Genomic DNA, 71,861 nt, shown 5'->3' on the forward strand with positions numbered 1-71,861 from the left:
TTTAGTTATTCATGGGTATTTATTGTTCCAAATAAATTTCAGGAGTGTTTGATCCACTTCTTTGAAGAATGTCATTGGTATCCTTAGGGGAATTGCATTAAATCTGTACAAAGCCATTTTATTGCCATTTTAATTATTTTAACCTTCCTAATCCATGAACAGGTTATGTGTCTCCATTTCCTTGTGTTTTTTGTTCTTGAGGCAGAGTTTTGTAGTTTTCTTTGTAGAGGTCCTTCACCTCTTTAGTTAAGTTGACTCCAAGGTATTTGTGTTTGTGTGGCACTAACATGAATGGGATTTTTTAAATGTCCATTTCTTCTCTATTATTATTGGTGTATAAGAAGGCTGTTAGTGGGGCCGGGCGGTGGCGCTAAAGGTAAGGTGCCTGTCTTGCCTGCGCTAGCCTTGGACGGACCGCGGTTCGATCCCCCGGTGTCCCATATGGTCCCCCAAGCCAGGAGCAACTTCTGAGCACATAGCCAGGAGTAACCCCATGAGCGTTACCGGGTGTGACCCAAAAACCAAAAAACAAAAAAAAAAAAAAAAAAAAAGAAGGCTGTTAGTTTTGCATGTTAATTTTATAGCCTGCCACTTATCTATGAGAATCTATTATTTCTAGCAGCTTTTTGGTAGAATCTTTAGGATATTCTAAATATAATAGCATGTCATCTGCAAACAGTGAGAGCTTGACTTCTTTCTTTCTTATCTGGATGCCCTTGATATCTTTTATTTGCCTAATTACTATGGCAAGAATTTCCAGTACTATGATGAATGGGGAGTGGTGAGAGGGGCAAGCCTGTGGTCCTTATACCAGATTTCAGAGGAAAGGCTTTTAGTTTATCCGCATTGTGAATAATATTTGCCATTGGCTTGTGGAAGATGGCCTTGACTATATTTAGAAAAGTTCCTTCCATTCCCATATTGTTGAGAGTTTTTATCATGAATGGGTGTTGGTCCTTATAGAATGCCATCTCCACATCTATTGATATGATCATAATGTTTTATATGGTGTTTGTGTTGGATGTGATTAATGTATGTTAAACCATGCTTGTATTCCTGGAATGAAACCTACTTGGTCCATAGGTAGTGTATGACCTTCTTGATGAGCGTTGGATCCTATTTGCCAGGGGTTTTTATTGAGGATCACTGCATCTGTGGTTCATTAGTGATATTTGTCTATGGTTATCTTTTTTTGCACATCTTTGTCCTGATTTTTGTATCAGGGTGATGTTAGCTATTTGGAAGTGTTTCTATTTCTTCAATTTCCTGAAAAAGCTTGAAAAGTGTTGGTAGTAGAAAGTTGGTAGTAGTTGAAAGATTTGAAAGAATTTGTTAGTGAATTCCTACTGGGCCCTGGCTTTTGTTTTTTGGGAAGACTTCTGCTTATTTTAATTACCTCAGTAGTTGATGGATCTGTTTAGTTAAGGCTAGATAATTCCTAATTCAACCATGGAAGATGATAATATTCCAAGAATTTGGTCCATTTCTTCTCCAGGTTCTCATGTTTTGTGGCATAGAATTTCTCAAAGTATTTTCTGATTATCCTTTGAATATCTTTAATTATCTGTAGTGATCTTCCCCTTTTCATTTCTAATCCAGTTTATTAGTTTCTCACTTTCTCTCCCTTTCTTTGTGAGTTTTGCTAGTGTTTATCAATCCTGTATATTTTTTTCAAAGAACCAATTTTCGTTTTTGTTAATCTTCTAAGTGTTTTTTTTTTTTTGGATTTCCACTTCATTGATATCTTCTCTTTATTATTTCCTTCTGCCTATCATGCTTTTCACAAATATTCTTGAAGTATTACTTACATTCCGAGCAGCAAGCTTTTAGGGTCCTTTTTTAGCCGTAGAACAATTATAGCAAATACAAGTAGGGTTCAAATTAAAAAGTCACCTCTTGTTTCTCATTCACATGTTTTCCAATTTCTATCCCAGAGTCTTCTCTCTCGAAATCCTCCTGGTCAGTGTTTGTTCTTTTCATTTATTTGTTTTGGGAGCAACACTCAATAATGCTCAAGAATTATTCCTGGCTATGTTCTCAGGAATCACTTCTGGTAGGCTCAAGGTATGATATGGGATACCAAGAATAAAACCCAGGCATGTCTCATGCATAGCAACCTTACCCACTATACTATCTCTCCAGTCCTGGTTTATGTTTACATCTTGTTCCTAGAGAGCATTATAGAGTAGATGGTTTAAATCATACATGATATGCTAGTAGTGCTGTTGGGAGAGTGCAGAATAGGCCTCCATTGGGCCCTGTTCAGTGTCATGGGGGCACTAGAGGTTTTGCTATGTGAGGACCCACCTTTCCCCAAGTTTTATTGATGCTAGAAGGCCCATGATGGTATTGATTACCAATACACTCAACCATTTAAATCTTTCCATTGTGATGACCTTTTTTCATGACTAGGGCCTTAGAAGGAAGTCCCTGTTTCATTGTGACCCTGAGTCATTTTTCAAGGACAAACTCCTCCCTGAAAGTTCTCTAGCTACAATGATTATCATGACCAGGAAGATAGAAGGTTACAAGTAAGGGAAAGACTCAATGAGAGAATGTAGGAAGGGCAAAGACATACAGGATTAAAACCTGATAGAAAGGAGAGCCTGCTGGGGAAGGAAGAGAAGGAGGGTTGATTTGAATTGAAGCCACACTGCTCACACCACAGACCCGCTGTTCCTACCAGGTGCCCAGCCTTGCCTTAAGTGGGCAACAAGCCCTCCTTCAGCACACAATCCATGAATGACTATTCCAGATTTTTGAGCATAAAGGAGGACAAAATTCCAGAGAAAAGGTGAAACCTTGATTCCTCCTAGAAAGATAACTGCTGACCCTGACCCAGCTATCACACCCCTGCTCATGGGAATAGGAAAGGACCACCTCTGAAGGTCAGACTAGGGAGTATCTCTGAGTACTCTGAGTCAAGAGCTACCCACATTTTGAGGTAGAGAGAATCGTTCAGAGGCAATAGGGTTTGAGCAACCAGGTGTTTCTGGCTTTTCCATCCCTTTGGTAAATTGGAGTGTCCAAAATCCATGACACACAAGGCTTTCTACACTACAAGTTTTTAGGTCACAGCAAAGAATGGGGCTGGTCTTGAAAGGAAGTCCAGAGTTGACTGAACTGAGCTTGTGACACGGTTGTGTCACATTGCTTCATCAGATTGGTGAAAGCTGAGGGTTTTCTTCCATATAAGGTTTTGGGAAACAGAACATAATATCATCTTTTTCCTCAGAGGGTATGGGCTATACCTGCTTGGAAAAGATGGGATTGGGAGAGTTTTGAGTGCAATTTCTAATCAGCACTCCACATGATCTATCTTGCAGCTTCTTCAGGGTTCTGAAACCTGTGGTCTCATCTATATTCCCAAAACCTTCCTAAATATCACAGAGTTTCCCAGATACAAATACAGATGGTCCTAGAACAACTTGGGGGACTAGGAATGCCAACTAAAAGTGTAATTTGAAAACACATGTTATAGCTATTTTTTTTTTTACATGTTAGTTCTGACTGCACAATGATGTAGCTGCTAATGTTTGTGTTGTGAACTGGAAACCTCCCTGATAACATGGGTGATTAACATTTTTGTGTGGTGATATGGGGACTATCTACTAAATTCTTATTGCGTTGTAGCTGTAAAAAAAAGGAAATGTGATTAAGAAAAATACATTTGGAGTTCTTAATCTATTTATTTAAATCTGGGTACATGATTATTTTACAAAGTGAATCTTATCTCTCAGTGTGTATATCAATGTTGTCATTCTAGGATACAGAATACTATATATGGGAACACCAGAAATAAAAAGATGATGTGAAAATTTGATGATATGAAGATTCATAGTTTTGACAATATTATATTGAAATAACCTGTATACATAATGCACTAGATCTCTCCATCCTGTTGAATTAAAGGGCAGCTGTGCAAATAAATTATGTCCTCCCCATTAAAATATCAGTGCTATACATTTTTTATGCATAAAGTATCAGTGATAGGGCCCTAGGGATGGGATTCATCACATCTTCTCCTCACCCCACCCCATCCTTGGTACTCCTCAAATCTCTCATTCTGAACAGTGAATTTTCTCTGTTCTTGTTTTTCACTGGACTTTTCATATATGTTCTACTTCTTCAGAAGTATCAACACAAAGTTATAAAATCACCACACACAAATTCATATCACTACTTTTGTGAATATAATGAGATAGATATAAAATAGTATTGAAATATTATCCATATTCAAAGTAGTACCCCAATAAGAGAAACCAAAGAGGCAATAATTGAAACAACAAAAAAATAAACAAAGGGAACTACATAAAAATCAACAAGTTTCTACACGACAAAAGAAAACCCAAATATAATAAAAAGAATCTTATGAATGGAGAAAATATTTCTACACACCCACATCAAGATAAGGACTGGTATCTAAGATCCTATAAAGAACTCACAACGATCAACCAAAAAAATTCAATAATCTCATCCAAAAGTGAGAAGAGATGAACAGATTCTTTCCCAAAGAAGACATCAAGATGTCAAATAGTCATATAAAGTGCTCATCCTCACTCATAATCATGAGGAAAATCCACATCAAAGTAGCACTGAGATATCTCATGCCAATGAAAACACTACATATTAAAAAGACTGAATATAGTGTTAGAGAGGTTGCGGTAATAAAGAAACCCTCACTCACTGTTGGTGAAATGTTGCCTGGTCCAAATTCTGTGGAAAGAAATATAGAGATTTCTAAAAAAAAAAAATAATAGAAGTAGAATTCCCATATATTCAGTGATACCACTTCTCAGCTTCTATCACAAAAATCACAAAATGTCCATTTTAAAGGATATATGCACATTTATGTTCATAGTCACAATACAAAAACTAAAATATGTAAACAATTCAAATGCCCAACTATGGATAAATGGATGAAGAAATGTGGTATGTACAGAATAGAATACTATGCTGCTCTAAAAAGAAAATAAGGCAGATATTGAATTTCCTGACTGTAAATTGTACAATAAAACTATCATCATCAAAATCGGGGTAGTCTCTGCAGACACAATTCACCAATTTGACCAAGACTCCAGGTATATTTGGGCTAGTATTTGGGTTGATATCATAAGGTCTCTCTCTCTCTCCCTCTTCTTTCTTTTTCTTTCTCTTTCTTTCTTCTTTCTTTCTTTCTTTCTTTCTTTCTTTTTCTTTCTTTCTTTCTTTCTTTCTTCTTTCTTTCTTCTTCTTTCTTTCTTTCTTTTCTTTCTTTCTTTCTTTCTTTCTTTCTTTCTTTCTTCTTCTTTCTTTCTCTTTCTTTTTTTTCTTTTTCTTTCTTTCTTTCTTTTCTTTCTTTCTTTCTTTCTTTCTTTCTTTCTTTCTTTTCTTTCTTTTTTTTTTCTTTCTTTCTTTTCTTCTTTCTTTCTTTCTTCTTTCTTTTCTTTCTTCTTTCTTCTTTCTTTCTTTTCTTTCTTTCTTTCTTTCTTTCTTTCTTTCTTTCTTTCTTTTTTCTTTCTTTCTTTCTTTCTTTCTTTCTTTCTTTCTTTCCACACCCAATGATGCTCAGCAGTTACTCCTGGCTATGCACTCAGAAATCGCTCCTGACTTGGAGGGACCATATGGGATGTCAGGGATAGAACCCAGGTCTGTCCTGGGTCAGCCACATGCAAGGCAAACGCCCTGCATGCCCACTCCATTGCCATCTTCTTGTACTTCTGAAGGCCCTGGTAGTTGAAACCAGGCCACAAATGCAGTCATCATGCCAGCACCTGGCTATCTCCATATACCCAGTCTGTTCTCAAAAGAGATATAAATCAAGCTGTGAAAAATTTGGGGTACATTGGCCACACAACTGAAAGCTGGCAATCTCAGGGGGAGAGGGCTGGCCAAATCTCCAATCTACCAAAGCCAAGTTTGCTGCACCCATCAATCACAATGGTCGCATTGCCAGTGGCTCTGCTTCAAGACTCCTCTACTGCTCTCTGAAGAAAAAAAAAAAAAGCAGTCTGACCAAACAGGTATGCCAATATTTGTGCTGATATCAGAGTGAGTGTTGATACCCTCTCTTCTTCCCTTCCATTGACTATTGTACTTCCAGAAGTCCTAACAGCTAAAAAAGACCCTACAAAAAGCTACATTATCATCAACTGCTTGGAATTTTCTGGATAGTGCTGCTAACATTTACAGCCCCCATAGTAACTCCATTTTCTTTTTTCTTTTTATTGTCACCCATAGGTACAAATCAATTTAAATACTGATGTGTATCTGAAGCCACCTCATGTTTAGAAACAAACTAACAGAAATGTCAACTAGCAACAGAGCCTACTAAACCTTCTGATAATGACTTAATAACATCATTGAAGATATAATAACTTTCATAAATTTGCTTGTGAATGGACTTATTTCTTCTCTTTTCTCTTTCTTTCTCTTCTTTTTTTCTTTTTTCTTTAGTTCACTTCCATTTACCTGGAAACAAATGTAGTATTATCAACTATTTCTCCTATATGATACGTGCTCTTTAAATAAAGTAAATCAATTTTTAAAGGATATCTGTGAGACTACAAAAATAAAAAGGAAAGGAAAGGAAAAGACAAAAAGTATATGCATGTTTGTCCAGATCCAGACCCTTAATTTTCACGCTGGTTTTTCTTACTCTGAGCCCAGTTACACTTTTTAAATTGTGATTGTGACCCTTTCAGAGCCTGAGGGAGGATAATCTAGGAATCCCAGTTTTCTGGGGGAATGACTAGGGCTTTTGGACTTTGCACATGAAGCTTTCCAGTCTGGCGTTGGAAACAATTTCACTACTTTGCCTTGGGTCTCTCAGACCTGTGTAGAACCCTAAACCTTAGCTCTGAGGTCTTCAGGGCTAGATACAACAAGGCTGGAGTCACAGAGGAAGCCAGGGGAGGACCAGCATCCAACCACCTGCTGCTTTCTTTATTCTCAGTACTTCACAAGGACTATATCACCACAAGATGTAGAATTGGTCTTGTTTTATACCATGCCCCATTTTCTTCATTTGTAACACCAAGAGGTTACTGTTAATCTTTTTCACACTCAGTAATACCAGTAATGATAGATCCTTCTTCTGCTGGAAAGACATGGCATTGCAAATGCCCCTCCCCTGGGCAGAGACTATAAAAGACCTCAGTCTGGTGTAACCCAGGAAAGGGATTTGATGGCAAAGCTCCCAGATTAGGCAACAGACACTGATGGCACAGAAGTCACTGTGTGTGGTGTGTATCAGGCATGAGCAACTGGGTCTAGAGTCCCGTGAATGGGAAGCCGCTGCTCCTAGGAAGCCACTCAGCAGCAGAGTTTGCAATGCCCAGTATCAATACCAGGGGCTAGAAGAACTGTAAGACCTCCCCCTAAACAAAGAGAACACTCAAATTCACCTCCATGGCTTAGCCTCAGACTCATTACCTCCAAAGACCCCCTGCAGCCAGCAGCCAGCCTCAAGTTGTGTGTTGAAGCCTCAGCTCTAGAGATAAAAGAGGCAGTTCCTTCAGTTCTTTCTCACCCAAAAGAGAGGTCTTTCTCACACACACACACTGCAGGCAGCAGGGTCTTAGCCTGCACTCCCAGGTTTTCCCACATGTGCCCCTTTCTCGGAGTCCACGAGAGGATGCCAGTTCCAATCAGAGATGTTCCTGCTCTCATGGACTTAGATGAAGTTGGTAGGTACTTGCCCACAACCCCAAACTGTCCTTGTTCCCACTGTCCAAACTCTTTACCTCCTCCACATTGCCTGTCTGGATTCCCTTCTAGGCCCTCCAGAGGAATAAGGTTCTTTTGAGACAGAACTCTGAGGAAGAGGGATCCCCTTTTGCATAATATGGTGATAAAATCTGATTGACAGGTTCATTGGATGTGACTGAGCTCTGAGTCAGAGGGCAAGTCACAGACAGGTAGGGGATTTTTAGGTCATTTTTCACTATGTGTTTTCTGAATGTATGGGTGCAGCTAAAGAGTGCTCATTACCCAAGAGGCCGTGCAGGAAGTGATGGAAGAAACACAAAGGCAACTGACTTGAAGGAAACTTTATTTTGGCCTTATCTCCCAGTTTTCAAAGGATAACTTAGACATATGGCCAGGTGGTCCTGGAGCCCCAGTGGATCAGAACCATGGGCAGGTTTCCAATTAGTGGCAATGGCCACGTCCTTTACCTCCCTCCCCCGAGCCCTGGCCCATGGCTGTGGCCTTGCCCTTTGGGGGTGTTCTTGTGCATCTCCTCATGGGACGCATTAACCAGCTTTGCTATCAGTACGACAAACTCCTCGAAGCTCAGCTGCTTGTCTCCATTTGTGTCCAGGTCCTCCATGATGTCTTTGATGACAGCCTCATTCCTGCACTTTTGCTGCAGTTTGGAGAGAGGAGGAAGTAAGAACTCACTGCAAACAGCACAGGGGTACAGAAAATGCCCAGGCATCAAAAGCATAAGAACCTTGATTCCTTAGCCTCAATACAAATAGAAATGACATAGACTCTGTGTGTACATTGAGCAGGAAGTGGGTATGTTCCTCACCCTGCTTTCCACCTTCTCTTTCATTCAGAGCTCTGGTTCTCTCCACTTTACAGGAAAGAACTGAGACCAGAGACCTTCATAGGACCATACAAGATACAGTGTTTTCTCCTTAGATCTACCTGACCAGGTAAAATATGTGTCTCCCAGAAAGATAGGCAGCAGAAGGGGAGGAAAAGGTCTTATAATTATGTTTTTTATAGAGGATGACTCTCAAGAGCAAAAGAGAGAAAATGCAAATTCCAAGCTGATTCAACCTATGCCTTGCCCTTCCCAGCATCCTGCCCACTATACTCCTTTCTTCATGCCTTTCCCTCAATACCAGAGAAGTTGTGACAGGGTGAAAGATGGGAAGGTGGAGGGAAGAAGGGACTCCTTCCCCTACCAAGGCTGCAGCTGCCTGTCTCCCATTCTCCCGATCACTGTAGCTCCAATGGAACCAACCCCCCTTCCCCTCCTGAGTAGTATCCCCAATGATCCAGCTTCCCTCCTGATAGCTTCTTGAAGATGAAAATGATGGCATGTGGGACTTTCAGGGTCAGGATCATGGGTCTAGAATCTTATTCTTGACCATCACCTGCTGTAGCTCTCTCCTCCACTAGACTAAGTGGCTTGTCTAGATCAGGTCCAGTAGGAATTAAGACTTACAGTGAGGAAGTTTGGCAGCTCTTTTTTGGCGAAATCTTTAAATTCTCTCTGGTTCATGGTGTCCGGGTGGCCCAGTCTGCGGGAGTACTGATGGAAGATGTTGATGATCAACTCAACGTTGTTCTCGATCCTTGGCATCCTGTCTGTTATCTTTGTGCACCTGTCTGAGCAATGGAGAAGCTGGGATCAGTCACTAGGAAAGACTCTTGGGATGTCTTGATGACTTCTAAGGGATGCAGGCAACCATGCCAGGGAGACATAAAATAAAAAGAAAATACAAGTCCATAATTGGCAAATCAGAAATAGTGTTTGTAATACTTGGAGAGTAACAACAAACAGAAGGAAGTTTAAAGACTCCAGCAGAACATGAGCTAGGAAATGGAAGGAAACTTAATCATGAGTGGGTTCATCATGAGGAGTTCTAGAAGGAGATATGAAAAGAAGTTAGGTGTGTGGTGGGAGGATGAGAGAGAAAGAAGATAGGGCAGCAGGCAGGCTCCAGCCTGGGCACGCCAACAGCTCACTTACCCAAACCAAGGAACCACACAGAGATTTTGACCATCGTGCTGAGGGCTTCAGCATTTATAGACAGATCATTTGAATATTGCCTCACTGGAGAACAGTGTGGTAACCTGAAATTGAGCTGTCACTGCCAGGAAGGGGGCAGGAGTGGGACAGGAAGTGTTCACATAACACTTCTGGTTATTTTATGAAATTCCCAGCCCAGGTCCTGGAGCTGATTTTTGAGGAAGCTGGTAGTAATCACCTGTCTTCTCTCTCTGCCCCTCCTTGCCTTGTGGAGGTCTGAAAACATTGTAGAGGCAGCACACATGGACTCTAATGCCCAGCAGACTCTTTGCTCTTGTGTTCAACGCAATAAAGAGAATTGAGCCTGCCTCCAGAGCTTTCTGGGCTTGGGGAGTGAGTCAGGCCTTAAACAGATCCTCAGAGATGGAGGTGGAATTTGTGAACCCAGAGAGTGACTGCAGATGAGGCACAGATTTCTGTTTCTTGGTCCTGAGAGATTCTTGACATCAGATACAAATGTTTTCAGTGACTCTACTTCTCTCCTAGCACCTTGACCCACCACAGAGCCATGTCTCACAGGGGTAGAGGAGGTGATTTCCTGCAGATCCCTGTACAAGCATTTACCTGCTCCACCTTGGCTGGGATCTTTGGTTTCTCAGTCCCACTCCCTACTACCCAGAACACAGTACACAAAATCCTGGAAGTGGGCCCCCATAGGCCAATATACACCCCTGTCCACATAAAAGTTTGTTCTGATGCTGTTACCTACCCCAGGAGTGCCCTATCCACCCTGCTGACTCAGTTCTGAGGCCAACTTGTCCAGGAAGCCCATTCTGCTTCCTCATTAGGAATTCCTTTCTTGTTTCCTATAGTGGCCATTACCTCTTCCTCTCTTGTTTTCAACTTATTTGCATGCTTTTTCTTTAAGGACAATTGACTTTACACCCTACTCAAGAGCTCTGATTCCTGGTTATGAACTTCCTAGTACAGAGCCCATGACTGGGCCCAGCAGATACCCCCACTTTTGTGAGTAAGCCACGTGATGTTCCTTGGCCCAGGAGCCCTAAGTAAAGCCTACAGTGGTGGATGCCTTCTTGCAGCCTCTCCTCTCCTCTCCATCATAGAGGGCACTTTTTTTTTTCCACCTTCACTGTCCTTTGATTTAATCTTCCCAAAGATGTTTCCTACTCTCTGGGCTTTCCTGAATCGTGATTAGTTTTTGTCAGAGAGAACAATTTTGGATTGAGAATATCTTGTCATGTACTTTTGAAATCTCATATAAAACTGTGCTTAAATTTTCAGACCCTGGGGCTGGAGCAGTGGCGCAAGCAGTAAGGCATCTGCCCTGCTGGCATTAGCCTAAGATGGACTGTGATTAAATCCTGCATCCCATATGGTCCCCCAAGCCAGGAGTGATTTCTGAGCGCATAGCCAGGAGTAGCCCCTGAGCATTACTGGGTGTGATGGCCTAAAAAACAAAACAAAACAAAAAAATTTCAGATCAGAAGGGCCTGAGTGATAGCATAGTGGTAAGGCATTTGCCTTGCACATGCTGACCCAGGACAGACCTGTGTTCAATCCCCAGCGTCCCAACTGGTCCCTGAGCCAGGAGTGATTTTTGAGCTCAAAGCCGTAAGTAACCCCTGAGCATCACTGGGTGTGGCCCAAAAAACAAAAACAAAAATTTCAGTCCAGAATAATAGCACAACAGGTAGGGTATTTGCTTTGCATATTGCCAACCCAGGTTCAAACTTTGAAATATCCCTGAGCCTGCCAGGAGTAATTTCTGAGCTCAGAGTCAGGAGTAACCCTTGAGCACTGCCAGGTGTGGCCCAAAAACAAACAAAAATTTCATATCAAAAGACCAGATATGTATTGCAGTGGTATAGCATAAGCCTTGTATGTCAGAAGCACAAATTTTGATCCCCAACATGAAAATATTGAAAACAGAGAGTTTAAACCAACTATGTGACCTTACACAATTTACTTAACCTCTCTAGGCCTTACTTTCTGTATCAGTGCAATAGGTTAATAACAGGACCAAGTTTGCAGACAGAAAGAATACACATAAAGTTGGAAGCATTCAATACATAAGGATCATTTGCTATCATATCATTTACACACACACTTACAACACTTCTGAGTGTTGAAAAGGTGCTCAACGCAGTGTCAAGCACTGTTTAGGCAGAGTTCATGCTGTAATCAATGAGCAAAAAGGTCTGCACTGTCTATCCCCACTGTGTGTTGATGGTAATGCTCCTGGGTAGTGTGATTTGGTGCTTGAGCCATAATTAGTAGGAAAATATTGTCCCCAAGATCATATTCCTAATCACACTGTAAACTTCTGAGTGTTACTAAAATGGAAAATCTTATGTATAGAAATAAGTTCTTATCTAATAGAGATAAGAATCCATAAATTTTGTAATACAGGGGCACCTCCCACTCTGAACATTTGTCATAAAGATTCAACTTAGACCTCAAGTGATCAGACATCAACCATCCAACCCTGAACCCCTGATCCCAACCTTAGAGCATTCTGATGACAAGGAAACAGCAACAATCTTGATCCAAATTCAGGTTGCCCTACCTCATCACCTAATGTTGAGATGAAATCAGAAGACCCTCCATCCTAGGATCTGTGCAAAAATCAAGATCACTAATTACAGAAGACTGACTACAACAATCTCCACTGAGCAGAACTTTTCCTGGCCCATAAAGACTCTAACCTAGGCTTCATCCTAGGATTTGTGCAAAACTATGATCTCTAATTACAGAAAACTGACTTTGACAACCATGACTGAGCAGAATATTTCCTGGCATCATAAAGAAAGACCTTGGGGTTTGACATGTAACATTTCCGGAGGAGCCTATAGTCGGTCTCATGACAGTATCCTTCAAGGGTAGAGACACCCTGTATCTCTTAGATCAAGGAAATTTTCTTTCCAATATCCCCAATATTTACTGCACTTATGCCTAAAAAAAGAACCTTGTCATATCTGTCCATTTTTAATTTAATTTATTTATTATCTTATTGTATTTTTTCTTCCTTTCCTTTTAATTTTATTTATATTTATAGCTTCTAGACAGGGGATTTTACAGGACCTACATTGTTTTCCTACAATCTGAGAAAAAATGTAGATGGGACCCAGGGACCAAGTGATCTAAGGAGAATTGAGTGAAAATAAAAAATGGCCAAACCTAAATATCCAAACCAAAGCTAACAATAGAATCAAGAGACCCAAACTACAACAAGCATTACACAAAAGGGACCTTTTACACAACAATCCAGGGGCTAATGGGTGGAGGTATGAGATGCATGCTGGGAACTATGGTGGAGGGAGGTCAACATTGGTGGTTGGAATGGTGGTTGGAATTCACTGTCACTATGTACCTGAAAGACAACTGTGAAAATCTTGTAATTCATATTGGTCTCATTAACAATACAGTGTCAATACATTCAATACGGCATCAAGCACTGTTCAGGCAGAGTCCATGCTTGAATCAATGAGCAAAAAGGTCTCTGCATGAGAGATAGTGCTAGACACATCCCCAGCAGCTGTGATTGTAAACAATATATGTATTCCCTCATCAAGTGCTCCTTCCATCTGACAGTTGAAAATACCAGCTGACAGTTACAGACAAGAGCAAGCAGAAGAGGCTGCGTGCACCTGCCCGCGCTAGCTTCTATTCTAGGCTGTGGCAGCTAGAGGCTATGTGAGTGTAGCCACAGCACCCTCTACTGTGTGCCTTCGCTTTTTTCATGAATTAATTTAGTAAAATTGGTTAACAGACCTGAAAGCAGAGAGACAGATCAATTGGAAGAGTTGGATAAATGGGAAGTCCAAATCCCCTGTGCCCAGGAACTCAGTTCATATTCAGACAGATGAGTTTAAAAAACAACAAACTGGTCCTGTCACCTGCAACTGTGACCGCTGATGTGATGGCTTCAGGGTTGGGGACACAAGGGAGAGGTGGAAACAGTGGCAAATGAGAATGTGCAATGAAGGCTCAGACTTCAGGTTGGACAAGGGACCCATGTGGCTGCATCTTCTAACAGTCCAGACAGATACTTGGAATTGTTGTGTGAAAAGTCCTGATTGTTTCACTGTTCACATCATTTTAAGTAAATCTAAGAGCACTGAGGCCTGGTGTGCATTGGATAGAGCCTGAGTGTGGGGTAGCAGGGTCAGAATCATGGCTCTGCATCTGGGATCTGAGCTGCAATCTTATCTCTGCTTCTCTCTGGGCTCCCTGGCAGGAACGCTTTACAAGATGGCAAGATGTAGCAAGAACCTGGCTGGCGGACTTGGTGAACACTTACTGAATGGATGCAAAGCAAGGAAGACATAAGCACTGAGACATGAGCACTAGTTGATGACCGGTGACTCTCTGTGAATCATGGAGTGTGACAGTATGAAGTCAGATCAGGCAGGAGCCTGAAACTGGGCAGCCCATGTGAACTTCCTGTAGCCCACAGCTATTCCCGTTGTCTCTGAGGAATCCCAGGAAGTATATAGGGCTTCACAAACAGGGCCAAGTTTTTGTTTCAATTGCCATATTTCTGTCTGTCTTCCTCATTGGTTGAGCAACTACTTGAGAGAGGGGATCTTGTGTTACTCTTCCCTTTATGGGAACTTTTGATAGGAGAGACGTCTGATAAACATTTGCAACAATAATATGTTCCTGGCTTGGTTTTGAGGGAACCTATGCTTAGGATAGTTTTATTTCCTGTAATTAAGATGTTTGCAGCATAGAAGAATGTGCACAGCAGAGAAATGACAAAAGTAGGAGATGTGAAATGGATAAAGAGGTCCAGTGGAGAGTGCCGCCTCCAGAGTCAGCTCAGGGACTTTAAGGGAGTGCTTCTGCCCCCGTGTGGACACTCTTTCTTAGCACAGCCTGTAGCACATCTTGCTTGGGTCTGGATCTCAGTATTTTTGTTCATAATATATTTTTACACTTGGAATAACGAACTGATACCTTACAGGAATTTTTCATATGTGTATTATAAATTATAAAATTTAATATATTAAAATTTGAAACTTATAAAATATTTATTGATTCATATACAATAGCATGAAGATACACATGACATGACCGCATGTAAAAAGAGATAAAACAATTTTTATTCTTGAGAAAATGTAGAGTGAAATAACTTTTACATTTTAAAATGTAATATATATTAAATTATATACTTATATATAATTAAATATATATTTATATATAATATATAATTATATATAATTAAATATATAATATTAATATATTAAATATATATTAAATAATATTAAAATAATATAGCTTAATTATTGTACTTGTCTTTATTTAGTGTCCTAGCAATGAGCTTCTTTGTTGACAATTTAAAATAAATCCATCTTGCACCAATAAATAATTGTGGAGAGTTATATAGCTATAGCTTTTCAAAATTATAGTAGCAAATATTCTTCATGGCTAAGATACCAAAACCTCCACTTGGAAATCTTCTAATGGTAAATTGCAACATAGAGTGTGAAGGAATTTGACTACAGCTTTTATACTTGTTACAGTAGAAGCTAAGGGTCTATAAAGATATTTCGAGACTAATGCCTTCCACCAAGTGCAAACAGGCCCTTCTTCCCAAACTTCCCTCAGCCTCCTTCTGGGTTCCAGCGCCATTACTAATAGCCTGCCCTTTTGGGCTACCCAGGTTTGTGTCTGAGAGGGAATAGGGAACCCCATGTCTTAATCCCTTCTACCAAATACAAACAGAACTGTCTTTGGGGGGCTTTTCTCAGCCTCTTACTGGGTACCAGAGCCATTGCTGATTCCTTGACACCTGGGGACAGTCAGTTCTATGCCTTGGTGACAACAGGGAAACTCCCATCCTAATCCCCTCCATCAAGTTTGAACGGGCCCTTCTTCCAGCCTCTCTCAGTCTCCTACTGGGATCCAGTGCCATTACTGAACCTCCCCTTCCCATCAGCCCTACTTTTTCCAAACCAAACTCATTTCAATTTATATCATAGAGTTGCTGACAGATTGGATCTGAACAGCTTTCTCATATCAGATCAAACTGCATTCAACCTCAAGAAAGTACTTAGAGGCAAAGATGATCACTACTTGTTGATCAGAGGAAAAACAGAGCAAGAACTGCTAACTCTGATCAACATCTATGCACCAAATGTAGACCCAGAAAAACATGTAAGGCTTTTGCTCATAAACTTAGAGAAATATATGGATGGGATCATGAAGGTAGTGGGAGATTTCAACACTCTATTATAACCGCTAGACAGATCCACTCAGTGGAACAATAGCAAAGGCATATGGGCTCTAAATGAAAAGCTAGATGAACTAGGACTAATGGATGTATTACAGAGCAGTTCATCCTCAAAAAGTGGAATACACATTCTTCTCAAGTGTGCATAGAACTTTCTCCAGGATAGACCACATTCTAGGACAAAAGTCTAACCTATATAAAGTCACAAATAGAAAATTATGCCAACCATCCTATCAGACCACAATGCCACAGAGATCAAGATTGGCTGTAAAAAAGAAGGTATGGAAAAACCTGGAGACTAAACAACATGCTGCTCAACAGCAGCTGGATCAAAGAGAAAATAAAAGAAGAAATAAAGAGATTTCTTGAAACTGATGATAATGAAGAAACAAATTGCCAAAATATATGAGACACCATAAAAGTAGTAATTAGGGGGAAACTCATACCAATACAGGCCTACATTAGGAAAAAAGAAAATGGCAAAATCAACAACCTAAGGAGACATCTTAAACATCTGGAAAACCAACTGCAAAGGAGCCCAAACACAAGCAGAAGAAAATAAGTAATAAAAACCAGAGCAGAAATCAACAATCGAGAAGCAAAGAAAACAATACATAGCTATAATTTTTAATTCTTAATTTTACTATGTCTATAATAACTTCTTGATCTTTTTGTCCACGTGAGTACTTGAAGATATAGGTTGGTCATCCTTGTTTCACATTGCAATGCTATACTATATTAGACTCAGAAGACAGTGCTCATTAAGATGTCATGACAAAAATTCTAATCTATTCATTTTCTATTTGATTATGCCTGCTAATAGAGTCTAATGCTTATGTCCACTGATAACAATAAAATATGCAACTGCATGCCATAAACTCTTGCTACAGAGCTCATTCATTATGTTATTACAATTTGTTTTCAATTTTAGGTAGTTTACCATTATACCATAGTGCTCATGATTTAATTTTTTGCTTTTAGAAAAGGAAACTGGATGCTCAAGATCCTCTGGTTATTTTTCATGGTGTAGATTCCTCTTACAGTACTCATTACCTTATCGCTTATTTTTCTAGACTTGAAAATTATGATTGTTTTTAAGAATGCTCTATACACAATCTAATCCACAAAGCCTTTCTTTAGTAAAGTTTACCTTCACCAATGATGATTGACCTAGAAAATAGAAAAGCTTTCCATCTGACTTGCCAGCTTTATAATTTTTAAGCGCTCTGACCCATTCCACCTGGGTCAGCTTTTCAACTGTAAGCCATGGATCTATCCTCAGTATGTCTATTTGCTTGTGTGTGTGAGTGTATGTGTTGGCCACCTCAATGTCTAATGTCCATCTGTAATATACATAATGTCTATGTTGTATATTGACCTTCCCCCTTCTACATGTAACTCCTCTTCCCCCCCCCCCCACCTTGGCTTACCACCTTACAAATTCTTTTCTAGTCCTTCACTCTCTCAGCCCTGATCTGTTATTTCCCCTCATTTAACCCTTTTTACGTAACCTCAGTTCTTAACTCCTCAGTAACTGGAACGTTCCCCTGACCCCAGCCATCTGCCAACCAGCCCCCCAAACGAAAAAGACAGATTCCCAGCCCACCTTGCCACAGCCCAAGCAGGATGCAGAGTCCCCCATTTGGATCACCTACCGACTCATCCTACTTGCCAAAGAGGTCCCCAAGAGTCTGCGACTGCAACTTCAAAGAGAAAATGAAACAGAGAGATGAGCGGGCTGTCCTGCAAGGTTCAGAAGTTAAGCCTGACCAGAGACCAGCAACCACTTAACACCATCACAAGTCCAAAACAACCACCTGCCCGTTCCACTTGGAGACAGATGACAGAGCTGGTAGCAGAGGCCAAACGCATAGTGACTGCAACTGATAAACTGTTAACTTTATTGCTGTTAACCATTTCACCCTATAGTCACCTGGGGCTTATGCTTTTACTACTGGAATCAGACAGGTCTATTGGGCTTATCTACTCAATCCTCCTTTTTTTCCATCCAGTAGCCTGGACAGACAAAGAGCATATCAAAGTGTTTACTAATAATTCTAATGTCTTAGGGCTTCTCAGTAATATCAAACTGTCCCCGAGAATGCTCGCTAGGACTAGCTATATAGGCCTAGCTAGTGACGTACCCAGGTGTTTTGTTTTTTGTTTTGTTTTACAAATGGAACCTCCTCCCCATTGGGCTGTCTCCCATTTAATTAACATACCATGCTCACTAGCATTTTATAACCATTATTCTCAAGATTGTCTCCTATGGGAACATCAGCTTGATACTATCAGTGACTACACATATGATTTAGAGGAGTTTTCTAATCCTCATCTCATCCCTAAATGCCAGGAAGAACATCAAGATTTAAGGGAGTTTCTTAATGGACACCCCCAAATGGTCTGATTGTGGCTTTCCTGACAGTCTTTCAACTCTCACTGCTGTCTTTCAGCCAGAGGGTACAAATATGAAATATATGGTTTTATCATATCAGAATTTAACAACATTAATATGTATAAATATAAGAGTAGAACTCCTTTTAAGCTTCACAGCCTATTGACTGCCATGTTTGTCCTGGCTGGGTCAGTCCTACTTTTTTTTAGCATGTTCAATGCAACCCTTCAAATATTTCCCCAAGCTTGTTTCATCTACTTGCAGCCACCAGCCCAGTATTATTAAAACCCAGGGGAAAGCTCCAACCTCTAGCTATTTATATTGAAGCATGTCTTAACCTGCCCTATGCTGTCCTCATGGCTAAATCATCATATAAACTTACTATATGTCATACCTCTTATAAGTCCAAATTGTGCATTATTCAATTGTACTAATTTGATCATAACCAAAAGTTATTTTATATTTCTGATTCTTTAACAACCTTATGCTTATGTTATGCTTCCTGCTGAAATCCAGAGTTATTAATATAACTTTGTTATTTTAGCTTTAAAGAAACTGCATGCTTTAATGAGGACTAAGCGATTTATTGCCACTCTTATCCTAGGAATTCCTTTGTGTGCTGGTAATTTCTTGCAATAACATCAATTGTATGGGTACAGCCCACCTCTGCCCATCAGAGGTGACCTATCTGGATCATCAGAGTTGCCATCTTCATTCTCTCTGCATGGTCTACTTTTTTCCCCTTGTCTCTTCTGTATCTGTAGTATGATGTTTTCTGCTTCTTGTGCTATTGATCATTGAATAGGAGATGTGTGCAACCACAGGGCAAAGAGAGGCAGCCCGGCTCCTCTGGCTCCACCCTTCTTGGGCGGTTTCGGCTCACCTCCTATCACTTGACTTCCACAGATGCTTCTCACTTGGTTTGGGTTGATGAAATTTATGTTTAGGATAGTTTTATTTCCTGTAATTAAGATGTTTGCATTACAAGAGAATGCACAGGAGAGACCAAAGGAAGTGGGAGAGATGTGATGGATGAGACCTGAGTAGGTCTGGGATCTTAAGAGAACTCTTCTGCCCCCTTGTGGACATCTTTCTTCAGCACAGCCTGTGTTCTTTCCTCCTCTTCCTCCTCCTCATCTTCCTCCTCCTCCTCCTCTTCTTCCTCCTCCTCTTCCTCCTCTTCTTCTTCCTCCTCCTTCTCCATCTCCTCCTCCCCCCCTCCTTCTATTTTGTTTTTTAATCTGGGTCTTCAATACTTTTGTTCTCAACACTGCCAGGGTCCAGCCCAAAGAGAATAGGTTCAAAGCAGAGGCACTGTGAGAATTAAGAAATAGAGGAGCTGGAGTATTAGCACAGCAGGTAGGGTGTTTGCTTTGCAAGTGGCTGATCCTGGTTCTATCCCTGGTATCCCATATGCTCCCAGAGCCTGCCAGGAACAATTTCTGAACACAGAGCCAGGAGTAACCTTTGAGCTCTGCTGTATTTGGCCCAAAACAAACAAACAAACAAACAAAAAAGACAAAGAAAACATAATACAAACAAAAAAGGGAAAAATGAGATTGGTGATTTCACAGCCTCATGGGCTGAGAATCCAGCCTGTCTTCACATACAGTATTTATTGTTCCAAACCAGTAGAAACAGGAAGAAAGACAAGGATTAATAGACAGTTGCTGATCTATGCTAATCTAACCTAGCTATGTCTTTATATATCAAAGGGTTTTGGAGTGCTAATGCAAAAAAGTCTCTGTCTTCTTCTGGGAGAGGGGTAGAAAAAAGAGTGCATACAATGTTCCCACCAAACGGGCATTCCCTAAGGGTACTGGGGTTTCTGTAATTAGCAAATAAGTGTCCATAAATCACATTTTTCAGCTCTTATCTTTAGACTATCATCTTTTTAGTTAAGCATATTTATTTCCTGGATGTTTATATATGCAACAAATATTGTTTGTCTTCAATACCAAGGGGTGGGATGCAGAGCAATAGTATAGTGAGTAGGGTGTTTGCCTTGCACTCAGCCAACCTGGATTCAATTCTCAGCATCCCATATGGTAGTTCAAGCACTAGGAGGCTTGATGATTTCTGAGGTGTTTTCTGAACTTAGATATAGGACTGAACACTGCCCTGTGTAGCCCAAAAATAAAAACAAAACAACAACAACAACAGCAAATCAATACTGTGAGAGTACTCTTGTTGACGCTTGTGAAGTGAGGAGAAGAGATATGGCAGTTTCCAAAAGGAAAACTGCTTTTCATCCATCCTCTGCTATCTAGGAATGGCTGAGGTAATACAGGGCTATATATATGAGCTCGAGAAGAGCTAACCAACCTGTTTCTTAAAATGGAGACACAACCAGGGCATCCCCAGGTGTCAGACAGGGCATAAACAAGCCCGGCATACAGTTTGATTAGTCTGAAAAAGCTGATTAATTTTCCACATTTATTCATTCAAATCTCAGTTCTTAGAAATCACTAAAGCTGAAGTGTCTCTTGTAGCAGGAGCCTGTGTGTTGAAATCACCAAAACTCCAGGTGGATCTTTCTTTTGTTTCACTTTTTCTTATTTGTTTTTTTAATAAATTCATTTTAATAATTTTTAATGAATTCTTTAATTGAATCACCATGAGATACACAGCTACAAAGCTGTTTATGATTGCGTTTTAGTCATAAAATGTACAACATGTATCCTTTCATCAGTGCACATTTCCCACCACCAAAGTCCCCAGTTTCCCTCCCAACTCCCACCCCTGTCCTCTCCCTCACTGCCTCTATGACAGATCTCCCTTCTCCTTTTTTTCCTCCTTTTTTTTCCTCCCCCTCCTTCTCTTCATTCATCATCATCATCATCTTCTTCTCTGTCTCCTTCTCCTCCTCTGCCTTCTCCTCCTTCTTATTATTATCATTGTCATCCTCTTTTTTCTTCATTTTCTTCTTCTGTTGCTTTCTCTTCTTCATCTTCTTCTTCAGCGCATAGTTGTTATCCAGAGAGACAATTTCTAATTATAATTGTCATAGTGGTCCTTTGCTGTCCTAACTATACTCCTCCAATCTTTGTAGTGAGCTTCTATCCAGGAACTTCCTCTTGGTTCTCATCTCTATTGTTTCTGAATATTAATATCATACTATTTTATATATGCTACAAATGACTGATCATTCCATGTATATCCCTTTCCCTCTGACTCATTTTGCCTCTCCATAATGTGATGTTGCTTAAAGATTAATTCAGTGTAAAATCTGAAACCATTTTAGTGAATTATCTAAAATCTAAAGGATCAATTCATGGAACTTTCATTTCCATGGACATTTTACAAAGACATGCATTAGTATCAGAGAAGAGGTTGGGCAGGAAGGTTATAGGGTCAGACTTAAGAATTAGACATGGTGGCTATCTTCTGGAAGGTACCTTGCTACTTCTTTGCCTTCATCTATACTGTTGGTGACTATGTAGAAGGGATCAAGGTGGAGTAGTATGTTGTTGTGTAACTCTGATCCACTGCTGCCTGCACACTCTTTCAGCAAATGACCCCCAATCCATCAGCACTCCCAGGATAAGAGATATCTGAAGGTTGGAGATGATAAATGAGATCAGAGAGCATTGAGCAATCTTGCACTTTCCCAGGGAGGAGGCTTCTGGATTATTCACTGGGTGGATCTCTGCTCTCAGCCAGAGTCTGGTTTCACAGATCCTCTGGTGGCTACGGAAACCAGAAACTACTAGTACCTGGTATCTCAAATCTTGCTCTTCTTCTCCTCTCTAATTACTGATCCTGTACTTTCTTTCCTCCTCTACAAATGGGAGATCAGATTCTCTACTTTTGGGGAGGGAGTATCCTTTAGTTCCAGCAAGAAGAGGACCACAGTTGGAAGAAGAGGCAGGGCTAAAGGCCACATCTGCCGGTGAACAGGATCCTTCAGCATCCTGAACTGTGGGCTGGGACAACACAGGAACAGCATAGGTAGTTCTGAGTGTACATGTGAGTGTGTTTCTTCTCTCTATCCCTGTGAATGTCTATTACTACAGGGAGCTATGAGCAGGAGATGTCCTCTGCACAAAAGCTGGGCCCTTTACCCTCAGTTACTCCCCTAACCAACTCAGAACCCAACTGGGAAAGACACTCTCTGCACTAGGATCATCTACGATGTGTTTGGAATTTTTGGATTTCTCTTCTAGGGCCACGATGCAAACTCTCCTCATCCTCAGAAGTATGCTGCTGTGGTTTCTGTTGTTCTCTGTGCTGGGTGAGTTTAAGAGCTTTTTTGTGTTTAAGAGTTCAAGCTTGTCTTCAAATCCTTGAACTTCTAACAATGGTTTTAAATAGGTTGAGGCTGTTTAACCCTAATTTTCCTCCTCTAAAAATTGAGATAAGGTTATGTATGACTTTATAAACTGATGATGGGGATCATATAAATGAAGGACGAAGCACCTGAGTTTTTTGTTATTCATCACTTACTATGACTTGCCAGTGAAAGAACTTCCTTTTCTTACTAGAAAAGGGTAAGGAAGTCAGTTGACACACAGGGCACATTTCCTGACTCCATCACTGATTAAAGACAGTCACTCCAAAAAAAATTTTGCCTATATTTGTGCAGATAACTTCAAACACTTCCACTCAACTTTGACCAGATAAAGTTCCTCAACAGAGGCATCCAGGTTGTTTTCTTGGCTGATAGTCTGTTTAGAGGAACCCCCTGTTTTAGACCATTACTTAGAGCTGGTTTTGAAGAAACAGCACCACAAGCTACTCTTGAAGGTGGTTCAAGGGGCTCTGAGAGGTTCTGTAGGTGTTTGTGTCTTAGGAAGGGGTTGGTCAGGAGGCAGTTTTTGGCTGAATTTGTGTGACTGTGCTAGATGGTACTGTGATCCAGAGACCCATTGTAATATTTCCTTGCAGGTGATTCCTCCTGGGATAAATCACAAGTAAAACAAAGGTCAGATAGACTTCAAGACTTGCTTGGCAACATCTCCAAGATCAAGGAAAATGTCAAAGAGTTTATGAAAGGTGAGGAATCCATGACTGCTGTGGGTTCTCCAGAACTGTGTCTGAAATGTTCTGAGCCAGATGAGGGTATATGGGTGGAACTGAGGCGCAGAAAAGGCCACCAGAAGACTATATATATACCAACACAGATTTTTCTAGACCTTGTGTTGGTAGACAGGGCTTCCAGAGGTGCGTGGGGTGATTGAAACAGGCAGGAGGGAGTCAGCCTTTGCTCTTAGGGGACCTTCTAACAGAGGCTAGATTTTGTATCTTGTTCTCAGACTGAAAGGGATGTCGAAGGTTCCACCTGGATGAAGGTGACAAGCTGAGGGTAAGAGCAGGGAGAATCAGAAAGAATGTAGCTGGTAAGCACAGCACAGCTGGTTAGGGATGGGGTTTTTATGCTAAGTATTAGATGAGGGGGTGGCACTGCTCAGCACTTCCTGTAGGTCAGAGGTCAATGATGGGAAAGATGTTTACTGGGGGATGCAAAGCAAAGAAGGAGCTGCAAGGCAAGATCTCTGTCAGGGTGTTGTTGGGATGAAAAAAAAAAAACGGGCATCTCTAGGGTGTCTCTGGGGAAGGATCTCTCCTGGGTGGAGGATGCAGTGCCACAATTTGTGGAGGTGGAAGATAAGAGGTGTTGCCTGCTGGCAGATATGGCCCATAAGGGAAGACCAGTGGAAGATCAGGGGGTTTATGTGGCAGCATTGTGACAAGCCCATCCCCATAACCTCCTGCTCCACAGATGTGTCCAAAGTGGTGTCTCGCGAGAATTGGACCAAATATGCCCTGAATTGCAGCACCCAGCTAGCCAGACCCGTGCGTTTCCTTATAATACACCATATCCCAGGATTGGACTGTGATAACAAAACCCTTTGCAGTCAGAGGCTGCGGGACCTACAGATGTACCATGTACACAACAACAGCCGGTGTGATGTGGCCTACAAGTGAGCATGGACAGGGCAGGCAGGGGATATCCAGGGTTCTGGACCTTATTACCCATCCCTCACCTTCCCACTCTCTCCCCCTGAATAGCAGGTATCTTGAGTTTAAAATGAATAAAATCAATGAGCTAGAAAGAGTACAGTGGATTGGGTGTTTGACTCTCTCATAGCTAGCCTGCCTTTAATCCTTGGCACTACATATGCTCCTCCAAGCCCTCCAAGAGTGATTCCTGAATGCAGAGCCAAGAGTAAAACCTGAGTACAATCAGGTGTGACCCACCCCACCCCCAATTAAAAGACTAATCATATCCAGTGTCTGAGATAAGCCCAAGAAAATATCAGTTAGTGGATAGGTCTATCTCCTATTAAAAGCTGGCAAAGGGTCCTCAGTGCAGATTGAGTCAGAGTGCTGCCATTGAGTCCCTATTTTCATGTTCCACAGCTTCTTGGTTGGAGATGATGGCAGGGCATATGAAGGCGTTGGCTGGGGCATCCAAGGCATGCACACCCAGGGCTATAATAACATCTCCCTGGGCTTTGCTTTCTTCGGCACCAAGAGCGGTAATTATCACAATATTATTATTATTATTATTATTATTATTATTATTATTATTATCATCACAATAGCTACACAAGTTCTCTTGGAGTATTCTCCCACATTATGTTGTCTCCTCACTCTTTTTATTCTCCCCTGGTGATCTACTTACTTTCTCCTAAACCTCCTTTCCCTTAGCTACTTAACAGCATTCTGATACTCTTTCTACAGCTGCCCTGGTTTTGTCTTCGACCTTCCCAGCAGTTGCCTCTTCTGGCCTCATCATCTGGACTGGAAGTAGCCTTCCAGTCTTGTCCTTGTTCTCATTCACTTTTTCTTTAAGGGGGATCTGGGTTTCAGTTCTTTCCTCTGTGTCAGTGACACTACCTCTTCCTGTCTTTTACTCCTCCTTTTACCATTTACTTGAAGATTTTTCTGGACAGCTTTTTAAAGCCATTTGAGACCTCTAATCTTCTGATTCCCTTTCACTCTTCTATTCTATGCTAGGGTCACAACACTGAATTGTTCCCCTTTATTTTTTTATTATTCCCCATAATAGCCTCTAAGATAATCTGGCTATTCTAACTCAGGTGTAGCCTAGATTTCAGAGAGTTAAGTGACCTGTGTGACAGGTCTCTGCATAAGAGACACAACACCAGCCCATAATGTCCCTTTCCTACTATTTCCTGCCTGCAGGAGGACTTCATACTCAGTCTGATGGCCTGTTTTCTTCCATTACTATCCATGATTAGGAACCCTTGTGAGCAGTGGGACCTTGTGCACCTTATACTTAGACTTTCAAATTCCATGGTGAAAAATGAAGTTATAGCATATAGCTCAGAGATTGATAGTGAAAATTAAACTAGTCACATCTCTTTTAGGCATGTCTTCAGGGAAAGTCTTTACCCGGCACCACTAAAAACTCTTTTCATTTAGGTTCTTGATTTTCAGGCCTTCTGATCTAGAGAATCAGTCTGTTCTCCATTCTTTCCCTGGCAAGAGTACAGGAGCTGACAGGCATCTCCTTTTCTGGAGGGTATTTGAAAATAGCATGCAATTGCTTGGGTATAAGTAAATTGTTGGCAAGGCCAAGAAAGTTAGGACTGAGAAGCATAGGATTAACATGGGCATGGAGCAGGAGGAAAAGGGAACCTCAACACTTATCTGGCCACACTTCCAACCCACCTCTCTGCAGTGCCCACTTGATAACTCTGCTAGAGTAAGTAGGCCCTAAATTCAACCAGCTTAGGTTTTACACAGTCTATCTTCTTTCAGGTCACAGTCCCAGCCCCGATGCCCTGTCAGCCATGGAGGGCCTGATCTCAAGCGCTATCCTGAAAGGCCACTTGTCACCCATATACCATCAACCGCTACTTGTGAAAGGTGAAAATTGCCTTGCTCCAAAGCAGAAGACGAGCCCCATGAAAGGCAAGACCTTCTTTCCTACTTGGACTTCTTCCAAAGTCATCCTTTACCCCTAAGTTCTGAATACCACAGAGCATAAGCCTTTCTAGACAAGAGATGTCTGTATTTCTCTCAGAGACTACTAGAGGGTAAAATGAATTTTCAGGTCCTTGTTTTTCCACTCTTACAACAGTGTGCCCTGACATTGTCCCACGATCTGTTTGGGGGGCAAGAGAGACCAAGTGCCCCAAGTTGACCTTACCCGCCAAGTATGCCATCATCATTCAAACTGCTGGAAGAACCTGCAACATGTCTGATGAGTGCCGCCTGCTGGCTCAAGATATCCAATCACTCTTAATGGACAAATATGGTACATGTGACACAAGCTATAAGTGAGTAAACAAAAGACAGTGAGTCCCTTGTCTCTCAGGGGAAGAAGTCAAGCTTTGACAGGGAAGAGAGAGTGTCTGATACTATTGAGTGCCACTCCCCAACCCCTGCAATGGGTAGTGGCTCCAGAGTAAAAGTTGTTCTATATTCAGGGATTTTGCAAGCCCATTGTTAAATCTTGATACATTAAAATTGACTGTGAGGGTAATTTTATACCATAAAATCAGCATAAATCAGGAAATAAATTAGGGCTTCCTGGAACCACAGAGACTGTACAGTTGGTAGGCACTGGTCTTGCATTCTGTGATCCTGAGTTGGATCCTCAGCACTCCATATGAACCCCTGAGAACTACTAGGAGCACAGAACTATCCCTGAGCACAGATCAAGGAGTAGGTTCTGAGCACTGCCAGGTGTTGTCCAATACCCAGCTTCTAGAAAAGGCTTTCTCTCCTCCTCCTACCCTGTAAGAGCTGGCTTACCTGAACAGTACTATTAGTACAGTACTAACAGTACAGAGGGCTACCAACTTCATGTTGGGGTGCTTATAAAACAGCTCATCAATATATGGTGCATAAGGCATACATAAAAGAATGAAGCAACACTTCAGTGGCTCCCTTTCATGCTGATCTCTATTTCTCCTTGTTTCTCCTTTAGTTTCCTTGTAGGTCAAGATGGTGCCATTTATGAAGGAGTGGGCTGGAATGTCCAAGGCTATCATACACCTGGCTACAATGATATTGCTCTAGGCATAGCCTTCATGGGCACCTTCTCAGGTAAAGTTGCTGGGGCAATGGGGCCATCATCTGATACTCTAGTGTAGGGTGTCTAATTCAGGCATCATTTTTGTGTTTTCATATGCTACATTTACAGTTCAAATATAACAGTTTACACAGTTCAAATATGATTATCCCAAGATAATCAGAAATTACCAACCAGGCAAAATATCCCAAATATATTTGCTTTTCATTCAACCAAGTTGTTTGATAGCCAAAGATAATTTTAGACAAGAGAACAGAGGATTCAGAAGGATAATACAGGGTTAGGTCATTTACGTAGCATGGAACCAACCCTGATTCAATCTCTTGCACTGAATATGGTCCCCAAGCTCCACTAGAAGTAAACATTGAGCAAATAGATCCAAAAGAAGGCCCTGAATATATCCAGGTGTGATCCAAAAGCAAACACTACATATAAAATATATATAAAAATAAAATAAAAGTATATATAAAATATAAATGCAAACACTAAAGGGAAGTTCTCTTTGTCTATTTTTTGCTGAATTTTTGCCTACACAACAAATTATGAACTTATTTGACAAAACCACAGATGGAGCCCCTGGTCTGCACATTAAGAAATACCCTTGTACAGATCTCTTCTTCGAGTTTATTTGAACCTAGGACTTTATGGCTGAACCTCTAAGATTAAGAAACTACTTTAAAATAGCTGGGGCTGTTTTAGTCTGATTCTGAGGTGCTAGCAGGAGCAGGAACTATATGTGATTAAAGAAGATTTTCTCACCCTCTGCAGTATGGATTAGATGACTCTTGTTGTGGGATGAACTTTTTATTTCAAAGTTATTAGCAGCATCCCTAGATTAAACATCTGGATAACTGGGACATCATCCCAGCTAACTCTAAATGCTAATAACTGTTCTCAGTTGTAGTACAGAGTACAAGTTACCTATGACCTAAAGCTCTACTAGCTAAACTTTTGAATATAGATTTTGTGCATACCTCAAATAATTCTACTTATCCAAGGTTCTGCTTGATTCAGTAAAAACTCTGACGTGGAGGGATCTTGGCTGAGTTTTAGTTAATCTATAGAGATGCTAGCAATAGTACAATTGACTACCATGATGGGGGAGTGTAAGGGGTGTCTGTCATACCTTCATAACATCTTAAATTGAGCTTAAAAATAATAAAAAATGATATGATATAAAAAGAACAGGATATACCTCCAAAATGATTACTGATGACCAGGTGTGTTTTACAGGTACCGCTCCCAATGCTGCAGCACTGGATGCTGCCCAGAACCTGATCCAGTGTGCAGTGGCCAAAGGATACCTGATTCCCAACTATCTGCTGGTGGGACAGAGTGATTTGATGAGTACCTTGTCTCCTGGACAAGCTTTGTACAACATCATCAAGTCATGGCCTCATTTCAAACACTGAGGAACTTCTTCCTGTGACTGCAATCCCCCATGCCTGCTGCTAAGCCTCCCCTGAACTCACCCTCTAATCAGACTCATACCACCTGTCCTCCCCTGTCTGACCCATCTTGCCCCATGTCTCTCAGGTTAGACTGAGTGTTTCTTGCCAGAAGTCTTAAACCCTAAACCCAAACCCCAAACCCAAACCCCCACAAATTTCCAGTCTTCAGTGTCTGACCCAGCCTCTGTTCACCTTCCTCTCTAAGCACTCAGTGACTACTTCTGATTATGCACAGTTGGCCCAAGGTTGATTTGTTGTTCCCTTTGTATATGTCCCTCTGCCTAGTGTGCTTCTTAGCCACAACTCCAGTGTCTCTCAAATGATCCAGGTTAGTGACCCTGGGCCTCTGTTCACAGACTGGCATGTCCTTATTTGGATATGGCCCTTTTCTAGTGATGTATTAATTTATAGATGTGTCTATTCTTCCACAGCATGGGAGATTTTCCAGCTTCATACTTCCTACCCCCATTATTCAGCAGTTCCCAAATCCCATAAATGCTACTACAGATGTTTGTTATATACAAGTGTATGAATAAACCAATGAATGTTCAAAGTCTCAACTCCATTCTCTTATTTGTTCCATTACCCCTGCCCCCGAGAGGGAGCCCCTGATCAATTCCTCCAGCCTACCTACATTTTTTCTGTTCCTTTTCCACCTAATATGAAGCACAAAACAAGCTCTGTTTTTTTGTCTGATTGCTGTGTCTCTCAGATCTTGTGTCTCAACCCTCCCAGGGTTTTGTACTCATCGAGACCCAGGTCCCATTATGCCCAAACAAGCATCCCAGGTCTGTTATCAAAATTAAATGCTAAAATATAAGAATGATAAGTTAACATCTTAAACAGCTTAAAAATAATAAAAATGATATCATATAAAAATAAAAAATAATTAGAAGTTAATACATTTAGAAATCAGGTCAGAGAACTCAAAAGAGAAGTCATAAAAGAAATACATGTTTTCGAAAATATTGACTCAAATAAAAAAGGTAAAAAGTGAATAATGCCTTCAGAGAAAAAGAGTAAATGAAGAAGAAAAATTTAAAATCAGACATAAATCAAGATTGAGATTAATAGACCAGTGAAAAAAGTAATAAATTCTATGAAGGATAAGCAAATAAGTGATAGATCAAATGATTGAATTTCCCCCCTAAAAAAACAAAACTAAAGGAACTATAATAATAAATCCACACTTCTAAGAAACTGAGGCAGACAGATAGATTGGCAATGGGGTCTTCGGTAGACTGAGAAAGAAAGAGAAGCACCAAGACAAAAGGAAGGTCTTCCAGCCGTTCTGCCCAGCCACACAGTCCTGAGACACTAAATTAGGATAAAATAATAAAGTCTATAATTTAATTCTAAGTTCTAGAAAGCTTTCCTGAAATAAAAAGCAGGTTAGAAATAGTTTTAAGAATTATATTTAAAGCCTTTTATCTGTCTTATATCTGCCCATCTACTTTAAAAAACAGACTGAAAATGGATTACGCTAACATACTAAAACAATGGGTTTCAAAAAAAATCTGGTATTCAGAAAAATCAAAAGAGGGGCTGAAGAGATAGCACAGAGGTAGAGTGTTTGCCTTGCACGCAGCCAATCAAGACAGATGGTGGTTCAAATCCCAGCAATCTATATGGTCCACTGTGCCTGTCAGGAGCGATTTCTGAGCACAGAGCCAGGAATAACTCCTGATTGCTGCCTGGTGTGACTCAAAATCAAAAACAAACAAAACAAACAAAAAAAACCTTAGTAGTTTAAAATAAATACTTGGGGCTGGAGAGATAGTACAGTACAGCAGTAGGGCATTTGCCTTGCACGCAGCTGATCCACAACAAATGATGGTTTGAATCCCAGCATCCTATATGACCCCCGTGCCTGACATGGGCGACTTCTGATGTAGAGCCAAGAGTAGCCCCTGAGCGTCCCCGGGTATAACTGCCCCCCCAAAAGACAAACAAACAAAAAGAAAAAGAAAAAAATCAAAAGACAAAAATAAGTTAGAAGAGAGAAGAAAATGTTATAAATAATATTTGACAATAGGGAACAAAAAGCTAGTACAATTGTCAGGCTGCTTTACAAGCAGCTGAACCAGGTTCAATCCCAGGTATTCCATATGGTCCCCTGAACTCTACCCAAAATGATCTACAAGTTCAGAGCCAGAACTTAGCTCTGAGTATTGTCAGGTGTAGCCAGAAAACAAAATTATTTGACAAAAAGCATTTTACACATGAAGAATGTGGATTAACATTTAAAATATAAGAGGAGGTGTAGAGATAGTTAGTTTAATGTGTAGGCACTTGCTTCAGACACAACAGGTTCTTTTCCTTGCATATGTTCCTCAAGCACACCAGGAGTGATTCCTGGGTCCAGAGCTGGGAGTAAACCCTGAACACAGCTGGATATTGCCAAAAAGCCAAAAAAAAAAAGGGGGGGGAGTCAATGATAACATGTAAGAGATAACATGTAATCTTTATTCAAAGATTTTATATATTCAACCAAATTGATATTCGAGTCAAAGATTATAGGCAAATGCTCTTTGATAAGTAAAGACTCTGGGAGTATTGACCTATGAGCCTTCCTTAGGAATTTTCAACTATCAAATAATTGCAGAGAAACATTATGAAATATGAGACCAGAAGTAATAATTCAATATACATTTACTGATGTATTGAAAGAAACTGAGTTCCTCTTTATTCACTATTGGTTGGTATGTTGTTTAATTCTACTTCTGTGGAACCCAAATTGAGACTTCTCAAAAAAGTTGTAATAGATACCTCAAAGTGGAATTGCTCTAACCCCAAGAAAAAGAAGACATTCATGCAAAAAGACATATGCACACTTTTATTCATTGCAACACAGTACAGTAGCTAGAATATGGAATCAACTTTGGTATTCAGCAATAGATCACGAAGATATTACAGAGATGCAGCTGTAAGGAAAGCCTCAGCAAGTACTTGTCTCTGGTCTTGGTTATTTATTAACCCAGAGTTAAAGAGCAAAATGGTGGTCTGGGGGACAAGATGCCATTTCACACTAGGTGATGAGAAGAGCTGGATTCTCGATTTGACTTCTCTTCACTTGCTCTATGGTATTGAAAATATCTTTCTCTCTCTAGTCTTTAATATTTCTATTTTTATAATAAAGAGTTTTGAAACACTTCCAGGGCTGACCAGAGTGATCATATTCAGTGTTATCATGATCTCAAAATTCTATCTTATGGATATAGAGAGAAAAAGATGGTTGATGAATACAGGGTCAGAATAGGTTCTAGTGATAATAAATTATGAGCTGCCTTTGACAAGCCAACTTCTTATTTCTCTTCTCCATTTATCTTGCTGATGGTTGTGTGGTAGGGGACAAAGTGAGACTGTATTTAGTGAATGACCCTGGCCCATAGGCTCAACATTATTGGAAAAGATGACTGGCTGTTTGGCGGGTGTCTAGAGGAGGTTAGGGACAAGGCTGAAACTCAGGGAACATTGGGCAATCATGGTTTTTCCTTGGGAGGAGGAAGCAACTGGTTTATTCACAGGGTGGTTTCTTTCTCTCAACCCCAGTTTGCTTTCACCCAGAACTCTGTGCTGTGTACCAAAGAGCTAGCTGGAGCATTGGATCTTCTCCCCATCCTTTCAAAGAGATCCTGAGGTTTTTTTTTCTATCAGAGAATTCAGAAGTTAGACTCCCCATTTCTGGGAAGGGAGTGTCCACTAGAACCAACAAAAATAGGGCACAGCTGCAAGAAGAGGTAGGGCCAAATGCCAAGTCTATGAAGTTCAGCCAATGAGTAGGGAACCTTCAGCACCCCAAGCTGTGGGCTGGGACAGCACAAGAACTGAAGGTAGTGTTCCCTCTCTTTCATTCTCTCTTCTCTCTCTCTTTCCCTCTCTCTCTCTCTCTCTCTCTCTCTCTCTCTCTCCCTCTCTCTCTCTCTCTCTCTCTCTCTCTCTCTCTCTCTCTCTGCATGTGTCTCTGTGTGTGTTTCTTTTTGAGTATCCCTCTTCATTCCAAGGGACTAAATTCTGTATGGTTAAAATGTTAATTTAATAGAGAGTTCTGATTTTGCAAACTCTTGATTTCTCCAAGAAACATTTCTCAATTTTAATATCTAAATCAAGCACACCTGGATCTTCACTGTCAATGCTTTCTTTTATATTATGTCTCAATGTTCAATATTTATTCTCATATTTCATTTTTTATTGTTTATTTTTTTAAAAATAAAATCTTTATTTAATCACCATGATTACAAACATGATTGTAGTTGGGCTTCAGTCATAAACAAACACCAGTGCAACATTTTTATTTGAAGTATAAACTTCACAGAAGTGTTAGACAAATTTTCAGTTGGCTGAAAGTTTTTATTTTTAATGGGGTAGTTACTTCATCTTTTCCTGGAGGAACCAGGGTTGTGTCAAGTATTGCAATTTCAGTTGTTAATGTCATGAAATTCAACAGCATTTATCAATGTCACATTTATTCGCAGGTATAGCTGTGATCTAGTGACCAGGGTCACTAGAACATCCTACTCATCTGAGTTTTTGGTTTCTAGATAGTATTGCAGAAGACCAGTGTTATTAGCAGGCCAGTAAAGCTCAGGAGGGAAACATGTAGGTCTGCTATCATAAACCTTCCCTTGTGTTTGTCCAATGAGAACGGATGAACATTTCCCCATATTTGCTAGGTTTCTGCCCTAACTGTGTGGGGCTATTTTATCTTGGATGTGGATTCTTTCAGTGATTAAAATCTTGGATGCCATTCACCAAGATCCTGCTTGTCCTGCTGCAAGAAGCTTTTATGTGCTGTTTTAATTTATGACTCCAAATATTACTCATTCTTCCTGGTGACAGTAATCTAGCTCCATCTCAAAACTCCATTTGTAGTTGGGAGATAATCAATAAGACAACTTCTAGAAGGAGTAAGATGAAAATAGGGGAAAGGGTGGGAGAAATGAAAGAAAAGTATAACTGAAAGAAAAATTTTTGTATTTTTAACTGATTTTTCCAGGGAGCTATTTCATTTGCTTGAGCACAAGTGATTGATCCATTCTATCAGAGAGAACAGAAACAATTTCTGTACCTGAAGATCAGAGAGATATTGGAGTTTAACTTCTGGCTCCCCAATTAAGATTTTAATACCAGCTACTCAACTCTCAGAAACTGAAGAAGGCAGTGGGAAGTTTTGGAGACCTTCCAAGTTACTTGGGTATGTTTGAGTCTTGTCCTGCCACTATGGGTTGGGTAATGTTGGATTAGCAATGTTCACTTCCTGGTGAGTGTGAGTTTCATGTGTGATTGTGGAGTTACTTAATGAAATACCTTTGGAATCTTCAGTAAAATTCTAGAATCTGGGATAGGGTTAGTCAGTATTCTATTATTATTAGAGTAAAATTTTATTCAAGGAATTGTTAATTGGTCATTATTTAGAGATCTCTGCAGAGATTGACCCAAGACACCTCTGACAATCTTGTAGTCTAGGGGTGAAGTCCACTTTTACCCTGTCGACACTTTCCTCCTCCTTAGTCTGTGGTCTTGGAGTTCAGAATGTCTGAGAGCAATTTCATAGGCTTACATGTAAAACTGCAGTACTATCTGCAAAAACACACACACATGGGCTTGATTCCTCTGAGTATGCAAGGCTTCTAAAATGTATTCTCATTGTTCTGGAAGGCACAAAAGTCCCACAGGGGACAGGAGCTTCCAGGGAAATCTGAGGTGGGTGCAGATGGTGACTGGACAGAGTGCCCTCATCTTTATTGACTATCAAAGGTCAGATCTTACTCAGAATTTGGCCCAAAAGCTGGGTGGCAAACAGGGATCAAGAAGGATGATGTATATCTCATTGGAAGAATGAATGTGGTCAGATTAACTGTCTCTTTCCTAGGGCTGTGGCACACACCTTCCCATCATTATCCTGGAATCCAGAGAGGATGTTCCTGTGGCTTCTTGTCTTCTCTGTGTTGAGCCTGAGGACCTGGGGTGAGTTTTCTCTCATAGAATTGAATGTGTTTAACAGGTTCAGAGGAGCTTCTTTTCCATGACATTCTAATTGTTCATTTTTAAGTGATAGAGATTTTGTGATTTATAATACTATTAATGATGGTTGTTCATGGACATAATTCCAACATCACACCCATAGCCAATGTATCAAATTCCTTCCCCTACTGAGTATCCTACTGCCTTAGAGTGGAGGAGATGTTGGTGGCAAATGGTAGTCATTGAAACCCTAAATTGCCTAGTACTTGAGATACTCAAAAATTTCTGGTATTTTTTGTCCTTTGACACAGAGGCCTTTATTTGATACTCAAAGACCTCTGGCCCAATGGAAATATATTAATAATATATTAATTAATGATGACTGTGCTCAATTAATTCTAAGAGAAATCACAACAATCTTGAATTTTCTCTATTTTAAGAGCCATTTTTTGCATCAATAGGTGCTTAATACATCTATGTTTATTGGTGCAAAACAATGATCACCACATCAAAACATGATGCTCCGAAATATTTATGGCGATATAAATAAGATGGAAGAACTGCTCAAAAGAGGGGTGGGGTAGATTACAAAGCCCTTGGGATAGAAGTGTCTGATAAAGAGGGGAGAATGAAGGTCTCATTGGGATAGATGTATGGGGAAGTCAGAGACATCTGAGATTTTACTCTGGATTGCTTGCTAGAGGAAGTTGGGGGCCTAGATGACTTGGGCCTGTGAACTGAGAGATAGGGAAATAGTGCCTCTAAACTGGTCCAGGAATTCTCCCAGGACCAGAACCAGTCACAATATTCCTTTTCAGGGGATTACCCACAGTTCTGGAATGAAACCCAGACCAGAAGGACATCAGAGAAGTTTCTGGACCTGCTTGCTGGAATCTCGGGGCTCTTTTCCAAGAATCAAAATGGTAAGGAAGATTAGCTATTGGTTGGGGCTTCCTAGGTGGTTACAAATATTCCTCAGAACTTTCTCTCGCTGGGGTGGATGCATGGAGTAAATTCCAAAAAGGGCATCTACCAAGGATGTAGATGACTACATGACTACTTCCACATGACTTGCCCTGAGTCTTCAGGCAGGTCCCTCAAGTAGAATCCTGGAATGAGGGCATTTGATGACTGGTGGCCTAGGAATTGGGGGTGGGAAATGGAACAGATATCACCTTGTCATTTCTCTTCAGGTGTGCCCACCATTGTTTCCAGAAAGGAGTGGGGGGCAAGGTCATCAACCTGCAGCACCCCCCTGACCACACCTGTGGCCTATATTATCACGGACCAACTCCTGGGTATGGATTGTCAGGAACAGAGCATTTGCAGTGAGAGGCTTCGGAGCCTGCAGTCCCATTCTATCTACAGCAAAGGCTGGTGTGACCTGGCCTACAAGTAAGGCTCATATTTAAGATGGGGCACATATTGCCTCTTCTCTATTTCTCCCATTTTCCCACTCATTTTATAGTGTATGTAAAAGCATAAAATATTTCAAACCTTTCAGGAGCCCTTAGAAGGGGGCAATGCTGATCTCTTTTATTCAAATATGATCTTGGATCTTTTGGAGTCAAGAGGCCAGAGAATGGCTACAGAAAGCCTTTAGGAGCTATAGTACCTGGAGAATAAAAAGTTCTTTTTAGCATCACCCAAGGAGGTGGAGGAGGAAGAGACATGCTGCTACCCTAATTTCACAGATAAAACTCAGAGTCTAGAAAAGGCAGAGCTTTGCTCAGTCACATGCCATGGGCCATGGGCCCAAACTGTGCCAATGCCATCTTCTGATCTAGATCCCAATCTCTTGTCCACAAGAGGGCTCTCCCCTGGGTAACCTGAAGGGCTGCCTCACTGTGGAGGTGAGATTACACAGGAAGAGAACACTGCAATGGAGGCAGGAAAATCACATGGAGAGGCCCTTACACTGCTGGGGGTGGTCCAGTCTGTAGTTATCAATAAGGCAATAAGGCACAAAGACTCTTTTCCCTTAGGAATGAGAAAACTAATCTATTTAGGAGAGAAAGAGTGGGAATTGGGTTTCCTCTGAATCTAAAGCTATCTTGAATTGATTTCTGTATTATCCCTTTGGAAAGAACAATCATCTCTTCTTACTGATTTGCCTGTCGATACAAATACATGAAAGCAGCTGGAGGCCAAAGTTATGGGAACCCCTGGGTGCACTGAGGAGAACTGGATGAGGACTTCCTGTCTAATTTGTATGGATGTTGTATTCATTACAGCCTTGCAGCTTTCCCTGCCACCAGTGCCTCCATTGTACTGCTATGGTCTGGTTGCTGCTGCTGAGGGGTGTCCGTCCAAGGTCTTCAGTCAGGTTTCTGTAGTTACTGAATTGAATAGTCTCCAGTTTGCATGATGTATCTAACTGTAGCTATAGAACCTGTTCATGTTAAATATAACCAAGGCTGCTGAAAAATGGCAGGTGGTTCTGATGAAAGTTCAGGCAGGGACATGGTTACATGCTAAGGGATCCTCCTGATATTCAGGCATTGCCTACTGGTTAGAGAGTTGTACCAACTCACTTGAGGTTTGGGAGCAGCTTGATGAAAGTGTTATTTCTGTGTTCAGTTTGCAGGGAATAGTCAAATTGTTGCACAGCAATCACTCTGAAGATGGTAACTGGAAAGTGGAGGAAATTAGAAAGAGACAGAAATAAGGGAGGGGATAGAACAAAGGAATACTTATATATGTTTAATAAAACATCAATGAAACATTCTAAACAAAGTTATGCAATAAGAAAAACAATAAGAAGAAATGGCAAAATAATGCCCATTACAGAGAACTTCCTGAATTTTGATAAATTGTTTTATTTTTAATGATGTCTTTATTGAAGCACCATGGCTACAAACATATTTGTAATTGGGTTTAAGTCATTAAACAGTACACCCCCACTTCACCAGTGCAACCTTCCCACCACCAATGCCTGAGTGTAGGAGAAAGGAAATGAGGTGGGGCATTAGTTAAGTGTTTTAAATAATGTTCAAGTGCTTGATTCATTTTTAAAAATTAAATAATGCTCAAACCCCGTCTTTGAAAATCATTTAACTTAGGTATTTGAGAGACCTACATTCAATTTTTTCTTTGAACTAAATGAGAGTATTCCAATATTTATATTTAATTTTTTATGAGGGGAGAGATTGACCACACCTGGTAGTGCTCAGAAGCTATTCCTGTAGTCAGAAGTCATTCTTAGAAATGTTTGAGGGACCCCATATGGTACTGTAACTTGAACCAGGGTTGATCATTCACAAGGATAGCACTAGCCCTTGGCTTAGCTCTTCAGTCCCTAAAAGAGCATTTAAAAAGTGGGGTTCTGGGAAATACATATGTCAAATTACAAAAAAAAGAAGTTTTAACTATATTCCCACAACTCTTGGGAATCTAAACTGAGTTATTTAAACTATTTGACCATTGATCATATAATAATTGATAAACTTTTTCTCATTCTGAGAAAGATAAGAAGTGTTCTGTTACAGAGATTTGCCTTAAACACAAATTTTCTTGTCTGCAGTTTCCTGATTGGAGATGATGGCAGGGTGTATGAAGGTGTAGGCTGGAACATCCAAGGCATGCACACACAGGGATACAACAGCAAGTCCTTGGGGATCGCCTTCTTTGGCAATAAGATAGGTAGGTAAGAGGGGTCATCTTGCTCCTCTTTCTGTTATCTGTGTACTTCCCCCAATACCTGTCCTACTCAATAGCTCATTATATTTTTTTTATCTTACTTGATTTCTATGATGACTTATTGAAGAACTCTCCTTTGAAGTGCTCTTTTCACTTGAATTCTCTGACATGGCCTTCTTGTTCTCACCTTCTTTTCTAGCCTTCTGGCCTCATTCTTATGAGGTACTAAAGCTATAAATGACACTGTTAAGCTCATTATTTATTACTACCACTCCTGGAGCCTAAAGTGGTATAAAATGAGCATGCAACAGGCACAGAGCAGAGAACAAGCCTTGTCTCTTCCTCCGAATGCTACCATTAATAGACTTGGAGTCATAAACATGCAAGTTCAAGAAATATAGTTAGCAGGTTTCTGAAGGACAGAAAAAAAATATAGATCAGGTATAACAGACCTCTATCAGTTTCCTCAACTACCAACTACAACCACTAATAGTATTTATCTCATATTTTCTGTAAGAATGTGAGTTAATTGTATGAAGAATACTTGCCTCGTGCATGATTATAGAAGACACTAAACACTATAAATTTACCATTTTCTCCATGCTAAGACATGACTGACTTTCCTTTTCCTATGGGTCTCTATAGCAAAGGGGGAGTTTCTTTTTTTTTTTTTTATTAGACAGAGGGACTTCCCCAACAGTATGAGAGGTGTAAGGGTGACTCCTCCTGGCAATATTTTGTTTGGTTGTACAGGTTTGACGATTCAGTGTTCAGGTGCTGATTGCCCCAGAGATATTGGTGATCAATAGGCTCTATTCAGCACTTTCTCCTGGGCATATGGTAGATTTTGTAAATTGAAAAGAGTGATCAATTTTCGTTTTTAAGAATTCTTTTCAAATGATTCCTCGGTGCTGGTGCTTCTATTCTGACTACTGGAGTGCTCCCTCTTTTTACACATTAGATACTCAGGCACAGACTTTTTCCTCCAGACCTAAGGTAGCTTGGGGTTTCTTTTTTGTTGTTTCTTTTGAGGCCATGCCTAGAAGTTCTCAGGGATTGCTGTGTGCTCAGGGATCACTCCTGAGATTGTTCAAGGAACCAAATATGGTGCTGGGAATTGAACTGGGGTTTGCCACAAGCAATATAAGTATTTAACTCCTGTTCTATCTCTCTGGCTAAGGTTTCTTACATATCATTCTCTCTCAGGCAACAGCCCAAGTCCTTCTGCATTATCAGTTGCAGAGGACCTGATTGTGTATGCAAAGCAGAAGGGTCACCTATCGCCCAGGTACCTTCAGCCACTTGTCTTGAAAGAAGAAATCTGCCTGGCCCCTCAACAGTCAGTGTCACCTATCAAAGGTAAGAAACTCAGTTGACATTGCCCTGCTTCCAAGTACTTTCCAGCCTTCTACACTGAGAACAGAGGTTTTCCCTGTTAATGTTTCTGACTTCTTGAAGTGAGAACAACCCGCTCCTGTTATAATTTTTAATATGGAAAATCGTAAAAGGACTTTTTCTGGTCTCTTCTTTGTTCTACTAGTCTAATAATAACCATGAATTCATTCTTGGCCTAAATAAGCATACAGTCATTTGTATTCAAGTGGCAATGATTGACAGAACTGTAGGTACTCTGCTAGCTTATGGAGATACAATTGTGAAGAAAATTACCAAAATTATCCAGTTTATATAATGATAAAAAGTTTTTGCATGGCAAAAGAAGACACCTTACCAACTAGGAAAATATAGTTACACACATAACATAAGCTAGAGGACAACCACACCCCAATTTGTAAGTCATTCACAATCTTAGCAAAAAATAATTTAATAATCTCATCAGAAATGGGGAAAAGATAATAATAGGCATGCAAAGAAAACATATGGATATTAAATAAGCATATGGAAAGGTGCTCATAATCAGGGAAATACAGTTTATATTAATGAGATATCAACTCAAATAATTGGGGATTAGATATATATGTATATGTAACATGATATGTATTATATATGTGTTGATGTTTTCTCATTACTTTGTTTTACTTCTCAGGAATTATACCTATCTATGTACATTATAGATACATTACATATATGTATATGTAATAAAACTGTAAACAACCAGTGTTATAGGGTATGTGGTCAAAAAGGAATCCTCATTCACTCTGGTCCCACCTCTTTGGAAAACAATATGAAGATTTCTTTTTTGTAAAAAAGTAAGAATGGAGCTCCCATATCTATCATATTTCTAGGCATCTATTCTTCAAACATAAAAATGTTAATTTAAAAAACATTAATTTTGGGGGACAGAGTGATAGCACAGTAGTAGGGAGTTTTGCCTTGCATGCGACTGATCCAGGATGAACATGGGTTTGATCCCCGGCGTCCCATATGGTCCCCTAAGCCAGGAGCTATTTCTGAGCACATAGCCAGGAGTAACCCCTGAGCGTCACCGGGTGTGGCTCAAAAGCAAAAAAGAAGAAATAAAAACACAACCCACTGATTTATTTATTTTTATGTTTATATTTTTATAAACATAAACATTTATATAAATATAAACATTTTTATGTTTATTGTAACACTTAGCACAATAGCCAGGTTATGGAAAACAACCATATTCAACAATATGGAGATATATATCCATTAATCCATTGTATGTATATATATATATATACACACACATACATAATAGAATACTGTGCAGTCATGAGAAAAAATAAAGTTATGCAATTTGTAGTAACAAGTGAAATATGGCTTAACATGTTGAACAAAATAAAGCAAAAATAGTAGAACAAATACCATATAATCTCACTCATCTGTGTTTTACACAGAAACAGATAATGTATGGGCTATATCTATCAATAGCAAACCTTGGGTACTGAGTTATAGGGTTAAGAAGGCCCAATTGGGAAGTCAAAGGTGGGAGGTATAATAAAATGAACTGGAAGTAACAGAAGAGCATAGATGAAGGATCTAGGAAATGTTGGTGGTGGCAAAGTAAGATAACAGTATGCACCAAAACTATAATTGTCAATCAATAAACAATGGAGGGGAGGGGAAGAGGAAGAATTAGACTGAAGTGTCATCAGGATGGAGTTGAGACGGGGTTGAGAGTCAGGAGCACTTTGATGGAGGTGTTTTGCAGTAACTTTCTACAATGCTCTAAGAGTAAGTAATCACTAATATAACCTTATTATCTAAACTACTTTTTAAAAACTACATTTGAGTCAAGAAAACAGAAAAATCAAGAAATCCAATATATCATCAGAATGTATGATGCCTCTGGAGGAAAACAGAGAAGTGAAAATGCATATTTTATATGCTGCATACGTACACAACAAATGCACACTTTTCTGTATGTAAAACCAGCCAATCTACAATATGCTAAGAAAACTTGAGTTTGTTGATCACTTTGACATCAGAGTGAATATTCTAGTGAGTCATATAATAAATATTATGTGCCCTATTAGAGTAATAAGCAGCAACTGAAAATCAGTAAATAAATAATCACTTACAGTAATCTAACTCTCAAGTGAACCAGATCTAGTTTTCAACTGAGCCATTTAAAATGATTCCTCTCTAATGTTTACTACTTGGTAACTATGATAATTTAACATTTAGAGAATTCTTTATCTAAAATGATTTCCTGGGGCCAGACAGATAGCATAGAGGTAAGGCATTTGCCTTTCATGCAGAGGTCATTGGTTCAAGTCCTGGCATTCCATATGGTCCCCCGAGCCTGCCAGAAGCGATTTCTGAGCATAGAGCCAGAAGTAACCCCTGAGAGCTGCTGGGTGTGGCCCAAAAACCAAAATAAATAAATAAATAAATAAATAAATAAATAAATAAATAAATAAATAAAAATAAAATGATTTCATATATATATGATTTTTCATAGAATTTGTTACTTCTTCCCTGATTTTTTAAGTATACGTATTCATATTTTCAAGGTTTATCCAGGAATCAAGGTTTACACTGCAATTTGAATAAAAAAATTTCAGTTCCTTCCCTTAAGCTCACTCACACTCTTGTTTCCATTGTTGTTATTGGAATTTATGGTTTTTCAAGTCTATTGGTTCTGATCATTTGATGCAAACAATGTCTGTCAGAAATTTTCCAGAATATCAGCCAAGTTCATGATAGGATGTGATACTAGATATTGCAGGTCATGTGAGGTAATCTAGTCTGTTTAGTGATATTGTTCACAAGTTGGCACAGTGAGTTCCCATCTTTTGTTTTTTCATCTCTACAGACTGCCCCAACATTATCACGAGGTCAACGTGGGAAGCCAGAGAGACATACTGCCCTAAAATGAGCCTCCCTGCCAAATATGTGATCATCATCCACACCGTTGGGCCACCCTGCAATGTATCTATCGACTGTCAGTTTTATGTTCGAGATTTACAGTCTTACCTGATGGACTCACAAAACTCATGTGACATTAAATATAAGTAAGTGGGATTGGTGGAAGTAGGACAGTAGGTCCTCCTTTTCTTTTCTTTTCCTTTTTCTGTTTTTGGTTTTTGATTTTTGAGCCGTACCCGGTGACACTCAGGGGTTACTCCCAGCTATGTGCTCAGAAATCGCTCCTGGCTTGGGGGGTCATATGGGAAACCAGGAGATCGAACAGAGGTCCGTCCTTGGTCAGCAGCATGCAAGGCAAATGCCCTACCCTGAGCCATCGTTCCAGCCTCAAAGTGGGTCCTCCTTTTCCATCAGGGTTGAAAGTAGAAAGACTGGAGAAGGGAGTCCATATTTACTGGGCCCTTCCTTTGTTTGAGGTGCTTTGTATAAAATATTTAATTTTAAGTTTTCAAAATTATAGACTAAATATCAGGCAGATTATTGGGAGAAGTTCTTTATTTTGTGCATATGCCTTTATGATTGGTTGGAAAGACTATGAAGACATTAAAAGCAATCATGATAAAGCAAGACTGGAAAATCCTTATGAAAGATTGAAAGATCATTAAAAAAAAACTATAATTTTGTGCATTTCCTTCCAACCACTCAGAGATACAGGACCTACTCACACCCTGCCTCCAGCGAAGTAGAATACATTTTAGTTGTTCATCTATTCATGGCATATCATCATAATCAATTTTAGAATCTTAGGTGGATTTGCTTTTGTATTTGTATTGTTTTGCTTGGCTGCTTCTATCCCATTAACTTCTATTTTAAAAGCAGCTTTTACAAAGCTAAAGAAATTATAAGAACTTTCCCTGGTCTTTGCATGATTATGCAGTACAGTATTAAAGAGTTTATTATAAATTTGTATATTACAAATGAAAATATCTTGAGGGACTGAATCCATATTGCTAGTCTTTGAAACTTATAAGGCTGTCTCACTGCCATTCTAACTCTATGCCTGATATGGACTCCCCTCAAGACAAATGTCTTACTCATTCACTGTTATCTAACTTTTTATCTAATGTTCATTACCAGCCATTTAGATAGTATTCTAATTAACTAATTAGCCAAATTAATAGACATACTTCCTTCCCTTATTGACAGAAGAGAACGTAATTACATTTTAGAATTGCAGTCACTGTATAAGATAAGAAACAGTATACATACAGGTTGAGCTTCTAATAAAGCTTTGAAGGGGAGAAAATGATTTCAGGGAAGGGCCTCTAGGGGAAGATTCATTCAAGCTGAGTCTTGAAGAAGAGTGAGGGTGAGTCACATAAAGAATTAGGAATGTTCCATGTCAGAGGAGTGGCAATTATTTAGGTTACAGAAGAACACACACATATTTTTTAGAAACTTATATTTTATCTCAGACCTGAAAATGTTACAAAGAGTGGAAGGTGAGAGGTAAGCTCATATCATGGGCCAGTCCTTCCCTTCTGTTCTCTTCCCCCACCCACAGACCTTAATTAGCAACCACAAGCCTCCCAACAGTGGGCTGGTTTGACCATCAGGTAAGATTAACATTTTGTCCTGGGAGGGGTAACAGTCATCCAGAATCCACTCAAAGAACTGTAAAAAATCTACCACATAAGGAGGAATGATCTATAGTCAGAGATGTTTCTAAGGCTTAAACAGGAAAACCTCTTTTTCAGGACTGTCATAGCCACAGTCTGCAAAAGTGCAGCTATTGCCTAATACAATGTAGAGTCAATTAGATGTATGTTTACTATTGTATCTGGATAGTATAAAAATACTATCTTTTATTTTTCTTAAATCCCACAGATGAGTGAGACTATTCTGTGTCTATCTCTCTCCCTCTGACTTATTTCACTCAGCATAATAGTTACCACGTCCATACCTGTAGAGAAAAATTTCATGACTTCATATTTTCTGACAGTGCATAGTATGCCATTGAGTATATGTACCACAGTTTTGTTTTTTTTTGGTTTTTTAGCCACTCATTTGTTGTCAGGCATCGGGCTTGTTTCCAGATTCTGGCTATTGTAAATAATGCTGCAATGAATATAGGTGTGCAGAAGGCATTTTTGTGTTCTGATGGTATATCCATAGCAGCGATATAGCTGAATCATATGGTAGCTCAATTTCCAGTTTTTCGAAGAAACTCCATATTGTTTTCCATAAAGGCTGAACTAGACAATATTCTCACCAGCAGTGAATGAGAATTTCTTTCTCCCCAAATTCTGGCCAGCGCTGATTGTTCTTATGTTTTGTTTTGTTTTGTTTTGTTTTGTTTTGTGATGTGTGCCAGTCTATGGTGTGATTTGCATCTCCCTGATGATTAGTGGAACAAATGTGAATCATTTATTCATATGCCTTTTGGCCTTTTGTATTTCTTCTTTGAAGAAGTAAGTGTCTGTTCATTTTTTCTCCTCATTTTTTGTTGGGGTAAATGTTTTTTTTTTCTTGTTAAGTTCTAACAGTACTGTGTATATCTTAGATATTAGCCCCTTACCTGATGGGTATCAGGTGAATATTTTCTCCCATTTTGTGGGTGGCCTTTGTATCCTAGTTACTATTTCCTTTGAGGTGCAGAAGCTTCTCAGCTTAATATAGTCCTATCTGTTTATCACTGCTTCCATTTGTTTGGACACTGATGCTTTCTCCTGGAAGATGTCATTAGTATCAATGTCATGAAGTGTTTGACCTATGCTTTCATCTATATACTATATGGTTCTGGATTCGGTATCAAGGTCTTTAATCCATTTGGATTTGACTTTTGTGCATGGTGTTAAATGGATATTCGATTTCTCTTTTTTGCATGTGGCTGACCAGTTGTCCCAACACCACTTGCTCCATTTTGCATTTCTTGCCCCTTTATCAAATATTAATTTGTTGTATGTCTGGAGAACATTCTATGAGTACTCACGTCTATTCTATTGATCTGAGGTTCTGATTTTATTCTAATACCATGCTGTTTTAATTACTATTGCTTTGTAGTACAATATAAAGTTGAAGAAAGTTGTCTAACCTTTTTCCCTAAGGGTTGCTTTCGTTTTTATGGGTGTTTTTTGTTCCAAATGAATTCCAGGAGTGTTTGATCCACTTTTTTGGAGAATATCATGGGTATCCTTAGAGGAATCGCATTAAAGCTGTACAATGCTTTAGGGAGTATTGCCATTTTAATTATATTAATCCTCCCAATCCATGAAGAAGATATGGATGACTCAATTTTTCTTCCTGGAAAAATTGTAGAAGACGCTTTTATTGGACTATTGATTATTATAGACAATAATTTAATCTAGGGGATGGGAGTGATTGCCCAGGTAGAGTATATTATAGGATCAGACATGACTGCTAAATAAATTGTAGGGCAGAGAAAATCTGTAGGAGAATAGCATATTGAGGAAAGTCAAGGGAACATGAATTATGAAAAACAATAGAAAGGAACATGCTGAAAAGGTCATGGAACCCAGAACAAAAAAGTTTATTCTACTGGCATCTAAAATGCTTGGTTAATTGGAGGAGAGTGGGTTCAATTTAGTACCATGGTGGTATAGAGCTATGCAGAAGTGGGTGAAATGGCCTGAAGTTACTATTATGTTTTCTTATCATCTCTGGTCATTATTTTTAATTTTGGTCTGTGAAAATTGGCATTTGAGATGTTTGTTCATTATATGATAAATGGATCAAATAATTAACTAATGATTCAAGTATACTAGGCATATAATTCTGCTTCACAGAATGACATTCTTTCTCCCCCCCCCCCATCCTAGCTTCCTGGTGGGCGAGGATGGTGGTGTATATGAAGGAGTTGGTTGGAGCATCAGAGGTGCTCACTCGAATGGATACAACGATATTGCCTTAGGAATTGCCTTCATGGGCAACTTTATGGGTAAGGGTGAAAAACTGGATAAAACTTGTCTGGGAAATTTGGAAAAAAAGCAGCATTGTGTTTTATGGTAGTTTCAGTGGAAATTATAGCTTTGGAATGAATTCAAGGGCCTCATGTGTTTGAGGTTTCAATTAGACCTCCAGAACCACATGACCTACTGAATACTTTTAGATATATTTTGAAAATTATGTGGCTTGAGAATTATAGGAGATGCCCCCTATTGAAAAAAAGACTCAGAAGCTGGAGAGCTAGCATAGAGATAGAGCATTTGCCTTGCCTGCAGAAGGATCGTCCCGGGAACTTGCCAGGACCTGTTTCTGAGCATAGAGTCTGGAGTAATCCCTGAGCGCTGCCAGGTGTGACCCAAAAACAAACAAACATACCAAAATAAAACTCAAAACAGGATAATTGTCACCAAGAGTCTCTCATGCAGAACATTTTTTGTTTTGTTTTGTTTTGTTTTGTTTTTGCAAATTCACCTATTCTCATTTATATATAGATAAAGATATAGATATAGATATTCTCATATATATCCTATGCTCATATGGTGAACATAAATAAAGAAAAAAATTTTTTCCAACCTTTGGTTCTTTTAATGGACTAGTGAAAAGGTGCATCTTTTTTTTTTTTTTTTTTTTGGTATCCAAAGCTTTAATCCTGGGAAGAATCATTGCCTGTTTTAATCAGTTCAGTGATCATCATCTATAGCATTGTTTGAGATAGAGTGTATTGTGTTGGATTTTTTTTCCGCAGCAATTGTTAATTCTAGAAGAAACTTTGCACGAGATAATCAGGGAGCACAAGAGCCCACTTTTCTCTTTGTTCCAGACTGCCACAATTTCTGTGAATTCGATGATCATAGTGAACTAGAGGGGGTTGGAGAAGGGACTGGCAACCTGCAAAGAAGATGATTATCTGTGTTGAGCAACTGGCTTTGAGACACTACTGATTGATGGGATCCTTGTATCTTTCAGAAAGGCCACCAAATGCTGCAGCACTGGAGGCAGCCCAGACCCTGATCCAGTGTGCAGTGGTCAAAGGATACCTGATTCCCAACTACCTGCTGGTGGGACACAGAGATGTGATTGATACCTTGTCTCCTGGGAAGGAGTTGTATAACATCATTAAGTCCTGGCCTCATTACAAACACTAAGGAGACTGCAACTCCCCTGTGGCTATACTGTTTGACTTCCCCTGAACTCATACCCCAATGAGACTCCTTCTCTCCCTACCCTGTGAGCTTCATATTACTCTCACCTCTCTGTTTAGCCTGCTTTTCTTCCCAGAACTTTCATCATCTCCCGAATCCACAAATGGTGATTCCCAGTCCTCAATGTCTGACCCAGCCTCTGCTCACTTTGCTCTCTGGAAATTAACTCAGAGCTTCAGCCTGATTGCACACAGTTGGCTCCCATGAGTGACTTCTCATTTTTCCCTTTGTACATGCCCCTCTCCTGGTGTGCCTGCCACCCTCAAAACCACTATCTTTCTGGTGACCCGTGTCAGGGATTCTTGCCGTCCCCCTCTGTTCACAGACTGACATGTCTTTATTTGGATGTAGCCAATAATGTAGCATTATTAATAGAAGTGTCTGTTCTTCCACTGCATTGGGAAGTTGTCCGGTTTTATTCTCTGTCCTTGGTTCCTCAGAAGCTCTACAATCCTGTACATTCTACAGATGTTTGTTGTAAATATGTATGAATAAACCAATATTAGCCTCATGTTTCTGAATATTTTCTGATTTTTTCCACCTCCTCTTCTGTGGATGACTTTCAAATAATACCCCATTCTTCTAGCATTGCTCCTGTTCACTTCCCTCTGACTGAGTTGGATTTAGGACCAGACTTGGTCCCTTGCTTGTCTGGTTGCTTTATCTCTAGAATTCCATGTCCCAGACCTCTCTGAATTAGATAAAGACCCAGAAACTCTAAATTCTGCAGCTTTCTCTGCCTTTCTCTGCTGGACTCTACTCCTATCCAGATTTTTTAGTCTTGTGGAAGACAATTCATAGAGTTTGCTGGAAGTTTATGAGTTGGTTTTTTGTTTTCCCTTATCTGGAAACAAAGTGAAGGAGAGAAAAATTAGGGATCCCCAGCAGATAATAAAATCATCCTTTTCCCTCAACTTTATGCTTCTTTTATCTATGCTGTGTTTGCTATTAAAGAGCTTTGCATTTTACAACATGGGAGTCTTTAACATACATATCTTTATAGTCCTTGGGGTTTTTCAAAAATTATGCAAAGTCTATGTAATCTTATACCTCCCTGGACTCACTGTTCCTCTGCCATTTGCCTTCAGACCATTTAGATATGTAAACTGGGGTGAGGTGATTGAAAGGAAGGAAATAATAGTATATCTTTCTACCTCATTATTCTGGAGAAATAACTTAGCAGGTAAGGCACTTGCATTGCATGAAGCTGACTCAGATTTGATCCCTGTTACCCCATATGATTCTCTGAGCCTCACAAGGAGTAATGAGACCTGAGTGCAGAGCCAGAAGTAAGTCCTGTATATTATTAAGTATGGTGCCCCCCCTAAAAACAGAGAGAAATACTTAACATTGGTTCTAAATATAAAATCTAATTAAATGAGTAGTCAGCTGACAAAAGTGTGTTTCAAGAGATATTCTAAGGCTATTTATTTAGGTTCCTTATTCTTAATTCTTAGTGTCAAGAAATTCTTCATAGATCCCTCTTAATCAATCAAAGTGGAGTTCATATAATACACCTTCAGCAAGTTCTCACATGATTAGTGACTTAAAATGTATATAGTTCTGAAACACCCTTTTTGGCACACAGCAATGATTAAAGTCTGTGAAGGTACACTCCCCAGAGTAACACCATACGTAACCTCTGATCACAGAGCCAAGAGTGAGTCCTAAGTACTATCAGATACTCCCCATTCTTACCCCCCACCAGCAAAAAAAAAAAAGTCTATTTGGGGCATCACACTCCAATTGGGGTATCTCTTACTCCTGAAAAAAAAGCTAATGAATGGATAAGGTATCTGTTTGAATGGTACAGAAGATGGGCCGTTGTGCCCACTCAGCTATTAAGGTCAGAGTTTAGAAAAGTCTGGACACCTGTAAGTTTGCAATTCTGAAGTAGCCCCAGGTGAAGGGGGGATGTCTCTTGAAGTTTCTGAAAGGTGAAGGGGAGGGTAAGGTCTCTAAAGCCTCCTGAAACTTCAAAGTATAGACTCCAGAGCTAGTCTTGATGGTTGTTTTCATAACTGAAAGTTGGGGGTGGGAGTGTGAAGGTTCACAAGGAAGATTTCAGGGCAAAGAATCAGTTTTAAGCCCCCGTTTTACAGAAAATAGATCAGACAATTCATTCAAGATTTTTGTGAGTTCAATAAAAGAAGAATCACTTGAATTCTGACCATGCTCCTCTTTTTCTTTTTTTTTTATAAATTAATATCTTTATTTAAACGCCTAGATTACAAACATGATTATGGTTGGGTTTCAGTCATGTAAACACCCCCCTTCACCAGTACAACATTCCTATCACCAAACTCCCAAGTCTTCCTTCTCCCCACTCCACCCCCGCCTGTACTCTAGACAGGCTTTCTACTTCCCTTGTTCATTCTCATTGTTAGAATTGTTCTCAATGTAGTTATTTCTCTAACTACACTCATCACTCTCACTCCTCTTTCTACCACTCATCTTTTCTAGCTCCCCACTTCTGACAGAGTAAAGCATCTTTTATTGGGGGGGGGGGATACACACCCAGCAGTGCTCAGAGATACTTCTGGCTCTGCACTCAGAAATTTCTCCTGATATGTTTGGGACCATATGGAATGTTGAAATTCGAACAGGGGTCTGTCCTGTGTTGGCTGCGTGCAAGGCAAATGCCTTACCGCAGTGCTATCACTCAGGCCCCAGACTAAAGCATCTTATTACAGTCCAACTAACATCTTTTCCAGCACACAAGGTTAGGTGAACACTTGACAGAATCACCTCCAGGCTTTCCACATCATGGACCTTTATGCACGTTGCCCCTTCCCTCTTTTCCTTTCCAACACTTCATGATTTTTAGACTAATTAAAGCTTACTCTTCCTGCTTCTCTAAACTGAAAATATCTCCCTCCCAGGTGCACAGGCACTAGGCTTGTGTCTCTGCCTGGAGCCTCCTGAAATTCTTACTCCTAGTCATTTGGACTCCTCAGACTGTGCCTACACTTCCCTAGTTTCTAATGGCATGTGGCATGTGATGGGGCCCAGGGATTGTCCTACATGTCCATGGAACAGGAGGGTAGGGCAAGAAGAGCACTATTAGAAAATCTGGGATCTTCTTCACAGAAAAAAATATGTTTCATAAGTTCTCAGGCTGTAGGAAACTCACATGTTCTTGTCAGATTTCTCACAGATTAATTCTGTCTAAATTACAGGTGGAGCATTGGTCCCACAAATGTGAATTCTCCATCAGTGGTGATTTGAGGAAGATAGTCTTCAATACCAGTTCCCTCTTGCCCCCATCCCTACATTGCTAACCACAGCCCAAGATGCCTATGGTACAGTGATCCTAATTAGCCCCAACACAATTCCCTCAAAACTGTCAAAAAATCAAAACTATCAAAAAAAATCAATCTTCTGTCTCCTTGTTTTTTTTATTTCCCACATTTCTGTTTCCTTTTGTCTAGTATCTCAATGTCCTTTTCACTGCTTTCTTGTTTCATTATTTCTCTTCCTTTCTTTCTTTCTCTTCTTCAGCCTTTGTGCCTCTGTCATTCTTTTAATTAATCTTTCCTACTCTTTGCCCTAGTTCTTCTGTTACCTCCCCTTTCACCAGTATTTAGAATACAGTAGTGTGTGGAGAGTGTGTCTTTGTGTAAGGGGCCCAGGGGAACTGGGAGTGGACAGACACAGGCCAGCAACTCTTTGACTCTATCCCCTATCAAGTCCTCTTTTTCTCCCTAGGATTCCAAGAGACTGGGATGGTAAGGGAGGGGCAACTCTGGGGAAGGCTCAGTTTTTCAGAAACTTAGTCACACAGTGCAGGTGTGTCTGTGGCTCAGCAGGTTCTGCCAGGCAGGGCAGACTTAAGGTAGGGCCTAACCAGTAGAATTGGGTCTGAGAGATGTTATTAGCTGGGGGAAAGTGGGAAGAGAAGTCAGCAGTGACTTCTTGGGGATTTTCCCTGTAGTGGGCTAGAATGTAAAGTAGTAAGAGGTAGTAAGAACCTGGATGTCTCCTCAGGGAGTCTGAGCTCTCTCCTTCCCCAGAGTGAATCAGCAGCTATTCAGGGGGTACCTACCCATACCTGTCCAGTTACAAAGCCTTACTCTACTGCTCAGGATACAGACTTCTATTTTATTTTCAAATATATTTCTTTCAAATTTCTTTTATCTTATTTTTATTTGACACTCTGTTACTTCATCCTGGATAATAAATATGTTTCTCTCTGTATAAGTACATATACACCATACAATATGAGGTCTTAATCTTCTCACCAATTATAACCTATATGAGATAGAAAATGGGGTGTGATGATGTTGACTCCTTTCCTATCAGTTCTTGCTCCATGGACTTAGAAGTTGCCCAGGAAACATGTCAGACATGTCAATAAAGTCAAAGAAATATACACTGACTGTCCATTGAGTGGTCTTGGAACAAGTGGCAAATACAAATGGTTTTACTAGTTTTTCTCATGGGGCTGAGAGAGGGACCAGGAGAAAAAGACCTGGGATAAAATCCCAGTCATAACAGACCACAGAGTGAATGCTCACTAGGTGGACAATTGAGAGGATGAGCAGAGTGCTTATAGCAGCAATATCTGAGGGCCTTCTCTGCACATGGATGAGCTCATGGAATCCTTGCTTCCATTTACTCCTCATGACAGGTCTATAGAGCAACCTTTATCATTCCTATTTAATGGCTGAAAAACGGAAACTTACCTGAGTATTGTTTTCTTTTGTAATTTGTGGTTTGAAGACAACACTTGGCGATGGGTTTACTCCTGTATCAGTGCTCAGGGATGGCTCCATGTTGTGCTCAGAGGATCATGAAAATGGTCCTCCCGGGATACAACTTGGGCCTCCTCTAGGCAAAAATCTATGCTTTAGTCTTTTGGACCACTCCCCTTGTTCTAAGACTGTTTATATCAGGGGTCTCAAACTCAATTTACCTGGGGGCCTCAGGAGGCAAAGTCGGGGTGAGGCAGGGCTGCATAAGGGATTTCACACACACAAAAAAAGGGGGGGGTGACAGCGGGCAGGAGCAGCGGAAATGACGTCTGTGCTAGGCGCAAAATATTCGCGATTATTCGCTTACTGAATATTCGCAATAATAAAAAATCCCATTAGTAAGAAAAAAATCGCAAAAAAAATCTCATTAAACATTTGCATATCCCGAATGGAACTGCGAATGTTTAATGTGATTTTTTTCTTACTAATGCTATTTTTATTGCGATTATTCGGTAAGCGAATAATCGCGAATACTGAGATATTTGAAGGCCGGTCGCGGGCCACAAAATGTTGTACGGAAGGCCGCAAGGGCCCGCGGGCGCTAGTTTGAGACCCCTGGTTTATATCTTTTGGGGGAAGGTTGGGCCACACCCCACAGAACTCAGGAGGTATTCCTGGCTCTGCACTCAGAAATTGCTCCTGGCAGTCTTGGGGGAACCATATGGGAATAGAACCATATGGGACTGAGGATCAAACCCGTTTTAGTCCTGGGTCAGCTGCATGGAATGCAAATGCCCTACCGCTGTTATTGCTCTGGCTCCCACTGTTGATATCTTAAATGTTTCTGTCATGTGTGTGCAGAGATGTAAGTGGGCAAAAAGGACAGAATTTACTGCAGGTCTTTTTTTTCACTGAAATATTTTTCTTCAATAACTAAAATAATGTGGCCACAGTGGTGGCGCAGTGGTAGGGCATTTGCCTTGCACACAACTGACCGAGGACGGACCTGAGTTTGATTCCCAACATCCCATATGGTCCTCCAAGCCAGGAGCGATTTCTGAGTGCAGAGCCAGAAGTAACCCATGAGCATCACCAGGTATAGCCCCAAAACCAAGATAACTAACTAACTAACTAACTAAATAAATAAATAAATAAAATAATACAAGTAAAACTGTAAATAGTGCAGTAAGTATAGAGGTCATGTAATAATTACATGGGCCATGCTGTCAGCCTTCTGGCTCTTTCCACCCATATCTGTTCACTTACTTCTCACCCCATCATGCCCTTCCCAAGCCTGTTTCTTGCTCAAGTACAGGACTCTGGTTTGTCTAGATCCAGCATCATATTATTACTGTTTCCCCAGAGTTAATATCTGTTGAGATCTTTTTGAAATTTGTTTATTATGTCATGCCAGTGATCCATCACTCACTTAACATGATTCTTATTCAAATCCTTCATTATCATTCCTCAGACTTCTGCAAGCACTGGGCAAAGAGGACAGGCATGCCTATGCCATTGCCTCATTGGATCGTTGCAGAAACTTGTGAAGAGAGTACTGTTACCCTGTACAGATGAGTAAGTAACCAGGGGCAGTGCTCAAGAACTCCAGTTGCTGCTCTTTTCTGAACCAACTTGCCCCTGGGTACTTTTTCAAGAACTCTACCTCTCAAATACCAGGAATCCATTAGCCAATAATATCATCTATTTTTTCTATAGCACACCTTTTTATCCTTAGATCCCTGAACTTTTGTGGCTGTTAAAAGGAGAGAAGAGTAACTGAATGTAATGTACATGTATGCATAGAATACCACGGATATTACTCTCACTTCAGTACTAGTGAACATCCCTAGTCATCATTTCACTTATCACCAGTACACTTGTAACTCCCAAATCTAGAAATTTTATTCTTTTGTAGTACAAGGCAAATTAAGTCTTATTCTCATACTCTTTATTTTTTTAAATTTATTTTTGGCCACACCTAGCCATACTCAAGGCTACTTACTGGCTATGTGCTCAGGCATTCAGGCAAGGATCCCTATACTCCTGTCAGGAATCCAGGAAACATATCCCATGTTGGGGATGTAACTGGAATCGACTGCCCTACCTAATGTACCATCTCTCTGGCCCTCTCTTAGTTGTTGCAAACACATTATAAGGGCTGTATTTCAAGCTTACATCTTCAGGTGTTGGAATTACTCCCCTTAATTTTTAATCTAACTTAGAGCATACCCACCTACTACTAAACCAGTCCTTTAGGAAATAGTATCATATTTGTAAAGTTAGCTAATGAGACATGAATACAGAATTTGTGGTTGAAGCTTGTGGTGGTATGGACAGAGCTTCATGATCTGTAAGCCTCCAGTATTTGAGAATATTAATGGTATGTTGATGCTTAAAATCACAGGGCATTGGGCCAGACAGACAGTACAATAGAAAAGGGACTTGCTTTGCATGTGTCTGACTTGGCACCCTATAGAGTCCCCTAAGCCTTCCAGAAGATATCCTTGAGCACAGAGCCAGCATTAAGCCCTGAGCACTGCAGGAAATGCCCCCTAAAACAATATATATGAATAAAAGTAAAATAAGATCACAGGAGTTCTTGGTTTAGAGTCTACTTTCAATAAGATCAAAGTTGTTTTATCTTCTTGGGTTTTCTTTCTGTCATATTTATATAATTAAAATAAATTAGATAATAATGTAATTCTCTTGGTATCCCTGGATTCCCAGAAAAAGAAAAGAATAATTTGTACCACTGCAAGTATGTTCTCTGACTGGGTAAGCACAACCCTTATTGCTATTTATTTGGGAGGTTTTTACCAGGAATTTTACCAATGAAGGAAGGGACCCATCAAGGAACTGAGTGGCCTGAGTGATGAGAAACAAACTCTACTTATTAGTAGGTTGTGGGCTGTAAATCTGAGCCTTCTTTCTCTGGAATATTTCCTCCTGTCATTAGTCTGTTTATCTTTTTTTTTTTTGAGTGGTGTGGTGGTGTTACATGTAGTAGTGCTCAGGACTTATGCCTGGCATCAATCCTCAGGGCTTGGGAAACCAAAGGGATACTGAGGATCATACCTGGCCATATGCCAGGCAAACGCTTTTACATGCTGTGCTATTACTCCATTCCTTTTTTGGCTCATTTTCTACAAATCACTTTAATCCCTAGTGTTATTTATTCAGAAAAAGACTCTCCTTATCACCACACCACTCCCAGCTGCCATATATGATTCAGAAACTTGCCTCTATGATTTGGAAATATATCTTCGATTTTGTGGTTATATCCTTACTTGTTCTCTTTCTTCTTCATTGCTAACTTTCTGAGGGCAGAGACTACTGATGTATCCTTGGTTCCTGAGATGGTGTCAAATACTCCAGCACATGATGGGAGCTAAGTGAATATTTGTGGGGAGGAGAATAGGGACTTTAGTATTTTCTCTTAAAAAATAAAGGTCTTCTAAGAGCAGGTTACCCTACCTTACCAGCTAACATAAGACAAAATCAGAAGACTTGTCATCCATTGGTAGGTCCAAAAGCCAAGATCGAGAGTTACAGATGACTGGCTGCTAGAACCATGACCAGACTGTATATATCTTGGGACCAATACAAAAGCCCTAGTCTAGGGTTTGAACTACGACCTGCACAACAACCATGATCCCCAGTTCCAAAGGTCCAGCAGAGACAATTGTAACGGAATGGGGCTTCTGGAAACACAAAGAAAGACGCTATCCTAGGTGCCATCCTAGGTTTAGTGCAAAGACCAAGACCACCAACCACAGAAGATGGATTAAAATGACACTGAGGGAATGGAACTTCTAGAACCACAAAGACTGACTTCATCATAAGTCCCACCCCTGAACCTGTGCAGATACTGAGATCTCTAGATACAGAGGTCTGATTGTATCACCCAGGACGGAGCAGAAGTCTTCCAAATACCAGTAAAGCACCACCGGGAGAATAAAGGATCCTGAATAGAGTCTATAGTTGATCCCATGACAATATACTCCAAGGGCAGAGAAACCCCATATCTTTTAGGCCAAATGAATTCCTTTTTGAATGACCCCAATATTTACTGTGCCAGGGCAGGAGGAAAAAAACACAAAATATTGTTTATCTTTTTATATATTATTTTTATCTTCATTTATTATTATTATTTTTATTTATCTATCTATTTTGGTCGATTTCTTTGTTTTGGTGTGGTTATTGAAGCTGTTGCCCCCATTTACACTTATATTTTTTTCTTTTCTTTTCTTTCTTTATGTGCTCTGCCATGTTTCTTATCTCAAGACAGTGGCAGGTTTGTTGTTGTTGTTGTTGTTGTTGTTGTTGTGGTGGTGGTGGTGGTGGTGGTGGTGGTGGTGGTGGTGGTGGTGGTGGTGCTTAGCGTTATTGTTGGAGTCCTCACTGGATATTTGACACTTCTTTTTGTACTGGTGGAGTGTTTCACCTTTTTCTCCTTCATCTCTCAAACTGATAATGAGAGCCTCTAGAAGAATTTCACTTATTTTCTGCGTATTAGACTTTTACCCCAGTTTATTACTTTTCTCTTCTTCAAACAAAACCATGTAACTTGAACTAGCTAGTCCTGTCCCCCAGTTAGAGGGGAAAATAAGGGAGGCACCAGGACCAAACTGGTGCAAGACTACTAAGTAGTAGGCTAGATACAGAGGGGACCACATATTCTGACAGCCCTGGGGGTGAGGGAAGAGCATATGGGAGGTAGGACAAAAACGGAGGTGTAGGGAGGACAAATTGGTGATGGAAATCCCCCCTGATTTTATGTAGATATGTACCTAAAATATTATTGTCAACAATATGAAAGCCACTATGATCAAAATAAAAACTATTAAAAAATGTAAACAGAAGTCAAATTCCCCCGTGATACTCTGAAAGCAGTCCTGTAGCACCTGCTTCTCTATTCTGTTCATTAAAATAAAAGAAGATCCCACAAAAATAAATAAATAAATAAATAAATAAATAAATAAATAAATAAATAAATAAATAAATAAATAAATAAATAAAGGTCTTTTAGTCTCCTAATAGTCTAAATACCCCTTCAGATATTCTGACCCCTTTTCTTTATCAAATGAGTATGTCCAGGCACTCCCAGATGCTCTGTGGTCTGTGGATTGGAGTGTGGGCTCTAACTCAGGAATCTGGACTGGGGTGTATATATTCCTGGTGACTGAAGAGGACTAGGACTCCAGCCCTAATTGGCCGCTAGTTGGCGCAGGCGAACTGGCACCAGGGCAGAATGCGATGTAGCACTGGTCCTACCTAGTATGGAGTTGGAGCAGCTGCCCCGACCTACCAGGTGAGGGGGCTGATGCGCTTTGCTGGTATAAGTGCAGAAAGCAAAGAAGCACAACTGAGATGTTGTACATATACACAATGGAATATTATGCAGCTGTCAGGAGAGATGGTCACGAAATTTTCCTATACATGGATGTATATGAAATCTATTATGCTGAGTGAAATAAGTCAGAGGGAGAGAGACAGTCGCAGAATACTTTCACTCATCTATGGGGTTTAAGAAAAATAAAAGACAGTTTTACAAGAATTCCCAGAGACAAAAGAAAGGAGGACTGGAAGGTCCAGCTCACGACATGAAGCTCACCACAAAGAGTGATGAGTGCAGTTAGAGAAATAACTACTTTGAGAACTATTATAACAAAGTAAATGAATGAGGTGGGGATGGGGTGGGGAGGAGGGAGATTTAGGACATTGATGGTGGGAATGTTGCACCGGTGAAGGGGGGTGTTCTTTACATGACTGTAACTCAAGTACAATCATATTTGTAATCAAGGTGTTTAAATAAAGATATTAGTAAGAAAACAATAAAAAGTAATTATACCTGCAATTATTAACATTTTACAGGATTACATTTCTCTGTAGACAATAAAAATATGAAAATGATTCTTTACAAAAAAAAAAAAAAGAGAGAGGGAGATGCAAACCTGCCCTGTCGGAACGCTCGCTGCAAGGCTGAATTGGGTATTGATATTCTAAAACTTCTAGGCGCATCAGGTTGTGTGGTGGCAAAGCAGCCTCAGATTTGGGGGGGGGGGTCACAGAGGATCACCCTACCCTGCACCTGTGAGGACAGGTCTCCAGCTTGCTCTTGGGCAGTCTTGTTCCCTTGCCTTCACTACTTTCCCTAGGTTCCATCCCAATTTTGCTTTCAGAAGAGAAAATGGAAGCTGTCCTTCAACTTCCTGTGACTTTGAAAATGTGCCTGCAGTGTCTCTTTCCTCAACTCCAATCACCAAGAAGGTGACCACCCTATCTTCTGTGAAGGTCCATCTTCCTATCCCTTCCCTCCATCACCCCTTTTGGCATCCCTCTTGTTATCATTTCCTTTACCTCCCCCAACTGTATCTATAAGAAAAACATGGGTTCAAATTCTATATTTATGTTCGCTTGGGTTTAGTAGGAATCTGGAATGCATCATATTCAAAACACCCCCTGATCTTTCCTGAAACTGCTCCCAACAGAATTTCTCAGTGTTTTAAATGGCAGTGTTACACTTTTTATTGTTCAGGCCAAAGTCTTTGGAGCCTCTTCTGGCTCCTTTCTCTAATTCCTCTCATCTATCAGCTCTTCCAGGACCTTCGAAGATTAGTATCTTCCTGCTACCACTCTCTTAAATTTCCTGTCAACTGAAATCTTGCAACAATCTTTCCTAGGTTTTCTTGTTTCTGCTGTTCCCCCAACCTTAAGTCAATATTCAGCATAGAAGCTAGAGAGATTGTTAAAATGGTCCTATTTCTCTTCTATTCAGATCGCTCTAAATGGCTTCCTGTTTCACTCACTAAGAGTCCAAATCCTTTTAACTCTCTCAAAGGTCCTACAAAACCCAGGTCCTCGTTTTTAAAACTTTAAAAATATATGTAAGTATGTATATATGTATTTGTCTCCTCCCAATTAGAATCCCCTCCAATTCTATTTGTTGGCATTGTTGCAATTATAGAGGTTTGGACAGTTTACTTGGTACTTATCTGAACTGCAAATCAGGCTTGTAGTTTCCTGGTGTTTGCAGACTGTAGCCTCATGTTCATTTTCACCATGGTCACACTCCTGGAAAAGATGCTCACAAAATTTCTTTAAATAGCAGTAGTCAGGAGGAAAAGTAATCTTTAGTTGTGGCATTTAAACACACCTGTGGTGCACTGAAAATTGTACAGCAAAATCCATGTTTCCAGTTTTGAACTCAGCTGCTGCAGAGGCACCAGATATCAAAAAGCCACATTAGCCAAAAATATATCCACCAGCACCCACAGAACTCTTTTTTTTGGCTTCCTCCATTACTTATTATAGTGTGTTCATCAACCTCTTGGGCTTTCTCTGGTCTTTCCAGGCTGGTTTCTTCTTCAGGGAATTGCTCCACTGTTCCCTTTGCCTACGATGCTTTCCTCTTTCTCTTACATCCTCAAGAAATTTATTCAAATGTCATTTTTTTTTTTTTTGGTTTTTGGGCCACACCCAGTAACGCTCAGGGGTTACTCCTGACTATGCGCTCAGAAGTTGCTCCTGGCTTGGGGGACCATATGGGACACCGGGGGATCGAACCGCGGTCCGTCCAATGCTAGCGCAGGCAAGGCAGGCACCTTACCTTTAGCGCCACCGACCGGCCCCCCAAATGTCATTTCTTAGTGCGTCTTCTTCTACCTACCTAGAAATGCAGCAACCCTTACTGCCAACACTTTTCCCTTTCCTTTCTTTATTGATCCAACTATCACCCTGAATATTTTCCATATCTATCTTTTTTACTGAGTCTCTTCCCCAACAGAAACCAGATTTGAATTGTTTATTTTATGCTGTAGAAGCAACAGCTCAACAAGAGGTCTAGTACATATGAGGCATTCAGAATATAATTTGGAGAATTAATTTGCTAAAGCGTTCTTCATACAATTTCTTTTTTCATATGCACTCTATAAATAAAACTAAGATTCTTGTATCATGAAAAATAACAAAATTTTTCTATTAATCTGTCTCTAGCTGTTTCCCAATCTCTATTTTGCTTTTTTCTACTCACTTATAGAAAGATGCTGTCATTCTTTGGCATTCTGGTTTACCATTTTAGGATTCTGAGATTCCCTCTTTCCCTATGAAAGTTTCTGCTTTTGCTAAACTGCTTCTGTATAATCCCCTTGTTAGCTTGTTAGCTTGTGGGAATGTGACCTTCAGATAAGAGCTAGAGAGAAGCAGAGACACAAGATCCGGAACACAGTACCACGTCCAAAATGGCAACCACTTACATCCCTGCACTCAGGATAAGCCTTAACAAATCAGCCTTGTAACATCTGAATTATGTATCTTGTGGCATTAGTATTGTGTATCCCTTTTATCTGCTTCCTGGGGCTGTACATTCAGCTCTAACACATGGATGTGATGGCTATTTAACCCGAGTGGAAAAGTGATGCAGGGTCCTTGACTGGAAGCCTATTCCCAGGTGGAAGTCTTGGACCCTTAGCTAGCTAAACATAAAAAAAAAAAACCTGTTTTGTGATTTGCATTGCTGGATAGTCTCTTTGTCTTATCACTGGGCTGATGGCACAAATCTTACACCATGGTGTATTGTGCTGTGCTTTGGATAGAACAGTCATTTTGACAATGTTAACCCTTCCAATCAATAAATAGAATGGTATGTTTCTTTTTCTTGCACCTTCTTTTATTTCTTTTAGAATAGATTTATTGTTTTCTTCGTAGAGATCTTTCATCTCTTTCACTGAGCTGACTTCAAGATTCTTGGGTGTTTTTTTGAGTAATAATAATATTGAAAGAAATGTTTTACATTTTTTCCTCTTCTATTTTATTATTTGCATATAGAAAGGCTATGGGTTTCTGTATGTTGGTTTTGTAGCCTGCCACAATACTGAATAGGTTTATTAATTCAGATAGACTGTGTGGTTTGTCCAAAGCCTTGTCAACCTTAAATTCCAAGTCCAGTGATTTTACAGCCCATTTTGGGATTTTCTTTTGCAAATTTTAGACTGACTCTGTATAGTAGATGTAAAAATATTTATCTTTATATTTCATAATAATATATAGAAAATATAATTATATGGTACACATTATATTACAATGCTTTAAACTTAATTCTACCATTATTTAATTGCCAGTTCACCAAAAGATCATAAGCTGAAGATTCCAGAGAGTTTTATTTATTCATTTATCAAATATACTCTAGTTATCACAAAAAATTCCATGGGAAGATTAATTTATTTCAGGCAGATATAATCTCTCTATAGGGAATACAAAGTATTTTCTCATTTGATGAAACTGAGAAATTCCAAATTAACCAGTTAGGACTATGTTCTTAGAGGAGATTCAAACTACAGTTAGGTTAGGTATTAAGTCCTAATGGACTTAGCACAGATGCTTCCATTTGAGGCCTATTATTTTCTTTTAAAAGTCATGGAATTTAGTGTTTCATTGGTATATTGGAAGTCAAGAAAAACTTTGTGGCTTACCTAGGTTCTACCCCTGATACCACATATGGTCTTCCAATCCCTGTCAGGAGTAAGTATTGAGTGCAAAAGCAGGAGTAAGCCATGAGCACTGCCAAGTGTGTCCCCCCCAAAAAGAAAGAAATTATGATTGGTAATGGGAAACATGATGTTTCATTTGGAAATATAATAATTATATGTATTAATATATCTTTGTAATATAATTACAGTCATAATTGAGGACATTCTTGATAAGTTATAGAACTAGCAGCAGAATTAGTATATTCAGGAAAACTGGATTACATTACAAAATAAATTACATTACAAAATAAATCCTCCTCTTCTCATTGCTGTTGTGATAACAGGGGCTGACTATGATACTTATAGTCTTGGTTGTGCTCAATAGAGGCAATACTAGGGGGGAAAACAATAAAATTGATTCAAACAGTAATTAAAATTATTTAAAAATAATTTTCAATACACTTCATATTGCAGAAAGGGCAAGCCAAGGTGATGGGTTATAGGTGCTGTGTGTGTATGCACTGAGTCAGAAATTCAACAAAAATAGAAAAGACCAAAGTATTCTGTGAAAAGGAAGAATATGGTAGTAATCTATCAGATGCCCTGAGCGAAAGTTCCTACACAAGAAAAGCAGCTATAAGTTAATGGACTCATGCCTACAGGGTTGGGGCAAGGGTGAAGAAGTAAAGGATGCATTGCTGACAGAGGCTGACTGCCACAGTCCAGCGAAGCAGTGAAATCTGTGTGTTGCAAACACACCCATAGACTTTTCTTTTTTTTTTTATTTAAACAAATTTATTACATACATGATTGTGTTTGGGTTTCAGTCATGTAAAGAACACCACCCATCACCAGTGCAACATTCCCATCACCAATGTCCCAAATCTCCCTCCTCCCAACCCAACCCCCGACTGTACAGGCTTTCTATTTCCCTCGTACATTCTCATTATTAGGATAGTTCGAAACTTAGTTATTTCTCTAACTAAACTCATCTCTGTTTGTGGTGAGCTTCATGAGGTGAGCTGTTACTTCCAGCTCTTTTCTCTTTTGTGTCTGAAAGTTATTATTGCAAGAATGTCTTTCATTTTTCTTAAAACCCATAGATGAGTGAGACCATTCTGCGTCTATCTCTCTCTTTCTCTCTGACTTATTTCACTCAGCATAATATATTCCATGTACATCCATGTATAGGAAAAGTTCATGACTTCATCTCTCCTGACAGCTGCATAATATTCCATTGTGTATATGTACCACAGTTTCTTTAGCCATTCATCTGTTGAAGGGCATCATGGCTGTTTTCAGAGTCTTGCTATGGTAAATAGTGCTGCAATGAATATAGGTGTAAGGAAGGGTTTTTTGTATTGTACTTTTTTGTTCCTAGGGTATATTCCTAGGAGTGGTATAGCTGGGTCGTATGGGAGCTTGATTTCCAGTTTTTGGAGGAATCTCCATATTGCTTTCCATAAAGGCTGAACGAGACGGCATTCCCACCAGCAGTGGATAAGAGTTCCTTTCTCTCCACATCCCCGCCAACGCATAGGCTTTTCTACCTCCATCAACACAAGGCTTATCAGATAAATTGGTCCAGTGACTAAACTCCCAGTAAGAAGCATAGGCCTTTGAAGCATGACCTTTGAAGTCACAGGTACCAAAGCCAGTACTTCAGGCAGAGGTGGATGACACTAGGTGGCACCACAGACAAAATGATCATACCTCCCCTGAATTCCCTCTTATGGCAGATGTTACCTAGTTATATAAGGAGTTGTCAGGCAAAACTGCTGTGGATACAGGATAAAAGGACCCAGATATAGCACAGTATGTGAGTAGGGTGCTTGACTCTCACACCAATTTGGGTTTGGTCCCCAGCATCATGTAAACCTAAACCTGACAAGGAAAGGAGTGATCCCTGAGCATAGAACCAGGTGTCAACCCTGTATGACTACCCCCACTTTCCCTCTAAATAAAAGGATCAAAAACCTAGACCCAAGAATTAAAGCAAAAGAGTTAGGATGAGTCACTAGGAACTTTATCTAAAAGGAACCCACACATATATATTCATGCTGCAGAGACTCCAGAACAACTTAGGCTCTTTGAAAACTAGCAAATATAAGCCATAGACTGCAAAGCAGACCTACATAGGACCAGACTTTGAAAAGTTTATAAGGGATAAAGATAAATAGGGACAAAGATGAATATTATATAATAAACATGGGATGTAAACATCAAGGACAATTTAATATTCATTAATATATGCACCAAATGAAGGTCAAAATACGTGAAAAAAACTACTAATAGATCCCAGAAAAGATCAATAGCAAAATCAGTAGCGTAACAATAGTTGTAAGAGATCTTAATACTCCACCTTTTAACACTGGTTAGAACAACTAGACAAAAGTTGAAAAAGGAAACATTACACTTAAAGAATTGAAAGATATAGACATAATAAATGTGCATAGGACTTTTAACTCTCTCCAGAGTATATGAGACACATTATTCAAGAAAGATCACATGCTAAGGTCTTCTTCTAAACCCTCAAGAAGACCTAATTCAGATCCTTGGACCAGAAAGTTGAAGAAACAGTACTTCTGTTGAATAGTTTATATGAGCTCATATTACCAAATACAAAGGTAGAGATATTGCTAAAAACAAACTTTATAGACTAATATTCTCATTTAGCATAGATGAAAAGATCCTCAACACAAATCTTAGCTAACTAAATTTAGTAGTATATGAAAAGGATCATAAACCAAAATCAAGTGGAGTTTCTCCCAGGAATAAGAGGATAGTTCAATATATGCAAGTCAGTTAATGTGATACACCACATTAAAATAAAGATAAAAATCATATGATCTAATCAATGAAGGCAAAGAAAGCATTATTCAAAATCCAATATACATTGATGCTGCAGGCAACTTCTGTCCTACAGCGCCAGTGGGATTTCAATGAATCCACTTCAGGGATAATGGGTTGCATGGGTAGCAAAATATGAAATAAATGATAACAACACACAAAATATTGTATATGGGGACCCGCATCTTCTGGTGCAGATGTGAGACAAGTTTAATCTTTAAGCAGGAAGTTTTTATAAGGGGTAAAGCCAGTCAAAGGTATTGAGGAGAATGTTTACAATTGCAAATCAGAGTTTAACAGTAAACAATATATAAGCTATGAATGTGAGCTGTAAGAATTCTGAGTTGCAAAGGAGAAGGTCATAACTCAAGGCAGCTCTAGCAACTAACTTCAGATGCAAAATAAGGAATTATTAAGAAGTAGAAAAAAGTCTAGGAACACGATCTTCACTGGGATGAGCTCTATTATTTTAGGGGTCAAGTAAAAGAAAGAGCTAAATCCACTGAGGTGTAGTCCCCATTTTCTGGGAAGAGTCGGTAGCCCAGGATCTGCATTTTGGCTATGCTCTTGATTACCAGAAACTGAGGCTGTAAGGACATATTTAAAAAAGAGAAAAAAATATTGTCTTTGATTTGGGTGCTAAATATTCTCCAGAAAAGGGGTTCTCTTAGTAATCTTTGGTACTACGATTTCTGAAAGAATTTGATCGAGACCATGTTCTGGCCTGATTTTACAAGGGAGAGATAGCCAAATATGAAAGAAAATGTAATACCATAATATGGCTATATCTCTTCAGAAAGTCCTCAACTATCCACGCAGGGGAAGAAGAGTTCACAGCGGGCCTTTTCAGGAACCCTGTGGTTTTTTGTTTTTGTTTTTGTTTTTTTCTTTCAGGTCTCCACACCAGGGAAATTTGGGATACAGCTGGTGGGCCTACTGGGTTTCCCTTAAATATACAATGCTCCCTTAAATGGAGATGTTTATGCATGGCATGGCAATGGATAATTTTAAAAACTCAACAAATTAGTGTAGAAGGTATTCTCAATAGATTAAGGGATATGTCGCAATTCTGCTGCTATATCATATTCAATGGTGCAAAAAAAAAGTATTTATTCTAAAGGAAATAGTGCTTTCTTCACTACTTTCATTACTATTATTAGAAGTCCTTGCCAAACATAGATATTACAAGAGATATGAAAAAGACCCAATTTGGAAAAGAAGTCATATTGTCACTATTTGCAGTTAACATTATATTATGCATATAGCCAAGAGATATTAAAAAGACCCAATTTGGAAAATGAGTCATACGGTCACTATTTGCAGTTGACATTATATTATACTCAAGAATTTCACAGCAAATAAATCCTTCATAGGAACAGTAAAACGTCAATAAAGCATCAGGCTACAAAATTGATATACAGAAATCAAATTTTCTATATGAAAGCACTGAGGTAGGAAGAGAAGTAAATCTTTAAAAGTTTCATCCACTTTGAGGTCGGAGAAATAGTACAGTGTATAAGGTGCTTTCCTGCACACTGCCTCCCTAGAGTTAAATACTGGCACCCTATATGATATCTAGAACCCCACTAAGAGTAATCCCTAAGTGCAGATCCAGGAATTAACCCTATGCGATGCTGGTAAAGCCCCATGCATACAAAATAAAAAAAATTCTGTCCACAATTGTGCCCTTAATATTCAAATGCTTGATAAACAACAAAGGAGATAAAGGACTTAAAAACATTCTGGGGTAGAATTTCTGGGGATGCCACTGATTGAACCCAACTAGCCAATAAATAAATTTTATTTAACTTACAAATAAAAATATAAATCTCACCAAGATCTCTAGATACAGAGGTCTGATTTTACCACCCACAACAAAAGCACCTAGGGGAAGAGTAAATAAACATGCATGGAGTTTGTAGTTATTCCCATGACAATATACTTCAAGGGTGGAGAAACCCTGTATCTCTTAGGCCAAGGGAATTCCCTTTCTAATATCCCCAATATTTACTGTGCCTATGCAGAGGAGGGGGAAAAAACACAAAATTATCTTTTTTATTTATTTATATATATATATATATTTTTTTTTTGGTTTTGATGTTGTTTCCACTTTCTTTCACTCTTTTGTTTTTATTTTTTTTTTTGCACTGTTTTGTTTTTATTTCAAGACCATGGTTATTATGTGGTGCTTGTCTTTATTGCTGTAATGCTCATTGGATTTTTTGTTTGATATCTCTTTTTATATTGTTGTGGTGTTTCTTTTTTCCTTTCTTCTCTCAAACTGATGTTGAGAGCCTCTAAGGACTCCACCCATTTTCAGCTTATTTGAATTTTATCCCATTTTATTGCTTTTCTTTTCTTCAAACAGAACCACATAACTTGAACCATCTAGTTTCACCTCTCAAAACTGAGGGAGAAATAATGGAGGGTACCAAGACCAAACAGTTGTACGATCACTGAGTAGTAAGCTAGACACAGTGGGAATCTCTTATACTAGAGCCTGGGAGGGTAAGAGTGAGGGATATGGGATGCAAGCTGGGAAAGGAGGTGGATGGGGACAACTTTGGTGATGAGAATTTCCCTGATTCAATGTTAATATGTACCTAAAACATTACTGCAAAAAATGTGCAATCCACTTTGGTCAAAATAAAAATTATTATAATTAAAAATATATAAATCTCTGTTAAAAAAGATATAGAATGCACATGGAAATAAGAATGTTCATGGATTGGAATAATTTACATAGCTGAAACAACCATTATGCAAGGTGTTATAGAGATCTAATGTGTCTCCCTGTAAAAACTCCCCTCATATTCTATAGGGACATAAAACAACTACTACCAAGGTATACATGGAAAAATAAAATGCTAATAGACAAAATAATCATGAGAAATAAGATCAGAGGCTTCTATTTCTTTGAATTTACTATAGGTAATCAAATTTCTGAAAGCTCCGGAAATAAGGCAGATTTCTTGTTCAAGAGAACTAAATTGAGAGCCCAGAATAAACACTCCTCTATATGTATGTGTAGATGCATTAAGTAAAAAGCATACACTTTCACAAATGGTGTTGGGTGATTTGGTTAATTACATGCAAAACATTTTTTAAACATCTATTTAATTTTTGGTTCTTGGGCCACAGCCAATAATGCTAAGGGGTTACTGCTGACTGCACTTGAGAATTACTCCTGATGGTGCTCAGGGAGCATCGTATGGGATGCTGGGGATTGAACCCACGTGTGCAAGGCAAGCCACTACCTACTTTACTATCACTTCAACCCCATCTTCTGCACTGTGAAATAAAATTGCTCGGTATAAACCTGATAACAAGCTAATAATATAATGCACTCAGAGAACTTTACAATAATACACACAATTTCAAAAATGTGGAAGGGAGCTGGATACTTCCTCAAAAAAAAAAAAAAAGATCAATAAGTGGGACTGGAGAGACAGGAGAGACAGTACAGCAGGGCTGTACAATAGCTTGGCACGAAAATGACTTGGGTTCAATCCCAGGCACAGCATATGGTTATCCCAAGGTGGCCAGGAGTAATTCCTAAGTGCAGAGCCATGAGTAACCCCCACACGCTGCCAAGTGTGGCACCCAAACGAACAAAGACCAATAGGGATATGGGAAAGCGAACTTTATTATTTATCATCAGGGAAAATGAAAAAAAAATATTAGAAGCTGGTGAGATAGTACAGCAATAATGCACTTGCCCTGCATCCAACCCACCAGGCTTGATCCCCACATCCCAGATGGCTCCCCTAACCTCTCCAGGCATGATACCTGAGCAGAGTCAGGACTGATTCCTGATTACCCCTGGGTGTGACCAAACAAACACATTTTTTTCTGCTTTGTTTTCTTACAACTTCCCTTGCTATTTGCCCAATCTGAAATATAAGAGAAAAAGAAAGAAAGAAAGAAAGAAAGAAAGAAAGAAAGAAAGAAAGAAAGAAAGAAAGAAAGGAAGGAAGGAAGGAAGGAAGGAAGGAAGGAAGGAAGGAAGGAAGGAAGGAAGGAAGGAAGGAAGGAAGGAAAGAAAAGAAAAGAAAAGGAAGGGAAGGAAGAAAGGGAAGGAAGGAAGGAAGGAAGGAAGGAAGGAAGGAAGGGAGGGAAGGAACAAACGAAGGAAGGAAGAAGGAAGGAAGAAGGAATAGAAAACCTATTGTATAGAATAGAAATAGAAATCCCATCTAGTTACTAGGCCCTCTGCCATCTCCACATTATTCTCCTTATTTTTTTATTCTTTTTTTAATTCTCTTTATTTTATATATATTTGGCTGGATATTGTATTAGTACTGAACAGGAGCAATAGAGATAAATCCATCTACCAAACCTGGCAAACTAGTCCAGGATTAAAGGCCTCTAAAAAAGGGAGGGGGGGCAGAGAGATAGTGTAGAGGATTAGGTGCTTGTGCCAGACTTGACCAGGGGGTGATCCCTGAGTGCTGAGCCAGGAGCAAGTCCTGCACCCTACTGGGTATGGCCCGCTAAAAAGCATATAAAATACCAGTAGGTGGCTTATTAAGCTTTTTATTGGGGAGCCACAGCTGGCCATGCTCAGGGGGTTACTTTTGAATCTGCACTCGGGAACCACACAATTGGAGGGCTTGGGGTACCATATGGGATGGTGGTGACCAACCTCCTGGTTGGCTGTCCCAGTACTAAACTTTTGAGGTAACTCAACCTCGTCAATTATATTGCACAACACGATCAATCAATCTACTGGTTGAGTGCCTGATGGAATGGGAAGGGGAGAAAAATGGAATAGAATGAAGGTCGTGAAGTAGAAGTCTGTCTAGAGTACAGGTCGGGGTAGGGTGAGGAGGAGGAGGGAGATCTGTGACATTGGTGATGGGAATGTTGCCCTGGTGCATGGGAGGGTGTTGTTTGCACGATGGAAACCCAACGACAACCGTATCTGTCATCAAGTTGTTTCAATAAAGAACCTGGAAACGCAGAAATTCTCATGAGTTGCCATTTTATTGACTTGAGGTGCTAATTAGGGGTTGGGAGGTGGAGGTACAGAGAGAACCCGGAGGAGGGAACAAGCACCAAGATGGCAGCCCATCACCGCCCTGGGGCTCCCTGGGAGTGAACACGGGTTGGGGGAAATCGCCTCAGAGCAACATCATGAGAGCACGGGGCCCCAGGGCGCGCGCAGAGAACAGCTGCGGCGACGTAGCCTCGTCTTCTGCGGCGTCCGGGCGCGAGCGGTGCTTCTTATTTGCAAGGCCAGGACGGCGCCTGCTTCTGCTGGGTCTGGTGGCACACGGGGACGCCCTTGCCGCCCCCGGAGGAGCCGCCGCCGGAGGAGCCGCCGCCGCAGCCGCCAGAGGAGCCGCCGCCGCCTCCTGAGGAGCCGCCGCCGCAGCCCCCAGAGGAGCCGCCGCCGCCGCAGCCTCCAGAGGAGCCGCCGCCGCAGCCTCCGGAGGAGCCGCCGCCGCCGCAGCCGCCGCCGCCGCCTCCTGAGGAGCCGCCTCCACAGCCGCCTCCTGAGGAGCCGCCTCCGAAGCTGGGCGCGCAGGCGGACTGGGTGGTCTGCTGAGAGGAACCTCCCCCGCAGCCTCCAGAGGAGCCGCCCCCTGAGGAGCCGCCGCCGCAGGAGCCGCCGCCGCCTCCCGAGGAGCCTCCGCCGCAGGAGTAGCCGCCGCCTCCTCCCGAGGAGCCGCCGCCGCAGCCGCCGCCGCCTCCGCCTGAGGAGCTGCCGCCGTAGCTCTGGCACGTGACCTGCTGGCCGGAACTTCCGCCGGAAGAGCAGCCACTTCCGCTTCCGCCGCCGGAGCCGCCGCAGCTGCTGCCTCCGCCTGAGGAGCCGCCGCCGCCGCCGCAGGAGGAGCCGGAACTTCCGCCGCCGCCGCCGCCGCAGCTGCTGCCTCCACCGCCGCCGGAGTAGCCGCCGCCGCCGCCGCAGCCAGAGCCGCCGCCGCCGCCGGAGTACTTGACGCCCCCGCCTGAGGAGCCGCCTCCGCAGCTGCCGCCTCCGCCCGAGGACCCGCCGCCGCAGGAGTAGCCGCCGCCGCCGCCTGAGGAGCCGCCGCCGCCGCAGCTGCTGCCGCCGCCTCCGGAGTAGCCGCCGCCGCAGCTGCCGCCGCCGCCGCCTCCAGAGTACTTGACGCCGCCGCCGCCGCCGCCACAGCCGCCGCCGCCGCCCGAGGAGCCGCCGCCGCCGCAGCTGCCGCCGCCGCCTCCGGAGTAGCCGCCGCCGCCACAGCCGCCGCCGCCGCCGCCGCCGCTAGAGAAGCAGCCGCCGCCGCCGCCACCGCCGCCGCCGCCAGACGACTTCCCGCAGCTCACGGGGGGCTGAGGGGTCGGCTGCTTCTTCTGAGACATCGTGGTCCGAGAGGTAGAGGATCTGCGAGGAGAGCGCAAGGAAGGATGAGGCGTCAGGGGGCTGTCAAGAGGATTAGGCACAAGGCCCGTGCAACTCTGGAACAACGGCCATCGAGCAACGTCCTGCAGGCCCTAGGCCCGGGACATGCATCAGTGGGCCTGTCAACAGGATTTGCACAAGGCCCATGCAACTCTGGAACAACGGCCATCGAGCAGTGTCCTGCAGGCCCGAGGACCAGGACATGTACCAGTGGACCTGTCAAGAGGATTTGCACAAGGCCCATGCATCTCTGGAACAACGGCATCAAACAGTGTCCTGCAGGCCCTAGGCCCAGGACATGCATCAGTGCACCTGTCAACAGGATTTGCACAAGGCCCATGCAACTCTTGAACCATGCCCATCAGTCTCTCTCCTGCAGGCCCTAGGCCTAGGACATGCATCAGTGGACCTGTGCAGAGGGTCTAGGCAAGGCCCTTCAGCGTCTGTCCTGCAGATCCCGGGCTCAGGCCATGCATTATTGGACCAGTGCAGAGATCTGGACAAGGCCTCTCGACCTCTGTCCTGCAGCCCCATTAGTGGGCCTGTGAAAAGGATCTTGAACAAGGTTCATCATGAGGTCTCTATCCTGCAGGCCCCAAGCCCAGGA

At 40.6% G+C, this 71,861-nt stretch overlaps 4 protein-coding genes across 4 annotated transcripts; 2 read left to right on the forward strand and 2 right to left on the reverse strand.

Annotated features, from left to right (window-relative positions):
* Window positions 1–8,015: 8,015 nt before the first annotated feature.
* S100A9 (S100 calcium binding protein A9) lies at window positions 8,016–9,304 on the reverse strand. The gene is made up of 2 exons (XM_049765835.1): window positions 9,161–9,304; window positions 8,016–8,347 (listed from the first exon to the last, which is right to left on the reverse strand). Exons 1-2 carry the CDS (start codon window positions 9,296–9,298, stop codon window positions 8,153–8,155), a joined length of 333 nt encoding a protein of 110 aa, XP_049621792.1. The 5' UTR covers window positions 9,299–9,304; the 3' UTR covers window positions 8,016–8,152.
* Window positions 9,305–22,512: 13,208 nt separating this feature from the next.
* On the forward strand, window positions 22,513–28,761 carry PGLYRP4 (peptidoglycan recognition protein 4). Its single transcript, XM_049765616.1, has 8 exons — window positions 22,513–22,573; window positions 23,227–23,315; window positions 24,034–24,263; window positions 24,703–24,821; window positions 26,071–26,223; window positions 26,393–26,591; window positions 27,245–27,363; window positions 28,583–28,761. Exons 1-8 carry the CDS (start codon window positions 22,513–22,515, stop codon window positions 28,759–28,761), a joined length of 1,149 nt encoding a protein of 382 aa, XP_049621573.1.
* A 5,957-nt stretch (window positions 28,762–34,718) lies between these two features.
* On the forward strand, window positions 34,719–47,810 carry PGLYRP3 (peptidoglycan recognition protein 3). Its single transcript, XM_049765775.1, has 8 exons — window positions 34,719–34,767; window positions 35,583–35,687; window positions 35,958–36,159; window positions 38,288–38,406; window positions 39,610–39,762; window positions 42,647–42,845; window positions 46,539–46,657; window positions 47,632–47,810. The coding sequence occupies exons 1-8, from the start codon at window positions 34,719–34,721 to the stop codon at window positions 47,808–47,810; spliced, it is 1,125 nt and encodes a 374-aa protein (XP_049621732.1).
* Window positions 47,811–70,104: 22,294 nt separating this feature from the next.
* LORICRIN (loricrin cornified envelope precursor protein) lies at window positions 70,105–71,214 on the reverse strand. Its single transcript, XM_049765761.1, has one exon. It carries the CDS (start codon window positions 71,212–71,214, stop codon window positions 70,105–70,107), a length of 1,110 nt encoding a protein of 369 aa, XP_049621718.1.
* Between the last annotated feature and the right edge of the window lie 647 nt (window positions 71,215–71,861).

This window comes from Suncus etruscus, chromosome 19, assembly GCF_024139225.1.
Source record: "Suncus etruscus isolate mSunEtr1 chromosome 19, mSunEtr1.pri.cur, whole genome shotgun sequence".
Classification (NCBI taxonomy): Eukaryota; Metazoa; Chordata; class Mammalia; order Eulipotyphla; family Soricidae; genus Suncus; species Suncus etruscus.

Bases quoted from the DNA above. Each gene is read 5' to 3' on its own strand.
- S100A9 (XM_049765835.1), bottom strand. From the start codon at position 9,298: ATGCCAAGGATCGAGAACAACGTTGAGTTGATCATCAACATCTTCCAT. The intron at 8,348-9,160 runs GTAAGTCTTAAT...TCCAAACTGCAG, and splicing joins AGCTGCCAAACTTCCTCACT to CAAAAGTGCAGGAATGAGGC.
- PGLYRP4 (XM_049765616.1), top strand. From the start codon at position 22,513: ATGCAAACTCTCCTCATCCTCAGAAGTATGCTGCTGTGGTTTCTGTTG. The intron at 22,574-23,226 runs GTGAGTTTAAGA...ATTTCCTTGCAG, and splicing joins TCTGTTGTTCTCTGTGCTGG to GTGATTCCTCCTGGGATAAA. The intron at 26,592-27,244 runs GTGAGTAAACAA...TTTCTCCTTTAG, and splicing joins ACATGTGACACAAGCTATAA to TTTCCTTGTAGGTCAAGATG.
- PGLYRP3 (XM_049765775.1), top strand. From the start codon at position 34,719: ATGTTCCTGTGGCTTCTTGTCTTCTCTGTGTTGAGCCTGAGGACCTGG. The intron at 35,688-35,957 runs GTAAGGAAGATT...ATTTCTCTTCAG, and splicing joins CTTTTCCAAGAATCAAAATG to GTGTGCCCACCATTGTTTCC. The intron at 46,658-47,631 runs GTAAGGGTGAAA...TGTATCTTTCAG, and splicing joins CTTCATGGGCAACTTTATGG to AAAGGCCACCAAATGCTGCA.
- LORICRIN (XM_049765761.1), bottom strand. From the start codon at position 71,214: ATGTCTCAGAAGAAGCAGCCGACCCCTCAGCCCCCCGTGAGCTGCGGG.